The 72,089-nt window shown below is 34.7% G+C and overlaps 2 protein-coding genes across 2 annotated transcripts; one reads left to right on the top strand and one right to left on the bottom strand.

Moving 5' to 3' along the window:
* Positions 1 to 7,253: 7,253 nt before the first annotated feature.
* On the bottom strand, positions 7,254 to 19,418 carry map3k8 (mitogen-activated protein kinase kinase kinase 8). The gene is made up of 8 exons (XM_021480321.3): positions 19,360 to 19,418; positions 18,103 to 18,424; positions 17,417 to 17,587; positions 14,902 to 15,163; positions 11,893 to 11,999; positions 11,179 to 11,331; positions 10,090 to 10,336; positions 7,254 to 8,192 (listed from the first exon to the last, which is right to left on the bottom strand). Exons 1-8 carry the CDS (start codon positions 19,389 to 19,391, stop codon positions 8,068 to 8,070), a joined length of 1,419 nt encoding a protein of 472 aa, XP_021335996.2. The 5' UTR covers positions 19,392 to 19,418; the 3' UTR covers positions 7,254 to 8,067.
* A 3,576-nt stretch (positions 19,419 to 22,994) lies between these two features.
* On the top strand, positions 22,995 to 37,371 carry mtpap (mitochondrial poly(A) polymerase). Its single transcript, XM_021480322.3, has 9 exons — positions 22,995 to 23,174; positions 23,374 to 23,534; positions 23,626 to 23,853; positions 24,075 to 24,299; positions 30,478 to 30,686; positions 33,168 to 33,394; positions 35,613 to 35,705; positions 35,879 to 35,952; positions 36,461 to 37,371. Exons 1-9 carry the CDS (start codon positions 23,021 to 23,023, stop codon positions 36,830 to 36,832), a joined length of 1,743 nt encoding a protein of 580 aa, XP_021335997.3. The 5' UTR covers positions 22,995 to 23,020; the 3' UTR covers positions 36,833 to 37,371.
* The last annotated feature ends 34,718 nt before the right edge of the window (positions 37,372 to 72,089 follow it).

The following is a 72,089-nucleotide window of genomic DNA, read 5'->3' on the forward strand; positions in this document are numbered from 1 at the left end:
ACTGACCCAGCCATGACTCGAACCAGGCACCATCTTGCAATGAGGGGTGCTAACCACTGGCCACCGTGTCGCCCATTGTCAGTACTGTTTTTTATATTTTGAATGAGATGCTAATGGTCTAAAGCAGTTTAATGATTCATGCTAAGCTAAGCTAATCTGCCCTGCCTGACCCAGAGCTCGGCTAAATTAAGTAAAAAATGGTAAAGCTCAACAAGGGGTGGCACAGTGGTTCAGTGGTTAACACTGTCACCTGACAGCAAGAAGTTCACTGGTTCGAGTCCTCGCTTGGCCAGGCATTTCTGTCTGGAGTTTGCATGTTCTCCCCATGTTCACGTGGGTTTCCTCTGGATGCTCCGGTTCTGCCCACTAGTACAACGACGTGGTATAGTTGAATTGAATAAACTAAATTGTCTATAGTGTATGAGTTTGTGTGAATGAGTGTGTATGGGTGTTTCCCAATACTGGGTTGCAGCTGGACTGGCATTGGCTGCATAAAACTAATGCTGGAATAGTTAGCAGTTCATTTTGCTGTGGGGACCCACTGAAATAAAGCCAAAAGAAAATCAATAAATGATTGAATAAAACTCGACTATTTAACCCTGGGGGAGTTGAAAAATGATTTTAAAAAAATGGAGGATTCTTTTAAAATGATTAAGTAAATGATCTACTGTGCATAATTATGAAAATTACAGCAATTTAACAATTCCAAGTTACAATAGATTTATGCACTTACGGGTTTACTCCCTTTTTAAAAATAACTAGTAGCTTTTCATTCATTTATTCATTGTCGGCTTAGTCCCTTTATTAATCTGGGGTCGCCACAGCGGAATGAACCGCCAACTTATCCAGCAAGTTTTTACACAGCAGATGCCCTTCCAGCTGGAACCCATCTCTGGGAAACATCCACACATACACACACACACTCATACACTACAGACAATTTAACAGACAATTTAGCCTACCCAATTCACCTGTACCGCATGTCTTTGGACTGTGGGTGAAACTGGAGCACCCGGAGGAAACAAACGCGAACAGAAACGCCAACTGAGCCGAGGATCGAACCAGCGACCCAGCAACCTTCTTGCTGTGAGGCGAATGTGCTACCCACTACCCCACTGCGTTGCCTACTAATAGCTTTTTACGGTGTTATTTAAGCGAAAATGTAGTTGTTTTTATTTTAAGAAATATAAGCTGTTTTTACTACTCTGCAGTCTTAATGGCGAATCAAAGCCAGATGTAGTAATTACTATGCAGTAGTGTCAGCTGCATTAATGAAAGCAAAATATGAATAAAAGGCCATACAAATTGAACCAGCAGCTCCTGCCCCATGCCAAATCTCTGTCCAAATGTGAAAAGTGCCAGGAATGATGCCACTGCCAAGCTGAGAGGGGTGCCATTGCTTGTGTCATAGGCCTGACTCACAGAGAACTAAATCAACAAGCTAAACGTGCCAACAAGCTCTGTGTCATCGCATAAACTATTTCCAGTAAAGACCTTGTGTGCAATCCATAAATTACAGACACAGATATATAACTGACCGACAACTTCAAATAAGTCCCATAAAGAAACAGACGGTCAAATAAGCAGAAAACCCACTTCAATATGAGAAACCAAGAAATGTAATAAACCTAGATTTGCTGTAACCGTATCGAAATGTTGTTAGACAGGCGTGAAAGTGCCTCTGTACACAAGCACATGTTTCTGGACACCATGGCTGCAGGGTAACCGTGTCTCAAGAGAAAAGGGCTGTGAATTATGAAAAGTAAAAACTGTCATCTGTTTGTACAGTCTGGAGATGGAAAGATTAGAGGACAGTGCGTCTCTGGTTAGCTGTGTTTGTGAAGAATGGCTCTTTGTACACAGTAGCACACACTGACATTAGTGGTGCCACACCAGAGGCGATCTGTCTAGAGTCCTGTTCGAAAGGGGGAGACGAGTGGGCTTTCTCTTTCTTTCTGCATTTCTGCCTGTCTTTGGCATTCTTTTCCAACAACTAAAGCAATTCAGCTGGGTTCATGGAAAACTATATTATATTATATTATATTATATTATATTATATTATATTATATTATATTATATTATATTATATTATATTATATTTATTATATTATAGTATATTATATTATATTTATTATATTTATTATATTATATTATATTATATTATATTATAGTATATTATATTATATTATATTATATTATATTATATTATATTATATTATATTATAGTATATTATAGTATATTATATTATATTATATTATATTCATTTATTTTTTTTTGGCTTTGTCCCTTTATTAATTAGGGGTCACCACAGCAGAATGAACCGCCAACTTATCCAGCATATGTTTAACGCAGTGGATGCCCTTCCAGCCGCAACCCAACACTGAAAAACATCCATACACACTCATTCACACCAATACACCACGGACAATTTAGCTTACCCAATTCACTTGTACCGCATGTCTTTGGACTGTGGGGGAAACCGGAGCACCTGGAGGAAACCCACGCGAATGCAGGGAGAACATGCAAACTCCACATAGAAACGCCTACTAACCCTACTGCACCACTACGTCGCCTATATTATATTATATTATGTTATATTATATTATATTATATTATATTATATTATATTATATTATATTATATTATATTATATTATATTATATAAAAAGCTGAACAGAGAAGATAAATATAAATGTAATAAAAATTATTAAATAACAAAAATTATTAAAAAATTATAAACTTAAAAAAAGTATTTAAATATTTTATATATTTCAGTAGTATAATATATATATATATATATATATATATATATATATATATATATATATATATATATATATATATATATATATATATATATATACATACATATATATATATTAAAAAATATATAGAATATATAGAATATATATAATATATAACTTTATTATATTACTATAATATATATATATATATATATATATATATATATATATATATATATATATATATATATATATATATTATAGTAATTATATTACTATAATATATATATACTAATATTATATTATTATGAATAAATATTTTAGATAATTATATAATTTATTTTATATAATTTATAATATTATATAATTATTATATAATATATTAATTTATATAATTGTTATTTTTTAAGTAATACAACTAGCAATGACAATAGATTTCTAAACCTTTTAAAATGTGCATTTAATGAAAGAGATCAATGAAAGTATCTCTTTAGCATCTGAGTGTTAAAGTGTGGTTAAGGTGTCAAATCTCTCCGTTGTGAATGTGAACATCTGGACTAGATGCTGCCAAAATCGGTCACTGTAATTTTAAATAGACTTACTCTGCCACCTTCCGGACATAGGCTGTAATATTTTATGTTTAAATTCAAAAGGGTGTAAGGAAGGACCTTCACTTTTTCCAAACATGTTTGAGTTTTTTTTTTTTGGTTAAATTCTATATATATATATATTAAGCTAAAAGTATATCACCCTACAGAAAATGTTTACTCAATATTTATTCACCCTCAAACCTTTTAAACCTTTATGAGTTTACTATAAAAAGATTATTCGGAAGAAAGTTGAAAATCGGTAACCATTGACTTCCATTGTAGGAAAGACAGATAGGTAAATCAATAATTACAGAACATTCACTAAAATATCGTTTTTGTTTAGCAGATGAAAAAAAAAGTCAAGCAGGCTTGGAACAAGTGGAAGACATATATGATGACAGATGTAAACGTCGCCAGACTTTTCAGTTTTGAGTAAACTATCCCTTTAATTGATAACACCTTATTCAAATCAACGGCTCTTAGAGGTTCAGGTTTAAATCTGTCAGGTAGGAAAAGTATTTTATTTTGAATATGTTTGGGGGTAATGAATGCTCTTTTATTCCCTGTTTTGTGTTGTTTTTATAAAATGTTGGTGCTTTATTGAAACAAAACGTATCTTACACTGATAAAAAATCAACTAGCCAGCTAAAATCTTTAAAAAAAATATCTGTTTGGAAAAAAGAAAGGTAGCTTTATTAATCTATGCAGAAAGTTTACATTTTCCTAGGCCTGCTTGACACGTTACATAGAATATAAATGGACAAATCAACCTCTCACAATTTGAGCTGTCATTATTTTGATCTACATGGCATGAGGCCTGTAAAGTCTCTTCTGATCATTTACGTACGGCTCAAATCTGGCCACAAGAGGCCGCTGTAGTCATTGATTTCGTTTGTTTGTAGCTTCAATCGAAGTCCATTTCAAGTATGGCGAGTCTTCTTCAATATAGCACCCTCATGCAGCCACGCTGAAGGATGTCAGTGAAAAATAACACTCACTGTATGCCTTGTTTTTTTGTTTTTTTTAAAGCGTAATAAAAAATTGTTGGTCTTAAAAATTATTTGGTGTGTGTGTATAATTTGAAATGGACCGTAAAAACATTCAATATTCTGTGGGAATTCCCTACAAAAATAGCTATTGTGTTTGTTAATACCAAAGTTGTCTTTGAGGATTAGACAGAAAATATAATTAGCTTGGAGTAAATGAATAAGTTAATAAAATGTTTGAATTGCTTTGACATACCGATCATATCTATGTTTTCCCAGAGTTGTGAGTGATGCATCACTGTAGAAATTCCTGTCCATTTTCTGCTTGATATCTCGCATGTGCGCATGTTAAAGGTCAGGGAATGCAGTGTTTGTCACCTCAACCTTTCACTTTACAGGCAGGGGAAACCCACCTCCTCACTTCTGCTCCGCTGACCATACCAGGCTCTCCCTCCCCTCTTTCTCAGGAATTGACTAGCATTTTATTTTAGTATCATCGAAATGGTGTGCACGTTGTGTTCGTTTTAGTGTGATTTTTACTTTACAGACACTCAGCAGAAACTCCGACTCCTCCACACACTCTCAAACTTTTTATAGGTTAGAATGTCTAATCATTTGTGGGGAAATGATAATCATTTGTTATATTAAATAAAGTTAAAAACTATATTTTGAAATCTATTTCATAAATGTTTTATGGAATGTGTTGTGCACTGCTGATCAGGGATGATAGCCTACTGTACACGATACATTTATTTTAAATACAAAATAATTTTTTGTAATTTGTATTTGATGGTGTTTATGAAAATGACTTAATATTTGTTTCAATTTACTGTAGTGTCTTGTATTTTTAAAATACTGTAAAATACTTAGTAAGAAGTCTGAATGACGACACCATAAAAATGTATCTTTTAATTGGTGCTTTTTTCCTCAGACTTGAAAGTTGATAAATATTGAGGAAGCTGATCAATGTTTCCAGAGTATGGATGGAAATTATGCATCACATATGTAACAGACAAGTAGCAGGGGTAAATTTGGGAGCAAGTCAATATAAGACAAGAAAATAAGACAAGCAACATAAAGTCCTACAATGGTGATGGCTACAAAAAATAAATTGGCAGTTTCAAATACCAGTAGCTGGTCTGCAGGGGCTCTTTATAGTTAATTACAAACTTTGACAGTTAATCAGTCTACAGACTGGTCAAAAACTCTTTATGGCAGCAAAAACAGATTATTTATTTATTTATTGAGATATCATTATCAAATATGCAAATGACTAAAACTGGAGGTTTTCAAAATTTAGATTTTTACATTGGTTATATTTGAGGTTTCAATTGCAAACATGTTGAAATCTAAGACTTTTAAGAGATGGTGGCAATTTTCACAATAATGAGGTATAGTACTCATTATCTGCCTTAAATGGGTTTTACAGTAATTAAAGAGATCATCTTTAAGACTAGACTTTCTGTATGAAATGTGTACAAAATCTATTCTAAAATCAGAAAAGAGAAGCACAAGTTAATTTTTTTAATAAAAACAACCTCATGTACAGGAGTAGAGGTGTATGAGGTGCAGAGAAGCTGACTTAAACTTATATACAGCTCATATACACGTTTCAAAGCAGAGTGATGAATCACACATTATTCATCTTTTTTTCTTTTTACACATTTATTTTATAACTTCCCCAAAGTAAAAACAGAGAGATGTCATCATAATGCGATGCTGCCATTTATCACAGACAGACTCTCTGGTCTTTCCAGAATGACTAAGAAACTTCTAAAGAACTGTTTACTGCTTGCAACAGCCATAATGTGATTTTACTTAGTTATCTGAAATCACAAGATCACAACATTTGATTATAAAATCATCAAATAAAGCATATTTTAAAAATAGAGAGATAATATATGCTAATATATTGCAGTATTACTTCCAAAAAAGGACTTTGCAATAACAAAGATGTACAGACAGCAGACTTGCAGAATGTTGTTGGTCGCACAAAAATATGTATAGCCACTTTTATAAACATTAGATTTTGAGTGCATGTTTTATTGCATTGCAACTACTCAACAAAAACACATTCCATGGGAATAAGCATGAAAACTATATTATTTACAGTATCTGAAAACACTTCCTGGAAATAAAAGATGTTGTAGTGTCATTTTTGTGACCTTTTAAATGGATAAAGTTATTCAAAGGCAAAACACTCACATGGATAGCAAAACATAAAGTAAACTGAAATGGTTTGCTGAAGTTTGTTGCTAAGTCAAAGATTCAGTAGATTCACGCATATTATGATTACTATTTTAAAAAAACTATAAATTTAGGTCAGAGTGTGTATAATTTATAATACAGACCAGCTTTTGTAGTTCATTGGAGAGATGCATACATACATTTTGTAAATGCTAGCACTGCTATGATCAAAAATAAGAAATATTCAGCTATGATAATAAAATAAAACAATAATCATCCGCATGAATATATCAGCATACAGTATCAGCAACTTTTTACAATATCGGCATGCTATCTGATATTAAATGCTATCTGATATTATTATTTTTTTATATCAGAAACTTTTTTTCTCTCATTAAAGGCCAGACTTTTTACTTTATTTCATAATCACTTACTTTGACTTACACCCTGCTTTATCAGTGGTCGCTTAAACTTAAACATAGTCCAATGTCACAATAATTCTGCATTGTTCATGTAAATTATAATAATGTGATGTCCGCTTTTTAAATCAACATTACTTTAGTTTTATTTCTTAAAAAGAGAAACATATTATTTATATATATATATATATATATATATATATATATATATATATATATATATATATATATATATATATATATATATATATATATATATATATATATATATATATATATATATATATATTCTTTGGTGGAATTGTACTGTTAGTGCTACTTTATATCCAGTATGCTGTTATATATTATATATTCATAGTCTAAAAACACAGATGATCGTTAAGTGCATTCACAAATCTGCACCTTACAAACCGTCAATCAACCAATGGGTTCTATGCACAGCTACAGTTTTAAAGCCAACGATAAACTACCGGTGAAAGCTTAATGTGACTATTTTCAATTTCACAAGGTTGTTTTTACAGCATCGAAGTTGTAATTACAATACATTCAGTTAAATAGATTAAGTTAATTCAGTTAATAAATTTAGTTGTTCAAGCGTAAAACGAGTTGAAAGATTATTGTAACCATTAGCATCCGTCAGTAGCAACAGGCTAGCGCAGAAATTCTTTTGAAAATAAATCTGTCATATTTTAAAGACATGATAGAGGAAATTGGAATTTAATGCAGTTCTTCTTGTACGATCTGAGACCCACTTCATATCGTATATATAACAGGCACTGTAGATCACTGATTTTTAAAGAAATCCGATTCTAAACGTGACAGTTTTGTAATGGAAAGACAGTTCACCGGAAGCCCTTGCACTGTCTGGCTTAAAATTAAAAGTCTGTGTGCATATAGCCCATAAAAAGCCCAGTTTATTCTTCTCTTAAAGAAGCCCTTTTGCATCCATTTCCAACAGCACAGCTCATTGTCCAGTCAGCGCACATTGACCTCATTCAGGACATTATATACTGCATGTGAAATCATCTTGTGGATATGTTTGTTTCCACTGAACCGATCCAATAATGCGATTCTGACAGCATGTATATGAATGCAAGCGTTGCAAGTACTCGATTAGTCCTTAAGAAAAGTCCAGCTGAACTAGCCATATTCGCTTGACGGAGGTCCTCTAACCAGATTGTAGTATCCTGCAAAGGCGCCCAGATCTATGTAGAGGGAACCTTTCTTCTTAGAGTGCCCAGAATCCTCAGTGTACAACGAAGAGTCTGAAAACACAAGAGGAAAAGATCTGTTAAATTAAGTTTACATGATGTACATCACTGGAGAAAAACCTTGTATCATTTAAATAAAAAAAAACTGTCAGGACTTACTAGCGACCTGTAAAAGTGCTGAACTGTGAAAGTTTTAATTTTTTGCATCTGATCTTGTTGAAGTTGCATTAAGATGAGTTCAAATGAAGTGTATGGATGGAGAGTATTTAAATTGCATTACAATATACTAAGGTTCACCACGGTCTGTTTACTGGCATTTGTGCGGTTAGTTAAATGTCTTAAAGGGATAGTCCATGCAAAAACGAAAATTCTTTCATCATTTACTCTATGTCCACTTGTTTCAAACGTGTATGAATTTCTTTGATAAATGGCAGTTTTTTACAACATTCTTCAGAATATCTTGTTTTTTTGTTCAGAAGAAAGAAATTCAGGAAAGTTTAGAATCACTTGTGTGAGTAAATAGTGAGGAAGTGGGTGAATTTTTTGTTTTTTTGAATCGTCCCTTTAACCAATTTTGTATCTGTATTGTTGATAAATTTACAGGACATGCACTTTATCAAGACCAGTTCTGCTACATTTTATATGATTTCTGCTGGTTTATGGTCTGCAATAGTCATTATGAAAATGAGCTGCTGTGTCTGTTTTCTTTAATTCATCAGTGAATACTCATGATTGTAATTGAATGTTTAGTAAATTTGCTGATGGGTTATAAAAGTTAAATAAAAGCTGATTTTGTATTGTAGAGTACTTTATTTTCTAAACTTCTTATTTTCTTTGTTTTGTTCATTAATAATTTCGTCATATTATGCCACAGGGTAATTTTTTGTGGATACCGTATGCAAGTGTTTAGTTTTTCTTTTTAACACAAAGACAATAAAATAATTTTTACAAACATGCTGTTTTAAAAAAGTTTTCAGATTATTTAAATTGCAATGCCTGAACACACCTTTGTTGTGTAAATCAAGTTTTCAATTTTAGTTTTTAATACAAAACCCACCCAAATGCAAAATGCAAAAACCCCAGCCCAAAACATTAGATTAATATTCAATGCAGTTTTAATTTATTTAAATTGAAATTAACCTAGTTACTTTAACTGTCATATTTTTAACCATACAGCAACCTACTATACACTAAACAGAACCACAACATATACTGTAGTATAAATTCGTCCCATTTGGCATTTTAAATTTATTTAAACATAAATAGGTGCTGCTTGTCAATCAGACAACGCTTCTATGTTTGTTCCTGCAGTTAATTGCAGAAAAAAGCATACTAAAAGTGTCATGATAAACAGCTGTGAATTTAACTGCAGGTGCTGTGTGATGCACGCGAAGTGGAATCAGATTTTGATACAACTTTCCTTCACCTCCTCTTGCGGGTGGGCCCACAGGGTTTGCAATTGACACAACTAACTGAGTGGAGTGGGAGCACAGTTATGTTAAGTTTTGTTAAATAAATTACGTTAAATTTGTTAAATAAACATACGTTTCAAAACCGCCCAAATTTTGTCAACCCACCTATGCCATTTTTACCCCGCACAATCAAATTAAAAACCGCCCAATTGGATGGGAAACTGCCCAATCTGGCAACACTGCCTAAGACATTCTCCTCCACTGCTCAAACTCATAAAATTTAGCATTTACAGATATATTGCTTTGCAATAAAGAAAACACTGTATTAAATGAAATAACATTGCTTTGCAAACAAGCATTGGTGCTCCACTCATTGAAATGTGAGGTGAGCAGAGCTATTACGTTTTACTGACAGTTTGAGGATCCAATGGCGATGCAAGAATTACTTTCAAGCTCTTTGCAATCCTTTTCTTTGTTTTAAAATGACCAAATTCATTGATTTCTGAAAATAACTCTGACTGTGTGTGTTTTTGCAGTACCTTGTGTGCTGTCTGAAAACTGGCTGTACTGTCGCAGCAGTGGATGTGTTCCCTCCTCCAGTGCAGAATCCAAACTCCAGCAGCGTGGCTGGTCTTCTCGAGATGGATGGAGGGCTTCTTCATTCAGTAACTCTGTGGCAGAACTCCGTTGTGAGGGCACCCTTTCGAGAGCATGCTCCAGGAGCCTGCGCATCGCCGGGCTGCAGCTTTGAGGTATGTCCTCTAGTGGAGGGGCCTGTTTGTGGATCTGCAAACAGTGGAAATCATTATTGGCGCAGGTGCATTCGCAAGCAGCCACATGCTTGGAAGAGACACAGTGCTTGTATTTACATAAAAAGGAAGTGTATTGAGTGTCGAGAGAAGTGAAACCTGTTGAATTGCAAACAATATACAATAGCTTTTTTAGCCAGGGTAGGTTTGCTTTTGATACATGTGCAGCTATTACAGCTAGACTACAGCTGCCACGTTCTGAATAATCGGCAACATATTGAGGAAGCTTGAAGTGCAGATTTAGTTTTCTTAAAGTGGGAAATTGCATGAAATGGAAAGAAGAACTTGTCATCACAAGATAAAACTTGTGATTCTTTTCTTTATAGGAAAAACTATGACGAAAAGGAAATAAACTATACAACTATAGATAATTAATATATTTGTTGAAGTTAACATGCATTTAAAACATAAAAATTGACATAAACTATTCAAGTGTTTTAATTAGAAACCCGAATAAAAAAACATAAATAGAGAATTTAATTTTTTAAATTACCAGATTACTGTATTTTTTTAATTAAGCACACGTAGCATTTAAAGTGGTTTAAATAGATAACACTAAGGAAAATAAAACTAATTATTATTAAAAATAATAAACAAAAATATAATTTGTCTCATATGTGCTGTGCTAACAGAAACCTTTATGTCATCAGGCTATGACATCAGCCCACATGGCATTTATGGGTTTTGCTCAGTGGTTAATGCATATAGTATAGTGTCGTATTGTGATGTTATTCCACGTTAAGGGACTTTCCCAATACTGTTGCAGTTGAAAACAAATATACAAGCAAAACATAATCAAAATGCTAATTGCAAACTCACTATATATAGGTATGATGGGTAGGCTGTTCTGGGATATCTTCTAACCCACGGAGGGCTGCCACTCATCATGTGTATGATTGTGGTCCCCAAACTGTAGATGTCAGTTTTTGTGTTGTGGCCCCGACACAAAACCAACTCTGGACTCATGTACATCTGTACAGAAGGAAAAACAAGAAACATGACTAAAAATGACCACATACGCAGAGGCACTGACAACTGGTTTTGACAGGCTTGCACAGTCTGAGTGAAATAAATATGAAAAACAACCTCTGATGTAACAGGCAAATATTCTAGTCAACATCTGTACTGCTTCACAGTAAACAACTTTATTATTCTAAGTGGGGAATCTTTTATACTGGTCAACAAGGCACACTGGACTTTCCAAGAATGACTAAAAAAAGGGGCAAAAAGTCAACTTTTAGGCTGCTAATGTGCATGTGTTTGTAACCATTTGGGCATTTCCCAAAGAAAGTTTGGGAACAGAATGTCAGCCGAGAGGGATAAAAAAAAAGTGTGTGTGCCTTTCAGATCGTCTTTCAGTTTGTTAAACCAGCATTTTTATGTACATACAGTACAATATGTATTAACTGACACCAGCAGAATCAGGATCTGCCAAATTCTGCATTGTGTCTAAAGCAGAACTTAGCTTTAAACTACCATTTACTCATCAAACAGTGAAAGACCAAATATCGACACAAGTGCACAAACACTCACCTCAGTGCCACGTAGGTCTCGAGGAACATAAACATCGTCCTTCATCTGTACTGTAAGCCCAAAGTCTACCAGCACTGCTTTGGCAGACATCAGCACAATATTGCTGGCTGCAGAGACAAAATGATTATATAATTACAACTTTTAGTGTGCAGAGATGTTTGAGATTTCTACTTTTGATAATAAACAGTTAAAGTCAGAATTATTAAACCACATTAATTATCAGTCCCCCTGTTATTTTTTCCCCCCAATTTCTGTTTAAGCAAGAGATTTTTTCAACACATTTCTAAAGATAATAGTAATAATACCTCATTTCTAATAACTGATTTATTTTATCTTTTATCTTTAAGCGGCTTTTTTTCTAACCGAAATAAAACAACTTTCTCCAGAAGAAAGAAATATTATCAGACATACTGTGAAAATTCCTTTGTTCTGTAAAAAATAATTTTGGAAATATTTAAAAAAGAAAAAAAATTCAAAGGGAATTTAATCATTCTGATTTCAACTGTACATGTGTGCAAAGTACTTGTGTCTGCCGTGTTTCATGTTGCACTGAAATGCTTTTTACCCAAGCTCATGCAATGAGTAGTGTTTTATATTTCCAGAAACTATTTCTAAAGACTTATCCCATGATTATATTCTAGGTTGAGAATGCAATAAATCTGGCTTATAGTGTAAAAAAAGGCTTCAGCTTCACACGTGAATTGACCACCAATTGACTTAAACCCCATCTAAATTCTTGAGATGCACTAAAAAAATTTTTACTAAGTAGTTTCCATCTTTAGCTTTGATTCTAGTGTGATTCATCATAACATTGTTGTTTTCCATCAATAATTTCATTCATTTTTGTTCAAGACTTGTACTGATAATGAAAAAAATGTCCAACTCTGACCCTGAGGCATCCATTATTTCTCTTTTTTTCTTCTGTGATTTTTTTGTGCAGAGCTTCTTTGTTACTTGTGATTTGAAGAAATTTAGTCACAGCACCAAACTTATCTGGAGAGCATGGTAATTTACATTTGATACATTATCTCTCCCACCTAATTTTAAGACTTTATTGTAGTTTAGGTCAAATGGTTGTGAATTCATGTGTGAAAATGAAGCATACTTTTTGACTTGAGTTGCATAGATCTTTGCATTGCCTGTAGTTGCTTTGATACAGTTAATTTTCAGCCAGTCACATTTTTCAAACATGAACAGCTGTATTGCAAGGCACTCACTCAACTCATGCAGAGCTAAACCATACAGGGTTTTGTAATTAATTATCAACATTTGAAAACTAATACAATATTTAATAGGGAGAAAGTTGGTCAGGGCTAATTGCCATTTTTTGAGGATTTGAAAGGTTTGAGACCTTAAAGAAAATCGTCTCCATGACAAACATGTTTTGTTTAGTTTAGTTTACAGTAGTTTAGTTTAAACTTTATTGTCCATCCTGCTTGGCACAGAAAGGAAATTTGTCTTTAACACTTGATTTAAGACAACAACTGCATACATACAACCATACAGCAATCACACAATAGTAAACACTTATCAACAGTTAAAAACATAAAAGCCAAATTAGCCCCATACACATTACTGAAGATCATTCTTGACAACTTCAAACAGTGATCCGATTTAAGACTACAACTGCAATTGGGATAAATTACTTTTTAAAAGCATTTTTTCAGGCTTTAGAAATTCTAAACCTGCATCCTGATTTTAACACTTCAAAGCTGAGTGAAGGAGTTGTGTATTGTATTTAATGTCAATAGAATTTGCAACAAATATCTGCATACTTTTCAGTTCTAGAAAGCACTGAGGATGCTGCATTTTGAATCAGCTGTAGTTTGCTTATTAGGTCTGCAGGGCACCTGGCAACACACTTTTTATTTTATTTTATGCAGTATAATTTAAATATTATGTTTTAATTAACTCTTTGTCACCAGTTAATAATTTGAGTGTGATATTTGATAGCAATTTGTCATCTGATGTGGCCTACAGATGACAAATTGCTATCAAATATCACATCCAAGTTCTTGACCAATGACGAAGACTTAATTCAACATCTTTTAAGGGTTAGAGAGGTTTTTCTTTTTTATTTGTCTGAGTAAAACCTGTGCTTTAATAAATATATTTCTAAAGAAATTTACTAGTCATCCAATTCCTAATATCAATTATACGTTTTGTAAACTTTTGTGTTTCATCGGGCTTTGAGGAGTTAAAGAGTTACCAGCAGTATATAACAGTGAATACAAGAACTAAGCTTTAGTTTTTCAGAAGCAAAACAAATCAGCAAAACCCCCTTTTCTTGCTCTCCCCCTATACTTCACCCAACAAAAAAAAAACTGTTTCCTCTCCAACCCAAATGTCAAGAAGCCAGTCCTCAAAACCACAAAAGCAGGCTACAGCCTAGAGCATACTCTGATTGGTCAGTCATTTTCACTGAAATTCTCTCTCTTGTCATTTTACTCTCTCAGTCTAACTGTTGTTGAAGTTGAAATAGAAATGGCCTGTTGAATAAGCCCCTGAAAGTAATACATTTGATTTGAGTAATCACTTGCTCTCCTGACTGGAAATTCCAGATGCCAGAAGTCATAAGCTGTACACCGATTGGCCCCTGTGTATGACTAAATCCTAGCAGAATGTTGTCAACTACACCCCTGCTGCATTAAATTATGTTGTGTTCCTCCTCTTTGAAGGTCATGAACTAAAACTACTTCTGTAGCCTGTGGTCAATTCTCTTGTCAGTTACTTTTTAGTTCTGTCAAATAAGCAGAATACCTTCCTTGACCACAGCCAACATCAGATTCACATACAGTGCACCTTTTGTTGCATTCAAAGGGGAAATAACAAGTACCGGTGGTTGCAAGAAAAAAAGTACTGAACTGCTTTGACCCCGCTTTGAAATTTGTTTTGAAGCATTCCACTTCAGAGCAGCTGTGGTGTGAGAGTAATAAACAATGTACTTGGTAGGAAACTGCAGTGATATTTCAGAAAAAAGCCCTTAATGATGCAAGCCAGAGCTCTTACGTTTGATGTCGTGGTGGATAATGTTGTGAGAGTGCAAGTACTCCAAGCCTCGCAGAACCTGCTGAGAGACCCAAATGATCTCGAACTCTCTCATTGGACCACAGCTCTCCAGCTTCTCTAACACCGAGCCTCCTTCGCCAGCTTCCATGAACAAATGCACCGTCTGCTCCCACAGCAAGGCCCCATATAGCTCTGCTATGTTCTCGTGCCGGAACCGGGCTTGGATTTCAACATCTGCAGGCTTGAAATGCTCCACAGGAATCTGGAGAGAAAGTACACTTAATTTCTAAGATTCATATTTTATGAAAGTACACTAAAAAATGAGCAAGCTTATAATTTTTTTCTACATAAAAATACATGCTATTTAAGCATTCATATATGAAAGTAAACCAAAACTGCTGTATATTTCCAGCCTATGTATGATTCACACAATTCCTAAAATTAAGCAAGTACAATGATTGCACTTTCACACCAATCAAGCTTTAATTAATTATAGTTAATGCATATAGTTATTGTCATATTGTGAGGTTTTGCCACATTTCCCTATAGTCTTGCAGTCAAAAACAAATATACAAGCAAAACATAATAAAACTGCAAATTGCAGACTCGCTATGTAAAGATTAATAGAACTGATATATCATCAGGATAATTATATAAATGTCTGTTTTGGCTGTTTTTTTACTGTGCTCATGCCTGCTTGACCAAATGATTACTGGTGGATCCAAAACCTACCAACATCTGTTAATGGATAGTGCACATTTTCTGTAATTGTAATTTCCAAGTGATTTCAAATTATGTGTAAAGAATTTGTTGAATGAATGTCTTTTTTTTTGTCCTAAATAGACCTGAAGTTAATTTATTATTTATGCATTTATGAGAAACGGATTCATAGTGGCTTTCCGGAATGAATCAATACTTTTGAATGAATCTGAGCAGCATTTTTGCTTGCGTGATATTTCTTATTTATACTCCTAATTATTACAACAACTAATTATTTAACCCTTTTAAAGTTACATCAAGGGAACATTTACATGATATTGATGTAATAAAAAAATGTTTTTGCTTTGCCATAAAAAATGTGTCAAACCATAACAATTCCACAAGAAACAAAATAATCCTACTAATGAATAAATATAATGTAATATGCATGCCAGACCACTAGTTGTCAAAGTGTTTTTATAAATACTGCAGGCATGGACAAATACAATCTCGTTGCCCACCTTTTTACTTTGACAATCAAGTCCTTGTGCATTCCTATGGACTGAACACATAAAACAGAGATGCCCAAACTCGGTCCTAAAGGGCTGGTGTTGTGCAAAGTTAACTTCCAACCCCAATCAGACACACCTAGGCTAGCTAATCAAGCTCTTATTAGGCTTTCTAGAAACATTCGTGCAGGTGTGTTGAGGCAAGTTGGAGCTAAAATCTGCAGGACACCAGCTCTCCAGGACCGTGTTTGGACACCCTTGACATAATGCATCAGTGCATGATGACATCAATTTCACAAAATCACAATTTTTGTCATTAACACAAGGTTAATGTTCAAAGTTTGAAAAATACTTTGCTAAAGTCACCTAAAATATTGAAAGGTAAAATTCTTATTCTGCATATTTTGACTATTCTGAAAGATTGCAGGTATTATAAAGGATTTATTTGTTTAAATGTATGTGCCCTCATATCATTTCATCAAAACAACTTCCTTTTTGCAATAAAATATTTCCTTTCATCACATGCTTCTTGGCACAAGAGAGGGACAACCTGTCTGTCATATGTTCCACCAAATCACATGTTCCACCAAAGCAGACAATTCCTTGTAGACTAAATAATGTTTATCCATCCAGTTCTTACATGGCAAGCTGTTTAATTCACACGTCTAAAAGAGGACTGCAACTGTTAAACTTGACCACAAGATCAAATTTTCATCTGCACTCTGCCACTAATTTAAGACGCCTTTGTAGGCTGCATGTTTCCACAGGGGGCGTTTCTGTCCACTTCCTGTGTGCGTTAGTGCCATTCTCAGTTTCTGTTAAAACACTGCGTGCTGCATACTGACCCTTTGAACATTTTAGGGAAATTGTGTTGTTTCCCAAAAGTGCTGTTCCTCATTTTTAAACACTTTTTCACTGCTGCTACAGTTTCTGTAAAACCTGTTTCGCTTTTCAGAACGATTTTTCACTAGGCTGTAGTTAATAAAGCCATGTGTCATCACATGCTGAATCATAAGTTCATCACAACATCATTCAGTATCATGTGTCTTTTCCTTGATTTATCTTCATGTGACAACTGCTGATGATGATGAATGAACTCTATGCTTAATTCTTATTAGAGTACTTTCAAAGTATTTAAAAAAAATATTTTGAACCTTACTGATAATAGAATGCGGATTCCCAGTAGGAAAGCTATGTCCATAAAAACCTCCTAGTTGAGTGAAAACATCTACCTTTGCCAAAGCAAAAAAAAAGTAAAACCCTGTAAAGATTCCGGAAACAAACATACTTTGCATTCCCTTACTTACTAATTTGCATGCCATTCGCTTCCGAGTTTTGGTGTCCTGAGCCAGATGGACCTTCCCAAATGAGCCTTTGGGAACGTGTCCAGGGCCCTGAGGCTTGTAGGTCAGTTTCCACGGAAAGAGAAGGACGTCCAAGTCGATGCGATAATGCCCCTCTTTAATGATCATGTCTGTCTGTAGGGACAAAGCAGGGTGTTTATGACACCAAAGGCTATCTTGCTAAACAAGTATAAACACTCCTTTACACGGGATTATGTAACTCCCAAAGCAGGTCACAAAACTAGAATATGTAAATAACTTTTACTCTTCAAATCGCACTACAAAAAAATAATGCTCTTCCTATCTTTGTCTTGTTTTCCTGTACAAATGTCAAATAAAGATTTACTTGAAATGCAAAATTACATATTATTCAGTGCCAGTGATTAGAAGTAAGTTTGATAAAAATGGGATCTTGTTTATAGAATAAGCTCATTTTTTTCTCAGTATAATTCAGTATGATGTATAGATATTTGTATTGAAAATAAAGACTGTGAAGGATTGACTATATATTTGATGTTTTTCAATGCATGCAATATTTACTCTCATGATCATACAAATTTAAGTCTTTATGCTTTAATTTAAGAAGCTGGTGGAAAGGCCTCAGAAACCCTTCAAATATTGATGTAAGTTTTAGAACCAATGAAGCTTACCTTGTTCACCAGAACACCCATTTCTCTACCAACATCTAAAAGAGAGGAGGATGGTGTGTTTGAGACCATATTCACAAAGTCCAGGAGGTCAGATGTTGTCCCATAACGGACCTTTCCAGTCTTTTGTACATGTTTAATTAGGTCATGTGCCGTTTCCTCATTCTCGTCCATCTCTTCTTGCGAGAAACCTTCCTCAAACGAAATACCAGATTCCACCACCTCACCAACACTGTAGAAATGTTCTGCCTCTTGAATGAAGTCCTCAATTTTTATGTGTGCAAGAAGCAGTTCTATACAAGAATTTCCATTGTCATACTCCATCCTTGATTGAATAATAAAACAAAATGTTTGATCATTAGAAACATCAACACATTGAAATGAATGCATTCATCCATGTTGTTTTTGCACCCATATGTATGTTTGCTGTGTGGTCAGGTATGTTTCCTGAACAGCTTGCCTGCTCTATTTTGCATGCAAGTGAGAGGTGGCTTAAAACATCTTTAAAATGAATGACAAATGGAACTTTTTCATTGTATTAACTCTCTTTTTTCTCCTCAAGAACAAACAAACAAGAACAAAATATAACAGCATTTTTGAGGTCAAAAATGACCAATTATGAGGGACATGCTAGCAGTAAAAATGACTAGCCCAAGATGATTTATCAGAATGGCTGAATCATAATAAATGCAATCACTTTTTTATGTTTTATCATTTTTGACCTATTACATGTGCTGTTTCTAAATTGATATGGTGTGATCGGGTGACTGATATACACACAAAAAACAGAACTTTCCAAAGCATTGCAGAAATACAACCCTATACACTGCTGCCAAATTTACTTCTTGTTTCCTTTAGAAACTGGGGTACTTTTACCCTATTGCTGTGCATTTGAATCTTACACAATGAAGAACATCCTAACACCCAAGAGTGTGACTCGGACACTTTGGGGATAGTTTTGAATAGCAGTTGGATGAGTTTTTAACATGCAGATTTGGCAACCATCGCTGAATATCCATTTTTGGTTTATGTTAAATAATGAATTTTTAATAATAAAGGCTGTTCATTACTGATGAAAAGAACCGGTGCTCAAAAAGAGTAACTAGAAAGGGTGCTGACAAGCATATGCCAAAAGCCCTATTAAATAATCCACAGTATTTAGCCTACTCTGAACGTTGTTCGAAATAGTATAGGCTAATGAAGCATAAAAATAACTAAACAAAATAAATGATATCTATAAAACACCAGCAGTTTGCCTACCTTTCAGTCAGTGTGTTCACAGCAGGGCGCATACTCAGTGATTGTCCATAGTTCCCTCTGAAGCTTTTTCAGACGTGTGCTCGCTGATAAGAGGAATCAGCGAGCTGCGCGCCTCCGCTGTGCGCTTACGTCACTGCGGTTTCGTTTTCTCTTTTCTCTGAGAGGTGTTTTCTCGTCTTCTCATCGAGATCACGTATCTGCTGCTTGGATTTTGCCACAGTCCCCTATCAGAATGTTCCGTAGAAGGAGGATGTCATTCGCTTTCATCTTTATGATTAATTTGCGCCAAAGGAAAAGTTGCCTTGTTGAAACCATCTTGTAGTAAACAGAAGCTAACTAGTTTTGGTCTATATACGAAATGAGTGAAGTCCGCTGACCCAGCAAAAAATGTGTCCTTTTGTTGTTTTCGCTCATTAAGAGATTTCAAAACTTCTAAACTTGTTGAAAGTGTCAGGGAATCCAGATAACGAATAGTGACAAGATTGTCTTAAGTGTATCAAAATATCTAAACGCTGTTTTCAAATTGGGGGATATCCAGGCTGCAGATTGACAGTTCAGTTTTTCCCCGAAAGTAAACGGCGCCTTAGTGTAGTAGGCTATGGAATGCCAAAGCTGCCATAATAATACATTTGGTTAATAAGCAGTAGCTGGCTTTAGTGATTTGGGGGGCCCTAGTAATGAAGCTCTAAGCTTTTTTTTCTCTTTATAGATATTGTTTTATTTATTTATTTATTTTTTTGTAAATAAAATCTGCATGTTAAAAATATTTATATTGCACTGCATTCTTTATCTTCTTAATGTTAAATGAAATACAATAAATTTGCAAATAAATAACAAGTAATTTATTAGAACAAAGTATGTACAGTTAATTAGCCATATTTGTGTTTTTAAAATTTGCATGTGCAGTAAGAAAGGAATATTCCATTGTTCATGAGGTCCCCTGGTTTGGAAAAAAAGTAATAATGTTAAAATCTTAAAGGTTATAAGCAGATTTTACAGCATATAAAAGAGAATTTATTAAAAGAGATATGATTAATATGCATCCTGACATAGGTTGGGGCCCCTAATTCGCTGGGGCCATAAGCGGCTGCTTTACCTAGTATATTAGTTAAGTTCAAATCAATTTTCAATTCATTTTTATTTGTATAGCGCTTTTACAATATAGATTTTGTCAAAGCAGCTTCACATAGAAGATTATAGTAGATTGAAACAGTGTAGTTCAGATTTTAAAGTTTAAATTCAGTTTAGTTTAGCTAAGTCCAGTGTGGTTTAATAATCACTATTGAGAGTTCAAACAATGAAGAGTAAATCCATTGATGCGCAGCCCTACATATCCCGAACCATGCAAGCTAGTGGCAACAGAGGCGAGGAAAAAACTTCACCATACCGCTAAGTGATGCATTGTGTGTGCTTTACTAAACAGATAGGTCTTGAATCTAGTTTTGAACTGCGAGAGTGTGCCTGAGCCTCGTACCTTATCAGGAAGGATATTCCAGAGTTTAGGAGCCATAAATGAGAAGGCTCGACCCCCTTTACTCGACTTTGCTATTCTAGGTATTACCAGAAGCCCTGAGTTTAAAGATCTTAAAGAGTGGGTTGGATTGTAGCGAGACAGAAGGTTGATTAGATAGACAGGAGCTAGATTATTTAAAGCTTTATAGGTAAGAAGCAATATTTTAAATTCAATACGAAACTTAACAGGTAGCCAGTGTAAGGAGGATACAGTTGGGGTGATATGATCATATTTTCTATACCTGGTAAGAACTCTGGCAGCTGCATTTTGTACTAGCTGAAGTTTATTAATAGAGGATGATGGGCAGCCAGCAAACAAAGCATTACAGTAATCCAGCCTTAAAGTCATAAAAAGCATTGTCTAGCTTTTCTGCATCTGAGATGGATAGCATACTTCATAACTTAGCGAGATATCTTAGATGAAAGAAAGCAGTTTTTGTGACATGGGATATATGATTTTCAAAAGTTAAATTGCTGTCTAATATGACACCCAGATCTTTTATAGTAGAGCTAATGCTAACTTTGTATCCCTCCAATTGTACGTCGAGTTGTGAGATCTGCTGTGTACAGGATTTAGGCCCAGTAAGTAATAATTCTGTTTTGTCTGAGTTTAAGAGAAGAAAATGGTTTGTCATCCATTCTTTAACATCTTTACAGTTTTTTTTTTTTTTTTTTTTTTACGATGGCTATGACAGTTTTTTTCAATACATTTAATAAGTTTGCTAAACTCTTAACACAGCAACACACCTAAAACACACAATTGGCAAAACAGTAAATTTCATGCTCAAAATCACACATTGTAAACTAAACCTCTAAACTACTTTTTAAAATACAATAATAAACTAACACACCACACCATGTCTAACAAAACACTGTAAACATGTTTCAAAATAAAATAATGATTCAAAACACTAACACGTTCTCTTCCGATAGAAACATTTAGTCATTCATAACACATTGATAATAAAAACACTATCATCAGCTGACATTACAGAAACTGCAATGTTTGATGTGTCAGGTCTGCCCTTTACTTGAAGCCTCTCTACATTTTTGTGTTGTTGAGTTTAGTACAGTAAATGCATGCATTTTGTTATACTGCAGAAAATCATAACTAAAAATGAACGACCATCCCAGAGTAGCTTTAAAAAATTTACAGTTTACTGTATGTAAAAAAATAATACAGACACAGAATTGATGCAGTACAGACTTTATTTGCAAAAGGACATTACTGCAAGATGTACAAACAGAAAAAAACACCACAATAATAATAAAAAAAGTAAAGTAACTTTCTATTCTGACTAGTCTTCTGCATTTTCCCGACTTCTTCTCTGGCCCGGTATGGTAACGGTGGCCCTTTGGCCTATTATGTTTCTCCTATGGCGATGCCTTCTCGCCAAGTTAAAGCCAGCCTCGTCAACATAGATAATTGCATGTGGAACTTGATTGACCTCCAACTCCATGACTCTCTAGAAGTAATTAGACACAGTGTAATGCTTTACTGTACTGTATAATTATGTATTGAACGCCAGGTTTATTGAGTAGTTTACTGCAAAACACACTGTGTATAGTAAAGTAATCACTGTATTGCATAACCTTACCTCGACGTATTGGTGACGAAGTTCTGTAATGTGCTTACTGTTTCTTTCAAAAACCTCATGAGTCCACTTTTAGAACATACAGTATGATCATGTGATTTGAAAAACCTCAACATATGAGTGTGCTTCCTATATGGGAATCTGCTGTGATATGTATGTGATATACTGTTTACTTTGGCTTTAGCCTATATAAGTTTTGTTTAGAACATGGTGTTATCTGTTCTGACATACTGTGTTAAAGCATTTGTAAATTTAACTGTAAAATGACATTGTTTTGCTCTTGGTTGTGCTTGTGTGTAAAATAAGTTCAAGCATTTTAAATTTGTGTTAACTGGATGCATTTTGTGTCAAAGCAAAATGTGTTAATTGTATAGCCCACTAAGACGGATGTTGTGCTAACCGTGTTAAAAGTTTAGGAAACTTGTTAAATGTATTGAAAAAAGTGTCATAGCCATTGTAAAAACCTGAAATTCAGTTTTGGCGTTCGACACGGTATGTCCAATCGCAGCCACCGTAGAGCCAACTTCTGCGCTTGCGCCCGTCTCAAATCAACAATGGCGGCCTCCCTCGGCGTGTGTAGGTTACATTTTAGAAGTTTAGGAGGTCTTGATAGATTTTGTCTCGGATTGGAACCTCAAACGCAAAGAAGATGTACGTCAACTATACCAGCAATCAAAACCCCGACCGGGAGCAAGACCGCAGACTTCGGTAACATTTTTATTCTTGTATATCTGTAAGCATGGCATTTACTAACTGACTTTAAAACAGACTTGACAGCTGCAAAATGTATTCGCGTTGTCATAGTATTTACAAAATAACTACAAAGTTGTCATCTAATGGTGTAACTAGCGATGTAGTTGACATGTGGATGACCAAACACCAAGTCTTTGCGTTTTTATCTCAAAAGTGAAGAAGAGTAAAACATTTCAAGCAATCCAAGAGGAGCGACGAGAACAAGCTGAAAGATCTGTTTTAATCAGCTGTCCTGCTAAATTCAGCGAAAAGAAGTTTTTAGATTTCTTCTCCAAGCATGGGACAGTCAACAAGCATTTCTTCTACAACAGTTTTGTAAGTGTGGCAGAGCTATTGCAAGTCATTTTATCTCAATTCAGCTGAGTGATGTTGTGAACTGTTGTTTTTAATCTGCTTTGTTTTTTAGGGTGCGTATGCGGTAGTTGAATTCTCCAATAAAGAGAGCATAGCCTCGTTGAAGGAGAGCACAGGTATACCAGCTGTTGATCATGAAGCTGCAGTGCCTTTTAAATCCCGGCTGCTGTCGCTGAAATGGCCAGGCATTCAGTCAAGCAACTATCCCACGCCAAATTTTAAGGAGCAATCCCCTCCGAACATCGGTGACATTTCCAATCTGCTCTTGCAAAAGCACAGTGTAAGTCTTCCCTGATAAAAGTTGTTTTTCTTTTCACCCCAAAACTGAAATGTATTCCATCAAAGCTCTCAGGGATATGGCAGCATCTCAGATCAAAGCCAGACAAACTTTATAATTGTGTTTAGGATTTATTTATTACATTTTTCTTTGTTTGTTTTACGTGTGATAGTTAAAAGTTTCAGTATTGCTGAGAGTAATCGTCTTCTCATTTATTTCCACAGGTAGATGAGCAGCTTCGATGTTTGACAGAGACTTTACAGCTTACAGAGGAAAACATAAGTCTGCGCTTCCTTGTCTGTTCTCTGCTTGGAGACATAGCTGGAGCATACTTCCCAGAATGCATCATTAGGCCTTTTGGTTCTACTGTAAACAGCTTCGGCAAACTTGGCTGTGATGTTGACATGATTCTGGATCTAGACGGCATATATGCACGAAGCCAGAAAAAGGTCAGTGCAGTGAATGGGTAGAATAATCTAAACCTGTATATTCAATCAAAATGAAAAATTCTGTCATTATTGATTGCATGTCATTTTTTTAACCTGTTTGAATTTCTTTCTTCCGTGGAACACTATATACATACTAGGGATGTGCGGAGCAGCCGGTATTTGTATTTGTATTTGTTGAGGGGGGAAAAGTATTTGTATTTGTATTTGTATTTGTATTCGAGTAAAATTCAAAATGGCGCAAAAATATATATTTTTTTCTATTACACTTCTAATTTACGTTATAGTGAAAGAATTGTTTAATTATACCCATTATATAAATTATAGACATGCAATATTGGTTGTTGTTTTTGAACATGTGATAAGAAATGTCATTGAAAAGAAAATAACATAGAAGCCATTATCTCATCCATGGTTAAACCAACAACTAATAAAATACCATTGTGAATATTATGAACCCCACCACCACCGTTCTTGTTGAAGGACACTGAATAGACAGAATAAAACCAAAAAATACTTCAAAAAACTGTTCTTCTTCTGAAAGAACTTCTTTCCAATGCACAGAATTCCAAAAACTAAAATTAACTAAATAAATCTAAATAAAACTCTGCCTGGGAGATCTGACAGAACAAAAGTATTCTATATAATACTAAAAGATACAGCCCTGCTATTGTCATCTGCCTGCCACAAAACAGACACAAAGTTTTTTTTTTTTTTACTTTTTTATGTTTGAAACTGACTTGCTGGGGCAGAATGTGGCTGTGTTGATGGTTTGGTGCTTGTGGAGGATTTAGCAGAACATAGCTGTGCTGATTGAGGGGATTGATGCTTGTGGGGGGTTCACAGACAGTATCAGGAGAGGATGCTTTTAGTGCATGTGATAATACATTACATAGAAGGTTGCGCGGTGGCACAGTGAGTAGCACTGTCGCCTCACAGCAAGAAGGTTGCTGGTTCGAGCCTCGACTGGGTTCTCCCCATGTTGGCGTGGATTTCCTCCGGGTGCTCCGGTTTCCCCCACAGTCCAAACACATGCAATACAGGTGAATTGGGTAAGCTAAATTTTCCCTATTGTATGTGTGTGAAAGAGAGTGTATGGATGTTTCCCAGTGCTGGGTAGCAGCTGGAAGGGCAGCCACTATGTAAAACATATGCTGGATAAATTGGTGGTTCATTCCACCGTGGCAACCCCAGATTGAAAAAGGGACTAAGCCGAAAAGAAAATGAATGATTATGGATAGAAGATGTTGACAGATGTTTAATATCTCTGCCTCTGCTGATTTCACTTTTGCACATATTATACAGTATCAGTTTGTTTTATCTGCAGCACCACTGACTGTAAAATGCTTCCACACAGAACCTCAAGTTTTATTTTTTTTTACTGGTGGAGGACCAAGAAATGGCTCAGCAGCACTCTCACTCTTTTTCATGGTGCCCAAATGTATTTGAGGAGTTTCAAGTTAATAAAAAGTGACGGGAAGCTATGCTAAGGTTAACTAGCCTATAGCATATATCTTGCTGTCTGCAAAAGACAGTTATTTAGACGTACCATATAACTCCCATAAGTGCATACTATTCGACACAACTGCAAAAGCATCGTTTTAACCTTTATAAACGAACGTTAACGTTACTCTGTCAACAGTCTATTGTCTAAATTACCGCGCTAACAGAGCTAACGTTGCGTAAACAGAGCACCCGATTGCAAACTTTAAAAATGCAGCGTAATGGAAAATCCCGAACAAACTCCGCTACAAGTTTATAAACTGCATCTGGAACCCAATTAAGGTACAAAAAAAAAAAAAGCTTGCGCCAGAGACCTTTTACCTCCGCCCCGCCCTCCGACTGAGCGTCCGTCCGTCTCTCTCTCTCTCTCTCTCTCTCTCTCTCTCTCTCTCTCTCTCTCTCTCGCTCTCTCTCTCTCTCTCTCTCTCTCTCTCGCTCTCTCTCTCACTCATGCACTGTGGTCTCAGGAGGAAACGCTGCTTTTTGATATAGTGTTTTTCTTGCTCCCGAATACAAATAATTTTTCAAGTATTTGTTCGAAATAAGTATTCGTAAAAACACGCTATTCGTGCCTTTCCGAATACCGTATTCGGGTTCGGCTCCACTCTTAATACATACATACATACATACATACATACATACATACATACATATATATATATATATATATATATATATATATATATATATATATATATATATATATATATATATATATATATATATATATATATATATATATATTAGGGGTGTAACGATACACTCAGCTCACGATACGATGTGTATCACGATATAACGTTCACGATTCGATATGTATCACGATATTTGGAATAATAATTGAAAATTTAACTGAAATGCAAATTTTACCAAGTAAACTATTTCTTATGTGTTTCTTTTGTTTCAACTTGTTAAACTGAACCTTCTTTAATAAAATAAATTAAACAGGCCTGTCTCTGGAAAATAAAACAATTAAAAAACTTCTTTAAAAATATTATTGAAATGACAGAGACAAAATTAAGGAACAATTTAAGTAAAGGTGCAAAAAAAAAAGCTTTCTATTCAATTGAATTTAACAGTGAGAGCTTAAGGCTTTGCTTGGTCACTTGCGTTTTTTGTGTGTGCAAAAAAAATCCACATTTCCAGGTAATCAGCAGTTCTATAAAATAATCCTGATCTGATGTGTATCTGTCTGAGAGGTTTTTTATGGATGGCTGTCTTCATGTTGGGCATGATGAGTGACAGGGTGGCTGTCTTTTCATTACACAGGACAGTCGTGGCTCTTTTCAGCAGTTTAGGCAGGTTTACAATTTCTTCTCTGTACTCAAAAGGGTTAATGCTCGTCGTAATCATAACTCTAAAATGCGAGATGATTGTTTAAATAATGTGTATGTTTTCGGTTTCATTTCCACTGCTGTTCATGCTTCCCACGCGGCTCCTGAACGATCACTCTGTTCCACAAACTGAATGTTGTTTACTATTTTATTACCTGTTCGTCACAACCTGCAGGTTCTGTTCACTGAAGCAGACGCGCGCGTATGGCAAGCCGTTTTAGCATTTAAACCTTTGTTCTGACTATCCATAAATATATTTAATTCATATTTATTTAAATTCATTTAGAGATATCTCTAATTACAATTGTGACTAGTCAAAATTCATTTAGAGATATCTGCAAATATTTTTCAATGGAAGTCAATGGAGGAATATGACTAGTCATATATTTGCAGATATCTCCAATCTGATTTCTTACTAATACAAGTGTAATTGCAGATATCTCTAATTGACATTCTGACTAGTCGAATTATAATTATGACTAGTCAAAATATAATTAGAGATATCTTTAAATATATTTATGGATAGTCAGAACAAAGGTTTAAATGCTAAAACGGCTTGCCATACGCGCGCGTCTATCTGCCCTCTGTAGTAACAGCTCACGGTCAGCTCACGTCATGTGTGATTTTGCGGCCGCCAATACATCATTATATGAAGACAGAATGATATTTTAGGGTGAATTGTACCTTATAAATACAGTATGTGACTCTTTCAGAAGGCTTTTTAGAAGGTATCCATGTCGCTGTGCAAAGCATGTAAATCACTGTGAAGACTAAAACTTAGGCTATGTTTGACCCAGTATGCGTGTCAAAAGCGGACGAGTCTAAAGCAATGACTGTACAACCGAAATGTTGCCAGACGTCTGATTTTGAGAGGATGGGCCATCCTTTATTTCAGCTCCACTCATCTTGGTCTGCTAACATTACTGCTGCTGCAATCTGAACTCACGTGCGACAGCAGGTGGAACGTAGCTCACGTGCAAACAGCTCAACTAATAAGAGAAAACGGACGTCATATCGTAATCAAATCGTCATAACGCCACGATGCATATTGTGACATTTTTGCATCGCAATAAATCGTACAACGATAAATCGTTACACCCCTAATAATATATATATATATATATATATATATATATATATATATATATATATATATATATATGTATGTATGTATGTATATTAAGAGTGTTTCATCGAAACATCTTCTATAGTGTTACATCTGTTATTAAGAGTTAGTTTTGGAGCCACAAACTCGTTCACGCTTGGTGATTGAAAAAGGACTGGACCAATAAACGGTATTATATCGAATCGCAATAAAATTTATGTCAATAACAATAAAAAGCCCAGGACTTTTTTCACTCTATATTGACCTAAGAGCCAATCACACAGCAGAAATATGCAACAGTGGGAATCTAAAAGTGTGTTGATATTAGAGGTTTATTGAAAATTTATCAGCCAAAAATATGTTAAGCCATTTAATAGACCCTTTAATTTTTGTGTTAATGGAAACATTAACAACTGATATCAAAATGTATATCATTATCATCCAATATGGAAAATAATTATTGAGATTGCATTTTTGTCATATCGCCTAGCCCTAGTTTGAATCCCTCTCTTTCGTCCACTTGGTAACCTTTCTCAAATTTTCGAGGGCAGAGTCAGTTGTATGTGTGTTTTGTTTTTGTTCTTTCTAAACTTTTGAAATAAGATAATTACATTTACTTATGAATATATGAGGAGATTATTGAAAATGACATGAAGAGCAGCACCTTTTTTCTCTGATAGCTGCAAAACAATTCTGAACACTTTCGATTTGCTACATTTGGCTTTTCATATTAACTTTTTTTGCCTGCAAACCAAACAAATAATTACAGACAGCATAGCTTAAATACTTTGTGGTTAGCATACTTAAAAAGACATTCTGTAATGCTTAAGAATTAGATCAGTAGACCAAGTAGACTGTGTCTAGTTAAAAGCATTCAACCACAAATGCATGTCTAAGTGAGAAAGATGTTGGAAGTTGAAAATGTTTTAGACCCCCTTTTTACCTGTATTTTTGCATTTTTCTGTGAACTATCTTTTAATGTACATTTTAAAAGAGTAATTTAACAAAAAATTAGCCAAATTTGAGAAATTTCCCCAAATAAAATGAGCATTACGTTAGTTTACTTTTTTCAAAATAAAGACAAAAATATAAATGATGCAAACTGAAGTACAGAAGTCTATGCAGTTATATTTAATGATTAAATCTTATGAACAAATTTTGTAGATGAGGGCAAAATTTCATTTCATCTGATATTTGGAGCTAAATTAGATTAGCATATATAGTATTTTAGAAATAAGCCAGCATTATTATGATTTAAAAAGTTATTTTAGAAATAAGGTAGCATTATTATGATTTTTTCTATACACAGAGATTGGAATAATAAGGTAATTGTAACCTTTTTAATATGGCACATTTTTATCTTAAGGTACCATATAGTTTATTTCCAAGATAATATAATCTGCCTCCAAGATAAGTTGTTAAATTTGAAACAGTTTCAGAGTCGTCAAAAACTAAATTAGTTTTTTTCAGAGATTGAGATTTTTGTAATACATTTTGAGTTATTGCAAGTTAAGTTTTGGCAAATCTCATATATCATAATTAAACATATAAGCTGCCATCTTTTTTTTTTACCCACCTCTAAATTGACACCAAGCCCAATTTTCACTTCCATCTTCAAACTGGTTGATTACTTCATCGCAGCCAATATTTTATATCGACCAATATCATATATATTCATTTACACTTTCTTGATGATTTATGTTTGTCTTTTATCAGAAATGTATTTATTTTTTAAAAACTGATTCAGAACTGGTCCGTCGGCACAGCTTCAGCAGTGTTGTTTGCTGCCAAAGTTGGGAATTTCTCAACTTTTCAAATGCCAACGGAATCATCAGCCAATCAGATTGCTTTATGCAAATACCCAGCTCAGACAGTAGCCGATTGTGGACTAATTTCATTGGCTGGCGCTGCTATGATGATCGCGTCAGCCCCAACTTCAGACACGCCCTCAGTCATGCGTTAACGTTGAAGCCTCCAGTGAATCGGGCATTAGTATTTAATTAATGGTTTGTATTTAATTAATGGTCAGAGTTGAATTGTTGTTTGTATTGTAGTTCATATGAAGTTTTATGTTTTTTTTTTCATGCATTAGTCTTAAAATTATATAACTGAATAATGAATTCTCCTTTAAAACATTCCTTTAAGCATTACATTTGTAATGACAATAGATTGCGTTTGATTTAAATTTTTTAAACCTTTTTTTCCCCAAGTCCATTAATTGTTCAGCCATGTTTAAAAACAGGGCTCGGGACTGTCTCTGGAGTACCAGGTGAAGACAGGGCCATCAGAGCGGGCTGTGACACAGAGTATCCTCTCAGTCGTTGGAAAATGTGTGGACCAGTTTGGCCCTGGATGTGTGGGAGTCCAGAACATTCTCCAAGCACGATGTCCTATTGTCCGCTTTGCTCATCAGCCTTCTGGCTTTCAGTGCGATCTTACAGCCAACAACAAGTAACGTTCTCTTAATAATGTTATCACATAATCCACATATACACAAACTCCATCTTGAAATAATACACTGTCAGAAGCTAAGAAGGCAAGCCATAGTTTATCTCTGTAAAAAGTGTTGTGTGGGCTGTCAGCTTGTTTTCTCAGTCCCATTTACACTTCCCTAAAACAAAGGTCACTCTGACGCTTCCTTTTAGAATGTGACACTCCAGTACTGCAGTGAAACTTGCTCAGCTTTTTTTGTTATTCTGGGTCCCCTGTTGAAGGGGAGGGATATTCCCAGATGTATGCAGTATGCAAGCATATGTGCATAATGAGAAACCCACAGCGTTGTAGTCTTTGAAGCATTTATTTTAAAGGATGTGTGAACAAAGTAGAATGACTAATGAATGCAGCCTGCTAAACATGAAATGCAATTACTTATAGAAAGTTGATAAAAAGGGTTTTTATATGCAAGTTAATCTTTGTTTTTACACATTTTTACACTTGTTAAAAAAACACCATACGGGCACACAGATCAACTTTGACCCTTGTGTACTGTTCAAATTGACTACCTTTTTTATGTTTAAGGCTGTATTTGCCCAATTAACTTTAATTATAATCACATTTTTGATTACAAAGCGATGACACATAATAATCATGCATTCTTGATTGTTGGTATTTTTCCCTCTTGGGAGGGGGTAGAAGTTTTTATTTTTACTTTCGATCATCAGTTGGCAAAATTAACTTTTTAGACAGGCATGTGCAAAAAAAGTTTCTGTCTTTTATATGGACACTATGCTCCATATAACCATATAATTTTTATCCAGAAAAAAAGCTTTTTTTTTTTGCACTGCAACTTCTGATAAAATGTACAAATGAATAAATTTACCTCTTCTCAACAGGGACAACCAACTACATGCTTATATGGTGTCATGGATTTGCAATCCAAAAATGTCATTATAACGTAAGTCAATGGGGCAAAAACACCCCCCAACACAACAAAAGGGTAGTAAATTTGCCTGGAGTCTATTGTTGGATTTTTTAAATGTTTAAAGACCCTTTCCCAAAATATGTCAAACTGTGTTAATTTCGTTGACGAAAAAGTTTCGTCATAATATTTGTGACAAAAGTTTCTATCAATGAAAACTGGACGATAACTAAATAAAAATTAAGTGATGATGACTACAACTATATTAAAATATACTGACCTTTTCGTTGACTAATAAAAATGATACAAGAATGTGATTGGGGACGTTTTTTTGGAAATTTTCCTATCAGAATTAATCTTGGTGTGAGATGCATGAGGCACACACACAATTGAAAAGTAACTGATCCACAATTGACACTGGATGCGATTACATCTTTATAAGAGTAGAGTAGATGGTCGACTAAAACCTTATGAAATTTAGTCGACTAAAACTAATATGATTTAGATCACTAAAGTATGACTAAAACTAAAATGGAATTTTAGTCAAAAGACTAAAACTAAATCAAAAATTGCTGTCAAAATTAACAAATGTTTTATTTTAAAGGCTAGGCTGTTAAAAAAAGATTTGTTAGTAAAAATCTATTTACTAAAACAGAGAAAGTTGTGGCCAAATTGAGACTCCAACTCACCGTAGAGTGGATGACACCCTTCAAAATAGCACATACAGGTAAAATATTTGTTACATTTTATTTCTGTAAATTTACTTATCATTAAGCATTTCAAAACGTACATGATTTTAAGCTAAAACTGCTGTACTTGGTGCATAGGATTGTTGGTTTAATTATATGAATCGCCATGGACTAGGTTTTAGCTAAATAACCTTCTTAATGTTTAGCTAGTAATCAAATATATATTAAATGACTGGTAAAGTCTGTTTTAAATAACTTTACACACACAGCATTGTTAGTTTACAAAAAAATCAAGCAAACATAATCCTGTTGCACTACTATGCTTTGGTTTTATTGTAAAAAACAAGAAAACATGTTAAATGAGAATCTGAAATATTTTATTGCATACTTAAAAAAAAAAGATGATTTAGTATGCAAAAATGTTTTATTTTGAATATATTTTAAAATAAATTGGTGTTAAACTTGATATTTTCAGATTTTCATAGTATATGTATTCATCCCAGTACTTTTACTATAAACCGACATACCATTTGGTAAAGGTTCATATTTCAGAAATTATGGGATGTGTTGAAAAAAATACATTGAGTGTGTTAAATAGCGACATTAGTTTTTTTTTTTTTTTTTTTTTTTTTTTAGTTAAAGGGCCAGTTAAAGGGATAAAGCTGATCTGTGTGCCCCTAGTGGGTTTCCGAAGTAAAAGTTTCTTAAAATGTAATAATTGTAAAAAATACTCGTGTTCTATTTTTGGTTAAAAAAGAAAGTACCAACTTAAACTGACACTAAAAAGATTATAATAATTTCTCCGTGAATAACCTCTGTGAAACTGTAATGGTGGGATGGGGGTTTTGGACTAATTATATTGGGTTTTGTTTCTCTCATATGCAGGGTGGCGATGAAAAGTTCAGAGCTGCTTTTTCTATATGGGCATCTGGACCCTCGTGTTCGGCATCTGGTTTTTAGTGTGCGGTGCTGGGCTCGGGCTCATAGCATCACAAGCAGTATACCTGGAGCATGGATAACCAACTTCTCGTTAACAGTCATGGTAGTGTTCTTTCTACAGCAGAGGAGTCCTGCCATGCTGCCCACACTGGACCGTCTGAAAGAACTAGCAGGTATAATACAATTGTACTTTTATAGCAGTGACTGGTCAGATTCAGAGAAGCTGAAATTTGAGAATTAAAAGATAAACAATCAGAAATCAATCCAAAACTGAAGAATAGATATACAATTGTAGTCAGAATTATTAGCCCCCGTTATTTTTTTTTTAAATTTTTTGTTTAACAGAGATTTTTTTCAACACATTTCTAAACATAATAGTTTTAATAACTCATCTCTAATAACTGCTTTTATATTTTTCATGATGACAGTAAATATTATTTTACGAGATGTTTTTTAAGACACTTCTCTACAGCTTAACGTGACATTTAAAGGCTTAACTAGCTTAATTAGCTGAACTAGGCAAGTTAGGGTAATTAGACAAGTTATTGTATAATGATGGATTGTTCTGTAGACTATTGAAAAAATAGATTAAAGGGGCTAATAACATTGACCTTAAACTGTTTTTTTTATCTAAAAAACTGCTTTTATTCTATCTGAAATAAACAAATACGACTTTCTCCAGAAGAAAAAATATTATCAGACATAGTGTGAAAATTTCCTTGCTCTGTTTAACATGAATTGGAAAATACTTTAAAAAATAAAAAAAAAATAATAATAATTGAAAGGGGGCTTATAGGTCTGACTTACACTGTATATTTTTTACTTGTATAGAGAACAGTGAGTTAAGAGTTGCTAGTGTACATATTTTGTTTGTCATGTGACTGATTCATCTTTATTTCTGTAGCACTTTTAAAATGTATATTGTGTCAAAGCAGCCTAACATGAAAGATTGTAGTAAATTAAAACCGTGTCAGTCCAGTTTTCTCAGAGTTTAGGTTTAGTTCAGTTCAGTTTGGTTTAATTTTTACACCTGAGAGTCCAAACACTGAAGAGCAAATCCATTGATGCACCATAATATACTGTACATGCAATCCAGCATCAATGATTCATGACATTTATGACTTGTATCACCCGTTTATCAATGCAGCATATTTTATAAATTCAAAAAAATACCACATAGGTTTATTTGTTGCTGCTCAGTACATTCCATTTATTAAAGAAATATGTTGTTTGGTAATTTTATATAATTTGCAAAATAAATATATACATAATTACCCAAAATTGTAACAAATAAGCTGTTTAAACCTGTGAATGATTTAGTCAGCACCTTTCTGTTTATATATATATATATATATATATATATATATATATATATATATATACATTTTTTTTTCTGCTTTGATGAGAGGAGTAGAATTCCTCTACGTAATTTGCAAGATGCATTGTAAAATCCTGTGGCTACTCCTTTGACCAGACAGTGTACAATCACAAAATTGATTTAACAAGCTCAAATATATATTATTAAAGCATTTAACAGTGATACATGCATGATCTAGACAAAACAAGTCACAGAAAAAAATAGCCATATTATTATAAACTTTTAAATCTTATTAACATGAGGCTGTTGGTGCAAGTTGTCAAGTTGTGTGTGTACTTTGCCAGTTTAACATGTCTTATTTTCAAATATACCCATCCAATAGCATTACAAGAATGAAAAATATTATCTGTTGTGAAAATGTGGTCAAAGAAAGAAAACTGTTGTATAATTACAACAGTGTGCGTTAAAGAGTTATAGGTTTGTGGTATAATACAACAATGTGTTTTTATTTTTTAAAAAGTTGTTGTTAATGTAATTGTTACTTATTTACATATCTAGCTATGATGAGTTTAAGAGGCAGAAATTTGAACAAATAAATATAACCATAAATATAAAACAAAATGGCATAATGGTACATTAATACTTAGAATTTGCTAAATACATTCACACATCCTGAGTAATAAACACATTCTTGCCAGGTTAATAGAAATGTCACAAAATATACAAGTTGTTTTTCCCTCGCTGTTTATTTTAATTAACTTTAAAAAATATATATGATATTGTGTAACTGGACCATGATAATCGGACAGTTAATTATGGTGACTAAAAGAGTAGTGCTCTTATGAGAGACTGCTTTCTCATTGTCTGTGACCCTGAGTATAATAACGCGGCATACATCACGCTTATATGGCTTTCCTCTGAGTCAACTGTCTGCACACAATTATTGTTTCTCATCTGCCAGGGTCAAGAACACGGATGCCACAATAGTGATGCAGAATCCATTTCTGTGGAAGGACACTTACATTAAATTTATGTTTTGTGTGTCTGTGTGTGTGCGCGCGCGCTCTTTCTAGGACCGTCGGATAAGTGTGTCATTGAGGGCAATGACTGCACTATTGTCAGTGACCTTAGCAAGATTGCACTGCAGAAGAACACAGACACGTTAGGTAAGTGGGGCACATGGATTGTTTTTATTATTTGCACAAACATAATGAAAGGCTTTCTGTTTTCACCCTTGGAAGGATGCTTTTATAAATGTGTTTATTTTACTGATTGGTAATAGCAATGCTGTTTATTTTTCCTTTGGTATTTTTGGTGATTTTATTTTTGTCTTGCACAGAAAAACTGTTGCAGGAATTCTTCGAGTTTTATGGCAATTTCCCCTTCAACAAGGCATCGATCAATATTAGGAAGGTGAGTCATCCACTGATGACACGTGCATGCATGCGCAAACTCCCAGAGGACAACGCTCGTGGCCTTATTAGAAGTATCACAAATGGCCACCAGAGGGCAGTGTTTATTTGTAGTCAATCCAAGATAGTGTCTGGCACTGCAGTGAACACATTTGAGTATATTTGATTAAATAAAAATTAACTTTTTTTCTAAATTGTGTAAATATTTTCACTGCAAATTAATGAAAATGATGTGGTAAAATTTACTCTTTTTGCTGTTAAATTACTAAACTTGGAGATTCAAAGGCTACTAGTACCTTTGAAAGTCATAAAAAGGTGTATATATATAGGCAAAAAATAATACCTTGACATTAAACAAAACAATAGTCTGAATGCTGTTAAAACGTCTGCTATAATGTTAATATTTATGTGGACTATCCCTTTAAATGTAAGATTCCAAAATAAACTGTTTAGTTACCATCTTTAAGACCCTAAAATATGAAATATTCTGCTTTTATCTCTTTCACCAGGGAAAGGAGCAGTCCAAACCGGAGGCAGCAGCTTTGCACATACAGAATCCATTTGAAGCCACTCTAAACGTTAGCAAGAACGTTAATGCAGCGCAGTTAGAACGTTTTGTGAAGCTTTGTCAAGAAAGTGCTTGGCTATTCCAGCAGAAGGAAAATCTTGAGCCAGGTTCTACCCAGTCGAATGGGTCTGTCTCGCCGTGGGGGTTCGCTGCTCTTCTCGCCCCTTCAGTCGCCTCAGGAACCGGGGTGAAGAGTCGCAGGAAGAAAAAAACAGAACCTGCTAGCTCACGAATAAAGAACCTGTTAGACTCTCTGAAGATTAAAGGTGGTGAAACTGTTGCAAAGAAGGGAAGTGCAAACTCTAGTAGGTGATGCGGTCAATAAATCTCACTCACCCTGAAGGAAAAGGACCAGATATATATATATATAAAAACTGACTAACTTGTCCTAAGGGGGAAACAGATGTGTAGTTTGTGTTTTTCTACAGTAAGAATCTGTAAGTCTTTTAAGAGCAGTTAAAACTAAGCTCAGCCTCCTTTTCACTAAAGTATTTCACATGAAAGAGAAACTTTGTAGATCCCAACATGATATAACATCGAAAGAGGTCCACTGTGGTTTTTGACTCTTAGGGAAAAGAAGCCTAATGGTTGTTGTGTCGATCTGATAACTGCAATCATTACAGCCTCCGCAGAACCTCTGAACACTAAAAGGTTTGCATGGAACCAATATGATTTGTTAGATCACACACGCTCCCATCATCGTTTCTGCTCTATCATACTAATACAGTGGCCCCATAACTTTATGTAAAAAAAGAAATCAAGTCAGGTTGTCATGTCAGTGTCAAGATTTTGAGAAGTACAAGAAGTATAAACTACTGTACATAAATGTTTTTATAAAATATTAAAACAAAATAATTACAATCAGATCATCACTGTTTGTTTTATTCTTAGGCCTTTTATTTTTAACTTCATTCCTAAATATACGTTCCTGAGTATTTTTAATTAATACAATATAATTTATTTGTTGCAATTATGGCTTTCTCAGAATTTTATTTAATTGTTTCTTTCTTACACCATGAACATATCTGGCTCGATTGGGATATTAAAAATACTTAATCTATCAATGAAATGGCAGCAACTCTGTGCATATTGGACTGGTCAAAGCGATTTGCTGTAGGTAAAACTGAGCATCGGCATGGGGAAGATAGTTGAATTAAAATGTTAGTTTACAGAACTGTTATTAGTTAGTTACTCTGTTAGAAATTACTCACTCTAGTCGTCCCAGTCCACTGACACCTTCACTAGTTTTCAGACCTTCACTAGTTTTCTCTGGGAGCTTAGTATAGTTGAACAATTAAATGCACATTGCATGTTTTGACTACAAATTTGGTTCCTTTCCTGAACTTTGAACGTCTCGGGACCATTGCTGTATATGGAAGGTCAGAGAGATCTTGGATTTTTTCTTAAATATCTTGATTTGTGTTCTGAGGATGAACAAATGTCTTACGGGATTGAACAACACAAGGGTGAGTAATTAATAACAGAATATACATTTTTGGATGAACTAATCCTTTAAGTGCTATGAATGTGGTTGATGATAGAAAGGCTATAGTAACATAAAACATTAGTTGCATTCAATGTCTGCAGAAGAGCATCTTTGAATGCACAGCTTGAAAACCTTGAAGCAGATGAGCTATAGACCATTTTAATTTGGTGATGTGATTGGCCCATGAACAGTTTCTGCTTGTTGTCAAACTTCTTACAACTGTAACAAGAAGCAATTCAGTCATAACTTAATGTTAAAATAGCTATCATAACATTATTTATCAATATGTGGCTCTTTTTGGATTTTTGGAAGCTTACCACCTTAGTATATTACAAAGCCATCTATTATAATGCACCTGTCCCAGTTTAAAAAAGGTAAATCCACCCAAATGTTTACTAGGAAGAATTTATAAATATGCAATGCAATCTACCAACTTACCAGTGTATACAGATGGTTCAAAGTCAGATGGACGAGTATATGCTGCAGCAGTGATTGGTTCAGAGTTTTTCAAAAAGAGTGTTCCCGGACAAAGCTCTATATTCACAGCTAAAGCTTGTGCACTGTTTTTACCTCTGTTACTAATAGAAAAAAAAAGCTGTTTACAAGCATTTTAATCAATGAAAACTGATCATTCTATCATTTTTAGTATAACCGAAAAAGTGGACCTTTTAATGAAAAAAGACTTTGGTATTATATTCTGCTGGATACCTGGACATATGGGATTCATTGGAAATGAATGTGCAGATAAAGCAGCTAAGGAAGCCCTACAGTTGGAGATTACAGAATGTAAAATACCTGTATCTGATGTTAAACCCATTTTAAATCTGTATATTAATAAGAAATGGCAAATGGAATGGGATGAATATTGGTATAACAAATTGTATGAAGTGAATCCATTTGAAAGAATGAAAGAAATAATTATGACTTTGAAAATAGACATGACCAGGTTGTACATACGAGATGTAGAATTGGACACTCAAGACTTACACATGCATGTTTATTAAAAGGGGAAGAAAAACCTATTTGTGACTTGTGTAAGAATATTTTGACGATAAAATGCATTTTAATAGAATGTTTATTTTAAATGATGTTAGAGAACGTTTTTATTCGGGAAATATTTAAAGTGAAATTTTATGTTTTTTTTTGTTTTGTTTGTTTTTATAATGTATGTTTAAGAAACTGATATAATTATATCATTATATAATTATATATTTATTATATGGTTTTGCCATGAATATAGCTATATTTTCGGAAGCTATAGAAATAAAAAATGTAAAACAGGAAATATATTGGGACCATTGTTTTTGTTTACATGCCTCAAAATAGTCTATAGAAACAAATCAGCAGATAGGTTACACCCATGTCGACTAAGAACAACAAACTAACTGCCTAAAATTCAAACTTGGCAAAAGTTTGGAAAAAAGTTGCCTTGTCTGATCTCATACAAAAGATGTGGTAAAAATAACATGAAAGCATGAATCCACCCTGACTGTTATCAATGGTTTAGTTATGTTGTGGTGTAATAGTGTAAGAAAAGTTTACTTGGCATTATTAGTTTGAGTTCTTAGTACTGACTAAACCACCTCTTGTGCAAGTTGCTAACTATGTCCATCAATTTATAACCACAATGTTCCCAATTGTCATGTATAAATTAAACCGGGTAACATGTAATGTTAAAAAGCTTTCAAATTAGTTGAGATTTCGTGTCATGGATGTGTAGCCAATACATCTGCCGCAACTTTTTGATGTTTTAAGGATTGTTTCTAACATCTTGTTTAATCCCTGCCTCAAAGATGGCAAAATGGGCAAGGTGTACCTAATAAAGGTGAGTGAAACTGCCTGTCGTGTTAGACTGACTTGCTTTACGTTTCATCTCACAATAACTAGTTTTATGCTTATTGTAGTGGATGAATGAATGATGACATGGGAAAGGTAAAGACCTTTATCACTTTGTTGGGGAGGGAAGGAAACCGATAGTGAGTTAATGGAAATAAAGGTGGAGTGTGTTGGCAAACAAAGAGGAAATGGGTGATTCGAGCCTGTATCCTTGGACAAGTACTACTCAGAAGAAAGCTCTAATGGGAGAGGATGAAAGAGTGTGAAGCGTCCCAGGAGTCCTGGGGCCTGTTTCAGTAAGGAGGTTTAAACAACTCTGAGTTTAAACTTGAACTCTGAGTTGATTTACCGAGAGATAAAAAACTCTGAGTTTTCGGTTTCAGAACAGCTGATCTGAGTTGGGTCAATCAACTTTGAGTAGACCAACTCAGAGTTAAGCGCGCACACCGTGACTATAAAAAGGCATTATCAATGGAGCGCAGACATTACGAGTGACTATGGCAACATCTTAAAAAAAAGAGATCAGCATTTCTTTCTCCAGCTGAATTTGATCTGCTCATGCAAAGTTATAGCAAATATGAGCGTATATATTTAATAAGAAGCAGCCATCAGTGAAACAGAGACAGGGTGGGAAAACAGCTGCCCAAGTTAATGCGTAATTTTAAATTTTAAGTATTTAAACATTTAAGAATAATAAAATAAGTAATGTAATCTGTGACGTTTATACCTTTTTTCTAAACTATTATACACTTTTATCAGTTTTAATAGATTTAACAGTGCACTTGTTATGTGTCTGCCTTTTTATTGATCAAGTGATAGAGGTTGATATAACATTAAGAAGGTAAGCAGTAATAAAATTATTTTTAGACAGAATAATAATCCCATTAATCTCTAACAGTACATGTCGAAGGTTAAGCTAATTATTTATGAAAAAAAAGGACAAGCCTCGTGCGTAACTTTGTTCTGTGTGTGACAAAAATGTAGGCAATAGCTGTGTTTCCATCAAAATTACATAAATTTGTGCAACACTGGAATAAAATAAAGCAGCGTTTTTATCCAAAGAGTCGAAGAGAACACAATCGTCACTTCCTGATTAACTTGCGCCAAATATCAACTGTAAAAACAGAATTACTGCGGTAGAAGAAGCAGCATCAATGATTTTTTTATTTAATTAATGTACCTGAGCCTCAGAAGACAATTGACACACAATGAACACGTGGGGGCGTTTGAAGCCAGACGCGCAGATCTTGACACGCTCCAGACGCTCGGAGGTCATTAATAATATACACTAATACTGAAACAGTAAAGACATTTTAGAATGACTAAAACAACATTTAAGATGTTCTGCAGTGTGCTCAGTCTGCTGGTTTGTCCTTTCACACACATTTTCATCATCATCTCTAACAAACTAATTTTTTAATGTACATACTGTAATTTGTTAAGTGCACTTCGTAGTTTATGCGCATCTTATCAAATAAAAGTTTAACCTACTCAGTTATGCACATGTTATATTATGCGTATTTTCAAAAGTTATGTTTCCATCAATCTTTTTTATGCACATCTCCAAAAGGAGCTCTAAAATAGGTGTGTGGAAATATAAGACTAATGCGAGAAATACCGCTTCATCTTTAAAAAGGGGAGGAGACCGACAGAAACTCAGAGTTTAGAGAATAAAACCTGCTCCGGACCAGGTTAGATTCACAGAGTAAGTTACCACAGTAACTGACTCTGAGTTTAAGTTAACTCTCTTTCAGAAACAGGCTTGACTTACCCTGATTTCTCGAGTTTAACAAACCTGCCATTTTGAAACGGAAAACCCAGAGTTTCTCTCATTTCAGGGTTAAACTACTCTGAGTTTTAACTTAACCTGCTTTCTGAAACAGGCCCCTGGTTAGCTCTCGTAATGTTTTACCACTCAACTTAATGAGGTCACAGGTCAAAGATTATAGCGTAGAAATTTTCTCTTAACCTTACCACTTTCACCTAGAGCCAGAGAACAACACTGCCGCCTTTCAAACATCTGATTTGAGATGTAGCTTCAGTTGCATTAGCTCCCTAAAATGGGCAAAAGATTGATTGAATGACAATTTTATGAGTGTTTGATAAAACCCTAATGCATTTTTACAGATGAAATCTCAGCCAGAGGGGATCTGGATTGCTAAATGTCTTTTGTCCTTGTATCTGGCAAAACAATCAACCTGTCTGTAGAGGTGTGAGGTTAGTTTAAATAATATCAGAAATTTAATTTTTATTCTTTTTTTGTATAGTTGTCATTTCTGTATGGTTTGTTTGCTCAGCTCATAACTAGATTTTAATAGGATGTGCAGTTCCTTATAAAAATATATTTCTGTATTGTGTGTGTTTTTCTAAGCAGGGATGTATGAACAATTCTGAAAGGAAGTGAGAGCATGTGTTTTGGTAAGGCTCATATTTTATTTTTTTGACACTTATGCATTTCGAATTCAAGTCTGATTTAACAAACAGTGTCAAAAGTTATTAATATTAATTATTATTTGAAGAGATGTTCAAGCATTTGTTTTCCATTCATCAGAATGTGTCTTGTGTTTCTTTTTTCTGCAAAACAAATAATTACGGCAATAAATTTGTGCCATTGTTTACAAAAACAAAACACCTGCTAAAAATGCTGTTCGGTGTAGCAGTAGTTTATTTCAAAATAAAAATATAATTCGCCAGATACTTTTAAAACTAAGAATCATTTGATGATATTTTAAAAGACATGTTAAAGGATCACAGTGCTTGAAACGATGACCGTTCAGCCTCAAAATGCTTATTAACTGTCATTTACAGTATTGTAGTTTGCTACTATGCTTTTAAACCATTAGGATTTGCCCTTTTGTCATCATTGAAATGATAGTAAAATTTAATGTGGTGATTTTATTCTTGTATATTTTAAAAAGTATAAGTCTGAAGAAAATGTTAGATTTTTAGATAAAATATAGTTGTGTACTTATTCCCGTAATTGCGACCTCATATCTTATAAATTTTTACTTGATTTTTCTTATTATTATACACCTTTTTATTGTGATTGAGGCATAATTTCTTTGTATTTGTGACTTTATATTTTACCATGATATTTCATATCTTACAATGTGAAATTATCTAAAAATTCCAAGTTTTCCTAAAATTACAGATTTATTTCTTACAGTTGTGTATTGCTTTGTTGCGGCATGCATAATTTACTCATAATTGTGATTTTATTTTATTTATTTACACTCACCGGCCATTTTATTAGGTACACTTACTGGTAAAGGGTTGGAACCCCTTTTGCCTTCAGAACTGCCTTAACACTTCATGGCATAAATTCAACAAGGTACTGGAAATATTTCAGTGATTTTGGTCTATATTGACATTATAGCATCACACAGTTGTTGCAGATTTGTCGGCTGCACTGTTCCATGATGCGAATCTCCTATTCCACCACATACCAAAGGTGACTGTAAAGGCCTTTTGAGTACAGTGAACTCAATGTCATGTTCAAGAAACCAGTCTGAGATGATTCATGGTGTGTTATCTTAGCGGAAGTAGCCATAAGAAGATGAGTACACTGTGGTCATAAAGGGATGGACATGGTCAGCAACAATACTCTGGTAGGCTCTGGCATTGACAAAATGCTCAATTGATACTAATGAGCCCAAAGTGTGCCAAGAAAATATCCCCCAACACCATTACACCTCACCGCCACCATCCTGAACCATTGATACAAGACAGAATGGATCTACGCCAAATTTTGATGCTACCATCAAAATGTTGCAGCTGAAATGGAGACTCAGACCAGGCAATGTTTTTACACTCTTCTGTTGTCCAATTTTGGTGAGCCTGTGTAAATTATAGCCTCAGTTTCCTGTGCAGGAGTGGAACCCAGTGTGGTCTTCTGCTGCTGTAGCCCATCCGCCTCAAGGTTGGTTGTGTTGTGCATTCAGAGATGCTCTTCTGCATACCTCGATTGTAACGAGTGATTGTTTGAGTTACTGTTGCCTTTCTATCAGCTCAAACCAGTCAAGCCATTCTCCTCTGACCTCTGTCAAGACTTTTGCGTCTACAAAACTGCCGCTAACTGGATATTTTGTCTTTTTCTGACCATTCTCTGTAAACCCAAGAGATGGTTGTGCATGACAAAAAGATTAGCAGTTTCTGAAATCACCATTTCCCCCCATTCTGATGTTCGGTTTCAACTGCAGCAGATTGTCTTGACTACATGCCTAAATGCATTGGTGAGTGGCTAGTGAGTGAATTCTAAACTTTAAAATAGCACTTAATAAGTATCTTACAACTTAAACGGATGTCCTGTATTTCTTACGATCATGAATTTACCAGGTACTTTTTTTTTCCCACTTGTGACCATATATTTTATATTTTACATTACGCACTTATAACTTGTAACTTAAAACTACAAACCTGTGATTCATCTTTTTTGTACCCTGAACATAATACGTTCTTCATAATGCATAAAGATTGTTTGAAAGTTCAGGGTTGGTAGATTTCAGGGTTTCATGTTGCTTCAGGATTGGGAAGACATCTCTTATGCTCATGAACTTAAATTCAGCTACCAAAAAAAAAAAGAAATACACTACCCAAAACTGTTCAGCAATAGTGTGCATGTTTATAACTGAATCATCTGAAATGTAACCACACATAAAGCTTTATTTTGGTTCTGGCAGGAAGCTCAACCTCCTGTGTGTTTGCTCGGCCTCTGAGGCAGCAGACGGCTTGAGGCCTCCACTGGGTGTAATACTCGTCAGGTTGTGCTAAAATTTCTTTTCTTCACCCAGCTGCCAAACTAAACAAAACCCCTCAAATATGATGATTGTTTCCTGAAACGATGATTGTGCTGACCCCGGCTTCAGTGGAGGTGTGTTTCAGTCATATTGTCCAACTGCTCTCAGTACTACCCATTGAGTGCGCTTGCTTTTAAATACCTACAAAATATATACGCTCATTCTTTCTTCGCTTATTCTTGGCTCTAGGTTTCTCTCCTGAGCCTGGAAGAATTTGGAAAGGTGGCTTGAGGGTTTGAAAAACACAGGGGGGATTTGCAGGAAAAACAACATGAAATGAAAATGGTCCTGGCTTTGCCGCCTTAGTGGAATTTCAGTCAAAACCTGCGCTATTTACAACCTCTTTAGAGGATTTTGCTGGTTACTTTATAATATTATTTCACACCTTTCCAGGCATTGACTAGTGTGGCGTTAAAATATTTGACTCTTGTGTAATACTTTAATGTGTCCACAGCTGATATGCATCAATTATGTGATTTTTACAATCAAATGATCTCATTTTTGTGGTATCATTCACACCCAGGCGAAGTCTAACTTCCTTTTCCTTCTCAAGTTCATTGTCCAGAATGTGCTATAGTCTTTTTCCAACTCAACAGCTTGTTATTGTGCCAATCATTTGTCATAGCACACTGACCGTCCTTTTCTATGTCCTCTCTTTCTTTCGCTCAATCTTTCCCTGTCAGAAAAGGGTCACTGTCTGTAAATCTATTCTTTGTGGTTTATTTTCCCCAAAGCACCTCATGGATCAAGAGAATCTGAAAAAGCTTCTGACAGAGTATCGGATGCTGTGCGCCAGCCAGTAGCATTAGCTCAGTAAACTGGTGGAAAGTCCTGCCCTGTTGTTATTGTTTTTATCCGGCTGTAACACACACACACACACACACACACACTCGCACACACTCACTCACTGAAGTTCGGTTATCAGAATGGGCCTCTGTGTACACCCACAATTCCCATTGTTTTAGTTCTCTACCTCAGCAAGGCTTAATTGAGCCTGGCACCAAAACTCGACCTCATAGAGCTGTGCTGGTCGATGGCATTTCTTTCTGTTTCTCTCTCGTCTGCTGTTCTGGTGCCGAGGGCCTGGCTGCTGTACAGCGCAGCACTAACACAATATGGGTGTCTGGAAAGGCCTCCATTTACTGCAATGCTGCCTGTCTGTGTTTGAAACTTGTCAGTTTACTGTTACTAATGATGGGTGAAAATGGCTAACTGAACCTTGCACAAATGAACAGTTTATGGCACACATATAATCAGGTCTGTTCATTTTGGGTCTTGATTGCCAATATTAAAAGAGATCAGGTTTTGGGTTGATTTGATATATTTTATTGTTTGTTCTTTTGTGGGCTACTTTTAAAATACATGTTTGTGGTCAATATGTTTCCAGTATGTACAAAATACACTCACAGGCCACTTTATTCAGTACACCTGTCCAACTGCTCCAATCACATGGCAGCAACTCAATGCATTTAGACATGTAGACATGGTCAAGACAATCTGCTACAGTTGAAACCAAGCATCAGAATGGGGAAGAAAGGTGATTTAACTGACTTTGAACATGGCATGGTTGTGGTAGACAGGCTGGTTTAAGTATTTCAGAAACTGCTTATCTACTGGGATTTTCACGCACAACCATCAACAGAGATGGTCCACAACAGAAAATGGTCTAAAAAGAAGAAAACATCCAGGGAGCAGCAGTTCTTTGGGTGCAAATTTCTTGTTGATGACAGAGGTCATAGGAGAATGGCCAGACTGGTTTAAGCTGATAGAAAGGCAACTGTAACTCAAATAACTACTTATTACAACCAAGGTATGCAGAAGAGCATCTCTGAATGTACAACACAACTAACCTTCAGGCAGATGGGTTACAGCAGCAGAAGACCAGACAATTCGCACAGACTCACCAAAATTTTACAATAGAAGATTGGAAATCGTTGCCTGGTCTGATAAGTCTTTATTTCTACTGCATTCGGATGGTGGGGTCAGAATTTGGCGCAAACAACATGAATGCATGGATCCATTCTGCCTTGTATCAACTGTTCAGGCTGTTGATGGTGTGATAGTGTGGGGGATATTTTCTTGGCTCGCTCTGGGCACATTAGTACAAATTAAGCATTGTGTCAATGCCATAGACATGTCTTTATAACTACAGTGTACCCATCTTCTGATGGCTCCTTCCAGCTCTGTCATAAAGCGTAAACTGCATGATACTATTATTTCAATATGGACCAAAATCTCTTTAAAGATTATTTCCAGTACTTTGTTGAATCTATGCCACAAAGGATTAAGTTCTAAAGGCAAAAGTGGGTCCAACCAGGTATTAGTAAGGTGTACCAAGTAAAGTGGCTGGTTGTAATATCTTATGTATGTAATAACCTAGGGCCTCACGGTGGTGCAGTGGATAGCATGATCACCTCACAGCAAGAAGGTCACTGGTTCGAGCCTCAGCTGGGTCATTTGGCATTTCCGTGTGGAGTTTGCATGTTCTCCCCATGTCGGCAGGGGTTTCCTCCAGGTGCTCTGGTTTCCCTTACAAGTCCAAGACGTGCTATAGGTGAATTGGGTAAGCAAAAATTGTCTGTAGTGTATGTTTGAATAAGTATACATGGATGGTTTCCCAGCGATAGGTTGTAGCTGGAAGGGCATCCGCTGCATAGAACTAGCTGCATAAGTTGGCGGTTAATTCTGCTGTGGAGACCCCAGATTACTATAGGAACTAAGCAGGAAAAAAATGAATGAATGAATGTAATAACTATACCTTAATAATCAGCATGATTTCCTGGCTATTTATAACTTTTTGATTTAGTGACTAATTCGTATGAATTTGTACAATCTCATTTGTACAGTTTAGTATAATGTTCTCATCCCCCAATGACAGTTGGGTTTGGGGGTGGGGTGCTGCCACGCCTACTTTTAAAAATCTTACATGTTCAAAGGATTAAACTCAGTCAGTCATTAAACTAACAAAACGTAAAATAGTTGCATTTCCTCTTGAGATTGTAATAACTATTAATAATCAGCAGAATTAGAGCTTTATTGATAAGTATGTTTTCATACACAAGGAGTTTGTTTTTTTGTGACAGATTCGTCATATGTGTAAACATAGGCTACCTAGCAATAAATCTCTTTCTGATCAAAATTTGAAGTTTGAGGCAAATATTATACTGGATGGTTTATTAATAAAGCTGATTGTAATTTGAACTAAAATGTGATGTTTTTTATACAGCATATCAGGCAACTTGGATTTTAGGATTTTTTTATGTGTGTATGCAAAACATTCAAACTTCTAAACTCAGTTACTCTCACTTTCAGGTGAATTTCTTTCCTCTCACTGGAGTTGGCCTTTTTCAGCATGACTGTATGCAGCTGCTGCTGAGAAGTTTTTGGAGCCTGAATGTACAGCGTGTGAGTAATGGACGCAGAGCTTTGTCACAGATTGTGCTGAGTTCACTGTCTGCTGGATTTAGAGTCCTGGCCGTAAGTAAGACCTGTACGTTTTTCCTCGCTGTATTTGTGTCGTATTACACCCTGAAAACTAGAACCACATGCATGAAATTGATTACATGGGCTATTTGATTGCTATCGGTTTGTGTAAATTAGAATTTTACACCCTCTCCCCTTTCTTTCCCAAATACACACCAGCGTGAGATTTTGTCTGGATATTAGGTTCCGTCGGTGGTGGTGAATCCATATGTAATGACATCCATTCCTGGAACCCTCAACTTATGATCCGTCTCTGCTAAAACTATTAGAGAGAAGCAGCAGCTCTGCTATTTCCTTATTTCATTACTGAAAAACACAACAGTAGGATCTTATTGCTCTTTTCATCTTTCAAGCATCCTCACCTCACGCTTGGAGAACTATAGGGACATTTTCCTCCCACTCTTATATTTCCACAATTCTTCTTTAGGTGTACAAGTTTGTGTGGGTAGTGGTTTGAGTCTAGAAAGTGGAAGTCTTTAGATTTTAGTCTTGTAAACCCCTCAAATCACTGTAATACTTTACTAAGTAGTTTAAAATGTGAAGTTGCGTACATTTTTTTTAGTTCTGCATCAGGGCTTTTACAAGTACTGATTACAGTCACTACTTTCAGGCCTTGTAAAAAGACCTTTTTGCAGTTATTCACTTCATTTTCTATTTCATTTTGAGGTTTAAATACTGCATTCAGTGACATTTTAAGCACTATTTTTAGCTTTAGAATAAAGAAATACAAAAATGCTATTTAAAATACAAATTTATTATTACATATTAGGAAAAAAAATGAATTTAAAGGATTAAATTAAAAACTGTAGCCGATTGTGTCATTTAATAGACAAATAACACACTGAGTAACACATTCAACTTTCCTCAGTCAGAATTTGGCCATTTGAACAATTAAAACATAATAATAATAATAATAATAATAACAATAATAATAATAATAATAATAATAATAATGTAGAGCTTGACAATTTTTCTAGCCTATCTTGTAAAACAAAGTGCATTTGAAATTTATGGGGAACAACATTAGCCAACATTAGTATTACAATGAACTTGAATATGGTCTGTTATTGGTTTTTTTAATTGGTTATTTTGTTTTCTTTCAAGAATAATGTCCAAGACTAAGAATAAAAGTTCCTTGTAAAATGTTTTCTCTGTAGGTCAGTAGCGAAAGATGATTTCACTTACGTCAGACTCCACTTGGTCTTAAAGCCTTTTTTGGGTTATTTTCACAATTTATGATGACTTAGCAGTCAAAATAAGACAAATGAGTTTGTGTATGAGACCAATTCTGGACTTTTGTCATTGGTGAGACAACATTTAAACCACCTAAACCCCCTCCTGGCTACGGGCCTGACTTTGTTTATTTTTTATTGTCTATGGTGATTGGTTGAAGTAAAATCGTGATTCACATATAATCATATTGTTAATAGAAAAATTGCAACAGACAAACACATCTCAAGTCATGGACACTTTATAAATGCAGCAAACATGTACAGCATGGAAGCATTAAAAGTGTCCAAGATCACACAACAACTTACGCCTTATCCACATGTACGCAGGTATTTTTAAAAGTAATTTTATAATAGTTTTCTCCAACTTCGTTCAAAAAATTTATAATTCCATCCACATAAAATCATGCTGTGACATACTGTTAAAACTAGGGTTGGGTATTATATAATGTTATTGATTCCAATTTTGATCCAGCATGTTTCGAGTCTAATTTCGCATTGGTGAATGCCTTTTTGAATAAAATAAAAACACTAAAAGCATACACATGAAATAAAAGATTCACAAAGCTGTAGCTATCTTATGAAACATACCAGTTGATGGGAGCTGCACAAGCTCACTTTGAAGAGAATAAAGCAGATTTAAAACATTTTAATTGCAGTAAATACATTTTTATTTTTGCAAAAGAAAAATATTAAATGTATTGGAACAGGTAAAAGAACTTTACTATTCTTTCTGCATTTCTTTAGATTGTACTTTTTTAATCCAATGGAAAACCTAAGATTATTAACAACAATGTTTTGATTTACTTTTATACATTTTACTGATGCTTTTATCCAAAGCGACTTACACCCGTGAATACAAACTTGGGGATCAGTTGTGGGTTCGGTGCCTTGATCAAGGGAATCACCTCAACCATGGTATTGAGGTGGATATTCCCACCAACAACCCTTGCTTGTACTGAGACTGAAACCTGCGACCTTTGGATTACAAGTTGGCCACAGCTGCCCTAATTTGTGATTTAGCAGTGTGTCCTGCTGTTTATGAATAAGCAACAGTGGAAAGAATGAGCTGTTTATCTTCACTAGGTTAAAAACAAAAAACAGCCCTATAGGCTGCTTAGCTAAACCATTAAAAAAAACTCAACTAAAATACACAACAGTCGTTGTTTGCACCCTGAATCCACAATCAATCTAACACAGTGCAGTCTTTTAATTTGATGTTTGTGAACTGACTGCAGATGCTTGGTCATATTGGTCATGATACCTTACTTGGACTATATTAGTTTAATGTAATAATCGCTCTTGGCTTTGCCATCGTTTTTTTTTTTTTTTTTTTTTTACCAAATGTAGCCACACTTTAAAGGACTTCCTGTGGTCCATCTCTAAACTTTACATTATTATTCAAGGTACTCGCCAGCATGGAAATTCTTGGCAGATTGCCAAGTGAAAAAATAAAAATGTGCGCACAGGAATCACTGAGAGGAAGCAAAATTAAAATGTAATAAGTATCCAATTCCAGAATCTAAACACTTTTCATTTCTACCACATTAGGTGTGAACCAAGCATTAGAAAAAAGGCATTGTCCAATCAGAGAGGAGAAAACAGTCAGTACACTGATGTTATGAGGCTATAACCCTGGTTTCACCCTGGCCGGAGTTTTCAGAAGGTTTTATTTTAAGTCACCTGACACTTGTTTTTGTGTGGATGAGTGCCCAAAATGGAAGAAAGTGAAATATAAATAAAATCTTAACAAAAAGAAAAGTGCTACAGAATGTTACGTCTACAAATTGCATGTATTCTATCAGTGAATTCTGGTGGCATCTGTTGGACACTTGTAGCTTATTAGTTTGGACTCAAAGTGTATAACCTAATCATTATTGTCACAGATAGACATTTGCCCCTTAGGTGATAGAGATATCGCTTCACACATAAATTCATCAACTTGCTTTCAGTTGGCTTATATGTGCATTAATGTAATGTGTTCTCACATTAATGTTAATTTCACATTTTAAATATTTACTCTATATGATCAGCAAATTAGTTCATGTAGAATTAAAAACACTCTTAAAGGTGGCAGCATGGTGGTGTAGTGAGTAGAACTGTCGCCTCAAGGCAAGAAGGTTGCTGGTTCAAGCCTCGGCTGGGTCAGTTGGCATTTCTGTGTGGGGTTTGCATGTTCTCCCTGTGTTCGCGTGGGTTTCCTCCGGGTGCTCCATTTTCCCCCACAAGTACAAAGACATGCGCTATATGGTAAATTGGGTTAGCTAAAGTGTAGCTGAAAGGGCATCCGCTGCGTAAAAACTTGCTGGATAAGTTGGCGATTCATTCCGCTGTGGCAACCCCAGATTAATAAAGGGACTAAGCCGACAAGAAAATGAATGAATGAATGAAACTTTCACTTCAGTTTTATTTTTCAGTACCCTTTCCTTTTTAATAGGAGCAAAGTTGACAGAAAAAAATTATAGTAAAAAAAATCTGTACATACTGCTGGAACAGGAGTTGTCACTGTTTACTTGTAAATGAACCTTTGTTGGCTTGAAATTAAATTTCAGTCTTTGGAGAGACTCTGGATCAGTTCTATATTTGGCAGTGTAGCTGAGTTCTCTGTTAACACAATTTAGGTGAATGGTGGATAGCTTGGCATGAAAAGAGATGAGATGACCTCTGGAAAGTACCGGAAAGATACGTTTGAAAAGCTTTATCAACATTTGTGATGACAGATGAACAAGTAAAATGCCATAGAGTCTAAATATGCTTGCTTTCATGCTTCATAGCAAAAAAAAAAAAAAAAAAAAAAAAAGAGTATGTGAGCTGAATTTATAGTATTCTTAAAACAGCAAGCAAAAAGAACCTGGATACATCTCTAAGTGTGGTTCTGAAGTGCACATTTAATGAACAATATACTGTCATATATATATATATATATATTTATATATATATAATGTGGTGGGGCAGTAGGTAGTGCTGTGTTACCTTAGAGCAAGAAGGTTCGAGCCTCAGCTGGGTCAGTTGGCGTTTCTGTGAGGAGTTTGCATGTTCTGCCTGCATTCGCGTGGGTTTTCTCCGGGTGTTCCAGTTTCCTTCATAGTCCAAAGACATGCGGTACAGGTGAATTTGGTAGGCTAAATTGTCTGTAGTGTATGAGTGTATGTGGATGTTTCCCAGAGATGGGTTGCAGCTGGAAGGGCATCCCCTGCGTAAAATATGTACTGGATAAGTTGACGGTTCATTTCATATATGTATGAAAACAGATTTTATGTGCAAATGTGTACATTGCATGCTTTAGGAGTGAGACCTGTTATTAGATTTTAATATCATTATAATAACTGCCATCACATTTGACAGCTTTATCAGGAGACAGAAATTACCTCGACTAACTGAAATGAATTACATCTTACCAAACAGATGAGCATTTTTTTTAGTATATACAGCCATGTCGTGCCATAATAATAATGAAATGCAACAGTCTAACATCTAGTGCATGTTTAGGTGTACTGGAAAAATTCTTCAGATATTTTGGTCCATATTGACATGATAGCATCACGCAGTTGCTGCAGATTTGTTGGCTGCACGTTCCATTATGCGAATCTCCTGTTCTGCTACATCCTAAAGGTGCTCTATTGGATTGACATCTGGTGACTGTGAAGGCCATTTGAGTAAAATGAACTCATTGTCATGTTCAAGAAACTAGTCTGAGATGATTCACAATTTGACATTTGGTGTTTTGTCCTGCTTTTATTAGCCATCAGAAGATGAGTACACTGTGGTTAAAAAGGGATGGACATGGTCAGCAACAATACTCAGGTAGGCTGTGGCATTGACACAATGCTCAATTGGTACTAATGGGCCCAAAGTGTGCCATGAAAATATCCCCCACACCATTACACCACCACCACCAGCAGCCTGAACTGTTGATATAAGGCAGGATGGATCCATGCTTTCATGTTGTTGACTCCAAATTCTGACCCGACCATCTGAATGTTGCAGCAGAAATAGTGACTCATCAAACCAGGCAACATTTTTCCAATCTTCTATTGTCCAATTTTAATGAGCCTGTGTGAATTACAGCCTCAGTTTCCTGTATTTAGCTGACAGGAGTGACACCCGTTGTGATCTTCTGCTGCTGTAGCCCATCTGCCTCAAGGTTTGACCTGTTGTGTGTTCAGAGATATTCTTCTGCATACCCCAGTTGTAACGAGGGGTTATTTGACTTACTGTTGCCTTTCTATCAGCTTAAACCAGTCTGGCCATTCTCCTCTGACCTTTGTCATCAACAAGGCATTTGCACCCACAGAACTGCCGCTCACTGGATATTTTCTCCTCTTCGGACCATTCTTATGTAAACCCTAGAGATGGTTGCACATGAAAATCCCAGTAGATCAGCAGTTTCTGAAATACTCAGACCAGCCTGTCTGACACCAACAACCATGCCACGTTCAAAGTCACTTAAATCACCTTTTTTCTCCATTCTGATTCTCGGTTTGAACTGCAGTAGATTGTCTCGAGCAAATCGATGTGCATAAATGCATGGCTGCCATGTGATTGGCTGGTTCGAAATTTGTGTTAACGAGCAGTTGGACAAGTGTACCTAATAAACTGGCTTGTGAGTGTATGAATACACTCCTTCAGAATATCTTCTTTTATGTTTAGAAAAGGAACTAGCTTCGTAGTAAGTGAAAAGTGAGCAAATGATTTTTCATTTTTGGATGAACTATCCAGTTTAAGGTTAGCATAGTCATAGTACAAATGAGCAATGCTTCATTACATGTTTTATAACAACAACAAACATCGAGGGGAAAGATAAACATAATAAAAGTTGTAAAAACCAAGCTTTGTAATGAAATATTTTGACACATTACTAACTTTATTTTGGTTTCGGAGGTAGGATTAAAGTGGTTTGGGATAAATCACTGAAGGTCAACATTATGAGCTGAACAGCTTTGTTTTTCAAGGGCCAGCACTCTTTAAAGTCCCATTATTTCTGCCGAGTTCATTTAGAGTGGATGAATTTGTGGGTTGACTGAGACAAAGCTCGCTCTGTCAAAATGGTCTTTGTTAGGGATTCTCCCCATTATCCCACCGCCCGCATGTAAAGATCCAGCATTCTCTTTGTGCTCAGAAACTGTTTGTGTGTGGTTGTTTTGCATTTCTGTTCTCTTTGCACAAATCCATCTATGCTATAAAAATAGTGTTATATAAAGTTTCAGTTTTAACATTGACATTTATTTCAAATTTATCTCCTTTTTTGTTTAGTCTACAGTTTAAATAATGTCACGTGCTTGCAAGTTTACTCAGACATTAATAATTACAAAGAAATGGCAACTAAACATGAAATTAAGAGATAGGACTAAAGTAGGCTGAAAATTTTCAAGAAATAAATCCGCTTGTTAAGTCTTGATGTATGGAATACGGTTTCTGGGTCCAAGCCGCTGCTCATTTGAATTGAGAAAATATTCATTTATGACTTATGACTTATCACTTTTAAGTCATATCACACATTAAAGTGATTTTTAATATACAATCATGGTGTACACAACAGTCTCTGGACTTGCTGCATCACAGAAACCAATATTTATATATTATATATTATATAAAAATAAATATATACACACACTGATGTTTATACACCAACTGATGTTTAACAGACCAAGGAAACTTTCATAGTATGTCTGATAAAAAATTTTTTCTTCTGGAGAAAGTCTTATTTGTTTTATTTCAGCTAGAATAAAAGCAGTTTTTAATAATAATAATAAAAAAACATTTTAAGGTCAATTTATAGCCCCTTTAAACTATATTTTTCAATAGTCTACAGAACAAACCACTATTATACTTGTGCAAGTACTCTAACCTGTTTAGTTAACCTAATTAGCCTAGTGTTGGGTAAAAGGAATATGTTTTAAACATATTTTTGTGTCTTTTTTATTTTTATTAAACAATTGTTTTTGTATTGCTTAAAGGTGATATATTAACTGAACTTCTTCTGTTGAGTGTGATATGCTTTGCATACTAATGAAGCATTTTTGCAGAAATAGATGAAGCTGATAGAAATGCAAAGGCCTGATTGTCTAAAATGAATATGAAGCTAAACTTTCCTTATTGTCCAAAATGAATATGCAGCTAAACTTCCTGTCAGCAGAGATGTGTTGAAACTGAAAACAGAATATGCGCAGTTGAGAAGTCTTGTGCTTTTGATGTTGTGCAGAGAATTCATAGAAAAAGAGGATGTATGTATGGGTGTGGCCAATGGAGGACTGGAGAATAATTGACAAGTGACGAATTTCACTAAACTCCTCCTATAAAATCTGCCTAATATCAGCTGCCTATAAAAATTCAAGAAGTCAGGAAATAAAAGTTGTTGCACACCTCCTGAATGCACCTCTTGGATTGCATTGAGGATAACAGAGTTTTGTGAATCGAATTATTCATTTGTATCTGATAAATGACAAATATGTTTGACATTCAAGAAAACCCTCTCCTGACCTTTTTTTATTGAACATGCATGGAATTGATTGAATATTCCAACACTAGTAAGCCTCCTTTAAATGTCACTTTGAGCTGTATAGAAGTGTCCTGAAAAATATCTAGTACAAATATTATTTACTGTCATCATGGCAAAGATAAAATTAATCGGTTATTATAAATGAGTTATTAAAACTATTATGTTTAGAAATGTGTTGAAAAAAATCTTCTTTCCATTAAACAGAAATCAGGGGGAAAATAAACGGGGGCTAATTATTCTGACTTCAACTGTGTATATTGCGATCGTGATTTTCGAAAGTAATACATCACTTTGTAAATGTTTATTATTCTCTTATAAGTTGGTGGTTCATTCAATTGTGGCAACCCCAGATTAATAAAGGTACTAAGCCAAAAAGAGAATGAATGAATGAATAAATGAATCTCCCTATACAGTTTGATGGAGCAATTGGACCGGAAGCAGCTTCGCGTGATGTCACACTTAACAAGCGTGTATATCTTTAAATCCCTTGTAAATCTTTGTTTTCATTTAATATTTTCTGTAGGATGCTCTACAACAATAAATTTGTGTATATAGATTATTTAGTACTGAAGACAAATCTGGAGATAATTAAAATATCTTACAATAATGGTCATTATTAAGATTATTACATCCAAATTTAAATGTTATGAAAAACATTAAAGAAAATTTAAAAAGTATAAAAATGTTAACTTTTATGATGAGTAGTGTATATGGTATGTGTACATGTGTGCAAAAGTATTTATTACTTTTCATGATAAAGTCATAAATTTATTAGCATTGAGTATGTTGCATTATATGCTAAAGTAAAAAAAAAAAAAAGTTTGCTTACCAAAACCAATAAATCAAACAAATATTTGTAATAACTTTGCAGATTTATTACAAATAAAAATGATAATGACATTCCATAATTATTCATACTATTCAGTATTATGCTACACTTAAACTTTTAAGATTTGTTGGATTATCTTTGAGCTGTTTGTACAATTTAGATGGAGTTGACATAGTAAATTGAATTGATTTGGACATGATTTGAATGGCACACACACTCTTATTTTTATAAGGTACAGCTGAAATTTCATTATAGAACCCTCCCAAAAAACAAGGAACGAAAGCAAAGAAATGGCCTGCAGAGCTGAGAAATGGTATCATGTTGAGAGACAAATCCAGTGAAGACTACAAAAAAATTATGCTTTGAAGATTCACAGGAGCATGTGGTCTCCATAATCCTGAATGGAAAAAGTGTGGAACAGCCAGGACTTTCGTAGATCTGCCCTCCAGTCCAAAAGGTGCGATCTGAGGAGAAGAGCCTTGGCTAGAGTGGTGATCAAGATGCTGATAGTCAAGCTAGTGGAGCTCCATGATCATCTATTGAGATGTAAGAAACTTACTAAAGGACAAACATATTCAACACTCTAGAAGGGTTTTCATCTCCTTGTGTTAGTTACATTTCGTATGGCATGAGAAACGACTGATAAAAAAGGACAGATTTAGAATAAAAATCTCTTAATTAGCATAAATGTGTTTATGCTCCCTTGAGGTGGTTATGAACTTGTGTGAAAAAAGATTAATGCAACTAATAGAAGATGGAAAAGCATTTGCTAAATTAACTCTGACGTATGCGTTTCACAGATGTGACTCCATTATACTTGCCTTGTTTACTGATGCTCTAACAACTTGATGGAAACGCACCCAGTTTAGTTTTGTGTTATGTTTTGGTGTTTATTTTTCTGTTTGTTTTGTGTTTGTTTTGGTGTTTTGTGATTTTTGTTGTGTTTTGTTTTGGTGTTGGGTTTGTTTTTTGTTTTGGTGTTTTTTTTTTGTGGTTTTTGTTTTGTTGTGGTGTTTTTGTTTTGTTTTGCTTTTTGTTTTTGTGTTTTGTGTTTGTTTTGTTGTTTTTTGTTGTTGTTTTTGGTTGTGTTGTGTTTTTTGCTTTGTTGTTTTATGTTTTTGTGTTTGTGTTTGTTTTGATTTGTTTGGCTTTTTGTTTTTGTGTTATGTTTTAGTGTTTTTTGTTTGTTTTGGTATTTTTTGTTGTTTTTTTGTTTCTTGTTTAGTTGTTTTTGTGTTTTGTGTTTGTTTCATTTTGTTTGGCTATTTATATTTGTGTTATGTTTTGGTGTTTTGTGTTTGTTTTTGTGTTGTGTTTGGGTTTTTTTTATTTGTTTTGTTTGGCTTTTTGTTTTTGTGTTTTGTTTTGGTGTTTTTTTTTGTGTTGTGCTTTTTGTTTTGTTGTTTTTTGTTTTTGTGTTTTATGTTTGTTTTTTGTGTTTGTTTTGTTGTGTATTTTTTTGTTTGTTGTTTTTTTTGTGTGTGTTTGTTTTGGTGTTTTGTCTTGTCTTTTCTTCTTCTTTTATTTATTTATTTTTTCAAACTTTGAAAAGATTCACCTCAGGTTAGGATCAAAACACCTCTCCTGACCTGGCAGAGTAGCCAGACTCAAGCGTCGTCTCAGTCAAAACGCATGAATACCTGCTTGGAATTTGCCGTGAAAAACAAAACCTGAAAAGCACCTGAAAACTATGAGAGATAAGATTCGCTTGTCTGTTGAACCACAGTTTCAAGTCTTATGCCTACAGTAAATCAGACACTGCTCATCACCTGCCCAATGCCATGTCAGCAGTGAATCATGCTGGTGAATCTTCATGCTAGCAGGTGTTTTTTCTTTCTAATGAGGGTAAAAGGAAAGCTTAACTTACTGTACCATAATGCGGTTATGTTAAATGGTTTTAAATAGTAGTTTTTAAATATGTGGAAAAAGAAAGGCAATGAAATATATGTATACACACACAAAATTTGTAATTGTAAATGTCCTTAAGACTTCTATTTTGAAAATGAGCAAATATGACCAAACTATAGATGAGTGTTTTGAGTAAATCATTTGGGATTTATTTTAAAACCGTACATCTGTTTGTGTGCGCGTCTATCTAAATAAGTGTATTTCAATACACTCAAATATATTACAATTCTAGGTTATTTATTTTCTCTATCATGTTTATTATGTATGTTTAATTACCAGTTACAGCGTCATTCAGTCATTAGATCTGGAAGCTTAATGCAGATAAAATGTGCACGCAGATCGGTCAGTCATTTTTAATAAGAAGTAGTTAAGGGCTAATGATGTCTGGCATGGTAGCAATAAAACCCCCATCTGCTGATGTCATATGGACAGTAACATCTTTGATGCTGTCAGCATGGAGCTAAAATAGAAAGACAAACAGAAGGAGCAGTGAGTGAAAGCGCATTCATTTCCATTTTTCGTTCAGGGGAAAGGAAATGAACTCAGAATCCATTGAGAGGTCTTGACAACTACAAGAATGTGCAGTGACCTGATTAGGCAAACAAACAGTCGAATGTCAGAACTTTACGGCTTTTAAAGGTCAGAGATCAGAGGTCATCTCTTTAAGGCTATTTTGCTGACCTGTGCAGGGTCACATGGCACATGCGCTGCACGTGCATCCTGAGATCTGGCATTAGTTGAGCTGTTATTTGGTGGCAATGAGCTGGTCTCTGCGTCCTTTCCCTCGGGCTCTCTTTCCTTCACCTCTAACAGAGGTCACCTGTCCAAGGAAATGGTAGGGAAATCCGTAGAGTGATGCATCCTAATTCCTCCTCTTTCGTTCAGTGAAGCAAGCATAACAAAATTATTAACAGTTCCTTAGAAATAGCTCCACTGAAGCAGGCGTGCTATTTTTATTGTTAGATCAAAGATAAGTGCAGCGATTGCATAAACAAGCAGCCATAGGGCCAGTGGCCAAACCGTTCATTCTGCATGATGATGATGTTGCCATTTAAAGGTTTTGGATTTCTCTGGGCTCTTGTGATGATCATCTTGTTTGTAAACCTGGAGCAAAGCGCGTTCATTACTGGTGGTGCTTTTTCTTCAGTGTCTAGTGCTGGTGACATTTGTAGTTCACTAGAAAAAAAATTAGCCAAATTTGCTGGAACATTACGTAACTTCCACTTGCTTAATTTTTCATTATGAAAAGAAATGGCATTCTTTGCTATTTATAGGTCATTAATCAAATATTTTGAAACAATTGTGACATCAAACGTGTGAACTATAGAAAATGTCAGATGATGCTACTTCCAGTGGAAGATGTGAACATTTTTTGAAATCAGACTAGGTGACATGATCATCGGTCCATGTCGACTCGAGTGGGGCTGTCATTAAAGTGAAAGGAGGACATACTATATTAAGAACCTCTTATGCACTTAAATATTTAATTACTTTTTTTTGCTTAAAATAACTTGGCACTAAATAAAATATAGGGCTGATGGTTTATTTTTTATTTTTTTGTCCTAATTGTATTAAAAACATGAAATTATTTTTAAAAAGTAATTTGTATATTTATTAATGTATACATATTATTAAAGTGATCTACAATTAATAAAAAAAGTTGTCTGATTATACAAAGTTAGATAGATTAGATTCTAACTACAATTCCTACACTGTGAAACCCACCTTTATCAAATTAAATGAGTGTTGTGAACTCAAAATGTACTGAAAGTTAATTCTACTCATTTGAAAAGAGTTTTGAACTTTAAAGGTAATGAGCTAATTAAATGCCTCATTACTTTAACTTAAATAGAGTCAGTTCACATTACTCATATAGATTAGTTTTTTTTTAACTCAAAGGGTTTGTAGCAGTCAGTTTCCTCAAACGGTTTGGTGGCCTTAACTTATTGGGTTTTTTAGTACTCAGTTGGTTTGAGTTCTCTTCATTTATTGGGTTTTACTGTGCTTAAATTGCTTCGTATACTCAAATGGATTAAGTTTACAGTACTTATTAGGATTAGTTTTTGAACTTAAATGGTTTGTTGTGATAGGCTTCCTCAAATGGAGTTACCTTAACATTTTGGGTTTTAACAGTGTATGTAATTTGTAACCTGTAGTTAATAACATTAATTGAATTGTGTAACATAATCAGCAGCTGAGTTGTATTTATTGTTAAAAGAATGCAAGATTGCATTTGGATAAACACTTTAAAGGGCACCTATTTTACCCCTTTTTTAAGATTTAGGAGAAGTCTTTTGTGTCTTCAAAAGGTGCCTGTAAAGTTTAGCTCAAAACACCCATCAGATTATTTTGTTATACCTTTCAGAACATTAAAATTTTCTGTTCTAAACACATTGTACCTGTTTTGTTGCCTGTGCCTTTAATGCTAGTTTTCCCTGCCCACTATTCACTAGTCAGAGTGTGAGCCTGTCAGTTTCTGCCTCTGCTGTGTCAGATAAACGGCACAGTGACAGACATAAAAGAAGCAGATCTCACGTAAAGTTTGTGAGAAATACTACAATAAAAACTTTACCTATTATTATTTTGATGTATTTGTTGTGGAGTTGCAATGATAAGTCACACACAATGTCTATACAACGTTTACGCATGCGCACATGCACAAACACACACAGCGTACACACACACACTGCATGCGTTTAACTTTGCACTGTTTTTGCATGGGAAATGTGACAGGATACACGTTAATATCTACTGCTGAAAGGATATCCGTTATGTTAATTAATTCATTCATTTTCTTGTCTGCTTAGTCTCTTTATTAATCTGGGGTTGCCACAGCGGAATGAACCACCAACTTATCCAGCACATTTTTACGCTGTGGATGCTCTTCCAGCCGCAACCCATCTCTGGGAAACCGTTATGTTAATATACAAAATAAACCTGATTTAATGTCCACAAACCGGGATTGAAGCACCTTATTTTAAAATTGTACTGACATGCAGCTGTGGTGATAAAGTAAAGAAAGTAAAATTGCTGTAATTCATTACAAACATACTTTAAACATACAAACTTTAAACATACAAACATACTTTAAAAAAACGTTTTAACTTGTAAAACTCTTTCTTGATCACATTTGATGATGATTGGTAATCACAAAGAGTTGAACAGATCTTTTAGTCCCAGTTGCTTTGCACATATTCTGTCTTGTTGATATGATTATTACTATGGGGACATGTTAATACGCAGCTGTCAATCAATTTGGTGGGCAGGGAACCCGCACCCCTACGTCACATTGCGGTGGGCCTCAAAATGGGAGGAATTTGGATCTTATTTTAATGTCAGGAAAATAAAAAAAGAGACTTATTGTCTTTATATTACTCCAATATGACTATGGACATACCATACCTACACACAGTTCTGTCTAAACAATTCCCAACAGATGATGATCATTATATGTGCCTTTGAATATGGGGAAAACATATACTGTAAACTACTGCTTTTGCCGAAATGTTTTTCTTATGAATAGTAAGGTTATTGTAGCATTTAGGCATGGCATATGGTTCACATGCTTTATAGAGTATTAATATTATGCTTATAAATATGCAGAACACATGCTTGACCATACTTGGAGATCCTACACTTTCGGCTTGACATCTTCCTATGCTTTTACCCTCATCAGACAATTTAGAGCTGTTAAAACTAAGACTGCAAGCTTTTTAAACAGAACCTACTGTAGGATGGTTGATGTTTTGAACTTCTGGCACTAATGTATCTGTATTTAATCTTTTATAATGATTTTCAATATTTATGCGTTTATGTTTGAATGTACAAATGTGTTTGTGTCAGAGCTTACCAGTGAAATTCCAGACAACAATGTTGTTTGGCAATAAATAAATACATTAATAAGTAAATATGTTTCAAAAAAGAGCAATATTTATAATTCATAACACTGGCTATTGAGATCACACAAATGTATTAATATTTTTTAAATCAAAGATATTAAAAATAGATTTGGTTCTTTTTCAAACAACACAAATAATGTATAAAGCAAAGAATAATTTACTCGCTGTTAATATTCACGTACTACGGAACCCCGGAAGGGACATAGTGGGGGAGAAAAAAAATGGGTGGGTGAAAAAAAAAATAATGGGTGAAAGAAAAAAAATGGGTGGGAGGAAAATATATATTTCTAAGTGTTTTGCGTTCTCTCGCAAAGATGTTTTGCGTTCCCTCGCAAAGATGTTTTGCGTTATCTCGCAAAGATGTTTTGCGTTCTCTCGCAAAGATGTTTTGCGTTCTCTCGCAAAACTGTTTCTCCACAAACACTTCCTGTTCACTGCACTCACATAAACCCTCCCGTTTTTGCCGAAATTCTCCCGTTTTTTACTATTCTATCCCACTTTCTTTACATTACTGTGCGTATGCTACCTATGAACCAGTGAATGCATGTATAAGCGCTGACAGACGCGCTTCGTACAATAAACTGATCCCAGATCAGCGTATGTACACGCCATTTACAGAGGAGCGGGTGTATGTTTAAACAGACAAATACACTGAACAATATGAAACATCTCCGTCCTGCATCTTTTATTTTAAACAGCTTATTTTCTCTTAAATGAGCACAAACAGTTTCTAAAGTAATAGACTGCTTTCATTATAGATCTGTGCATTCTTACAGAGACACCTCTGTTATCAAACTAAACAAAACATGAGATTCATTTGCTGCGCACTTGTTTGATAACAGAAGTGTCCCTTTAAATGGCGCGTACAGACGCTGATCTGGGATCAGTTTATTGTATGGAGCGCGTCTGTCAGTCAGCGCTTAAACATGCATTCACTGGTTCAGAGGTTGCAAAGTGAAAGGCGACAATCAGCGCACAGTAAAGAAAGTGGGATAGAATAGTAAAATATGGGAGAATTTCGGCAAAAACGGGAGGGTTTACGTGAGTGAAGTGAACAGGAAGTGTTTGTGGAGAAACAGTTTTGCGAGAGAACGCAAAACATCTTTGCGAGGGAACGCAAAACATCTTTGCGAGATAACGCAAAACATCTTTGCGAGATAACGCAAAACATCTTTGCGAGGGAACGCAAAACATCTTTGCGAGGGAACGCAAAACTTTGCGAGAGAACGCAAAAAACTTAGAAATATATATTTTCCTCCCACCCATTTTTTTTCTTTCACCCATTATTTTTTTTCACCCACCCATTTTTTTTCTCCTCCACTACGTCCCTTCCGGGGTTCCGTAATACACTGTTTCTTAATAGAGGAGAAAGTTTTAGTTTCAGCAGAGAGTTTAACTTTAAGAATTTTTGTGTTTCTACAACATTAATTCGTTTCTGTGTTTTCTGTGTGGAGTAAAATTGTGGAATAGACTAGGTTTTGTGCTTAAACCAGAGATGCCCAAACTAGGGCTCGGGGGCCAAAATTGGCCCATGGTAACATTTAATTTGGCCCATCTTTCCATCTGAGAAGCAAGAAAGAATGATAGGGATGGGTTAGACAGAATGTCTTTAATTGAAATCATCATTTCTAATATAACGTATGCTTTGGTTTAATTGTTTTATTGTTGAGCTACAAAAAAGCAAACTCAAAAAATGTTTCAATTAAATGGTGTGAATGAATCAGATTTTTTTTTTTAAATGAACTTACTGTCGCATGCAGAGAAAATCGAGACAAAGACAGGTACAAATTCAATAGTGTTTTTGGCTCCATTGTGTTAAAAATGGGATTATATTTTCATTGCAATAAGTTCATTACAAAATTATTTTTAAATTAGGAATTTAACTATGGCAATATTGTAATACAGTACATTTCCCTTTGGCCCTTAGCCCCTTGTCAAGTTTGGTTTTTTGCCGCTTCATAAGAAAACGTTTGGGCATCCCTGGCTTAAGTAATGTCCAAATGTTACCCTGTTTAAAAAGCAGTACAAACAAACAGTTTTCAGTATGTATATGTATGAAGAACAGATTTGATTGGTGTTTATAAATTCATACAAAGTGATAAGAGAAGCATGGAGTTGATTATTATTATAGATTATTATTTATTGTTACTTTAAATAAGCTTAATAATTCTTAAAGTTCAAACTGTTTGACATTGTGTTGTATTATTTTTGTTTTGTTCATTAGTTTGTCATACTGTATGTCAAAATAAAGTCGAAAGTATTGAATGTAGAATATGGTCATTTAGCTAAAAATTATATGTGCATTGTATAAGCTTCATGAGTATTAATAAGCAACAAGTTAGAAGAGCTGCTCTCCATGCTGAAGTGGGACCACATTTTCACACAACTTATGCCTTTCTGCTGTATTTGCTTGCACATAGTGAAGTGTCAGTCACTACTTTACCACTTGTATAGCAATTTGTCTCCAGAGGCGCTTTAGTGAGAAGCCCGAGTGAGATGTATCTCTCTCCACATCTATATTTTTGTAAAGGGGGGGATGACATGGAAGAGGGTGGGGGCAATCCTTCATGACCCCCCTATCTAATTCCCCCCTCTGGTGAGTCAGGTTAAGCAGGAGAGAGTTTATTTTCTTTTTATTAAACTGGCATTTGCGCTATTCGCATCTGTGCTAAAGACTTTCGAGCACCCTTTCTTCCTCCAGGAGCTCAAAGCGAGAGAGAGGGGGCCATACAAATGAGCAATGGAGCGCTGGATAGGAAGCACATGTGCTTCGTCCCCTGGGAGAAGCTCCACCCTTCACTCTCCCCGTTCTGCAAACCATCTCTATTATTCCCTTTCATCCTCTCTACGTTATATCCTAAGAGAAAATCACTCTCTTTGCAGTTTTAACTCCTATTTTTATATATCCCCCCTCTTTTTTTTTCTTTTCTTTTTTTGGCCATCCACACTTTGGAGGATGATCAGATTCCTTTTGCCTTTTACCCCATTCCCGTCTTTCCTTGCTGTCAGAGCCTCTGCTCGAGATTCCACACATGCCTTTAATTTGGAAGGGAGTGAGCCCAGGAGTGCAGCTTGCTTACAGCTCAGGAATTTTCCACCCTCCCTCCGATCTGCACATACGTTGATAGAACGGAGTGGGACGGTGGCGGGGGGCCACCGGTCAAACCCCCCTTTCTTGAGATCCAGACCTGTCTATTCAGTGAGTGGCCTTTATGTTATGGTGGAGGAAAGGTCACAAGGTGATACATGGGATGACTGAATATTTCAGAACTGGGAGATTGTAATGTGGTTTTTCTTGTTGATTAATACATGTTTTGACTACTGGTCAAAAATTTGGGGTTGTTTCTCTTTTTTTTTTTTATAAAATTATTCTGTTCATAAATACTGTGAATACTTATTTATTAAACAATTATTTATTTATTACTTGCTGTATGTAGTTTCAAATTAAATTATTAGTCCAGTCATTAGTAATTTCATTTCTATTACCCTTAATAATAATAATAATAATAATAATAATAACAATGATAATTAATATTAGACTGATTTCTGAAGGATCCTGTGACTCTAAAGACTGGAGTAATAAAGCTGAAAATTCATCATTAAAATCATTAGAATAAATCATTAAATTAAATTATAAACTATATTGAACAGTTATTTTATAGTGAAATAACATTTAGCAATTTTGTAATTTTTAATGTATTTGTGATGAAATAAATGCAGCCTTGATGAGCAGGAGAAGCTTATTTTTTTAATTATTTTTGAAAATCCTACTGACCCCAAACTTTTGACTGGTAGTGTACATGTAATTTAGAAATTCTCAAACTTTTCCAACCAAACTCATTTTGATAAAAATATTTACTGGACCTTTTTAATTAAGACAACATTTCAGTATTGTTGCATTAAAGTTGAAGACAAAATTAGTAGCCCTCCTATGCAATAGCATTTAATTATTATTTTTTTTACTCAAACTAAACTAAAAGCAAAATATACTGATATAAAAGACAAATATAATGGAAAATACTTCAACCCATTGAAAGGATGTCATAAGTGGCTATCAGCTGATAAATAGGCCAGTAGGGGCCTTCTGTGCCTGGGCTCCGAACGCTGTTATCATCCATCCACATGGTTATTCAGCTATAGATCACATGGCTACGGACGGAAGTTAACGAGAATTATTTATGTGATTTATTAAATTTCTCAATAATTGTATTTCATTAAAGTCACCCCTTACTTCAACCCTAAACCAACCATCACAGTAATGTAAAAACAGATCTGGATCTGGAGTCCTCTCTATTATTATAACTTATTACAAGAATTATTTATATTATTTGTTAAATTTCCCATTAATTGTATTTTATTAACAACTACTGCTACCCCAACCCTAAACCCAATCGTCACAGTAGTGTGAAAACAGATCTGGATACGAAGTCTCTATTAACGTAGCTGATTAACCCTGTGGACTGGTGTGGATGGATGATTACAGCCTTCTGAGCCTAGTAAGTGCAGAAGGCCCCTACTGGTCCATTTCTATCAGCTGATAACCACTGATAATGCCTAATTAATCGAGTGACAACATTCGAAGCAAGTTAAATACTATTACTCTTAGTGTAAATTGAATTCTTTTACATATTTTCCAAGTGCTTTCTAATGAGATTTATATATATATATATATATATATATATATATATATATATATATATATATATATATATATATATATATATATATATATATATATAATTTTTTTTTTACATGTTTTAATAACGAATGACTATTTTCTTTTGTCTTTGCCACCCCAGCAAACAACCCACTGCCCAAGACATGGCAAAACTACATCTATTACACTGACGGACGCAATATAGATATGATATGGACTTTCGTCAGATGTCTAATGTTTAGCGGGACAGTAACAGTAACATTTTCTAGTTATTTTGTAAGATACTAGTATTCAGATGCAATTTGACTCAGATTAGGTTAACTAGGACACAGCCACAGGAAGTTTCTTCCCACAGGCAATCCATCTCATGAACACTTAAAATAATCATGAACAACAACCCTATTTATAGACTTATTTATTTAAACACATAAATGGTTTGCATTTCAATTTGCATGTAATATAGCTATCCATTCAATAATGTATAGTAATATACTGGTACATGTGTTTGTCAATTTGTACACTGTTATCCCTTAAGTTTTATTGATTCAAAATACTTAGATTCAATAAACATAAATACCAACGTTTTTGCTCAATTACTCCATTTGTTTAGTTTGTTGTATGATTTGCATAATATTTTTACTCTATTGCGATGTGTAAATCTGTGGTCAAAAGGAACAATGTGCAAGGAGATGTGATTGGCTCTTTAAACTGACATCACTGGTAGATACAGCGCACATTTTCTAGGTCTGCTGGTCACTGTGAGCATGATTTCCAACTTTTGTCTCAAACAGCTCATACATCTTGTTTTCCTTTATTAAACAAAATATGTAACAGTTAGCAAGAAAACATCTTTATTGATATGTTATTGTTAAAAAAAAAAAAACGTAAGTATTTTTTTTTGTCTTAAACAAGATGAAATTAACTTTTTTAGGGCAACGAGTTTCCATAATTTTTTTTTTTTTAAGTTCAATCAACCTGTATGGGCTTACAGTGTATATTTGTATTCTCTATGTACTTTTTAAAAATTTTGTTACACTGGATACACAAACATATCTGCAAATAAAGCCCTTTTTGATTCTGATTTCTAAGTTAGGTTAATTAGTCGTTGGACAGCAGTGTTTTTTCTTCCTGCAGCCAATTAAAAATAATTATTTGTGGCTACTAATATGCTAATAATATTGACTTTTGCAGTTTTTAACTTTTTTTACTCTTAACTCCACCAAAAAAAGTTAAAACTTTAAAGAAGAAAAAAACAATGGGAAATAGTTTGACGATTTCCTTGACAACTGACAATTTTACAAAAGGGCCAATGATTGTGTCTTTAGCTGTACATATGGGTTTGCAAACTATATGCAAACACAACTTTTTTCATGAACTAAATTCATTTCAAGAGAGAAATTTAATAAAAGCATGTCTACAATTTAAAACTTTGAGCCCACTTTGTATTAAGTATCCCTAACTACAATGTACTTATGTCAAAATATAAATGCAGTGTACTTACTGTGTTCATAATGTATTGCACATGCTTCTGTTGCTCTTGAGTACGGTTAGGGACACACTGAAAAAAACTATTCAAAGATGATTCCTTGGATTTACACAATTTCTTTTACGTTGAGTGGTTGTAAACAATTTATTTGGGCTGAATTTAAACAAACAAATTAAGTTGAGCATTATTAAATTTAATTTGTGTGTTTAAATTCAACACAAATAAATTGTTTGCAACAGTTCAGCATGCAACACTTTTTTTCAGTGCAGTTTTGGTGGTATGGGTAGGTTTGAGGGGGTGTAAGGGATGTTCAACAATGTATTTAAATATGTAATTACATAAATGAATACCAGATTTAGTTACATGTATGTATTTAATCGAGCACACGTACAATGTAAAGGCATGTATTTACATAATAAGTACATTGTAACAAATTAGTAACTTCAATGTAAGTACAGATAGATTAAGGCCACTTATTAGAAAGTGGGATCAAAACTTTTATTTAAATATAATATTTTATCACGTCCATGTTCTGTGATAAATCAAAATTATTATTAACAAAAAAATTAGGCATAAAGATAAAATTTTAGATGAAAAATTAGGTGAAAAGCTAATTTGATGTCTTTTTGGGAACACTTCAGTAACACGTATTCGCTATTAACTTTGACAACAACTTTTGCCTTTGATCTGAATTGATTTACTGCTTACATAGCAGTAAAGTGTAGTTATGGAATAGGATTAATGCATGTACAAAGTGTTTATATGTGCTTTATAATTACTAACAAACAGCCAATATACAAGCCAATAAGCAACTAGTTAAAAGTGAAACCTGGTCCATACTAAAGTGCTATCGCCTCTGAAGTAATGTGGAAATGACTGAATTAAGAGGAGGTTATTGAGTGATTTAGAAAGGGTAAAATGGAACAGGATGGCTGTTTTTGAAGAAGTGATGAGGGTGAGAGGTGAAAGCGAGGGTGGGATGTGCACGAAAATGTGTCAAGAACGATCAGACGTCACTCTGCACTCAATCTGACACGACCTCTTTGGGTTTTCTAATAATTGCTAGGTCGAAGGGTGTTGCAATACATGCTGTTTGCAGACATCGGGCCATTTGTAATAGTCTCTGTGGAATAAATCAGCACTGAAATTGAAGTCTGAATGTCTACAGGAAGTGAGTTAAGGCGGCAGACAGATCTAATAATATCACATCCACACAGTGCTGTTAGAATTCCCCACAGGATTGAAGTCAGGAAGGCTAGGGTAGTCTTAACTGATATCATTATGCTGTCTAACATATTTCTAGGACTCTTTTATCTGAAGATTTATGTCATCATTTATACACCATGCATTTTTCCAAGCTCAATTTATTATAGGTTTACGTTTTAGGTTTACTGGAGAAATCTGTCGGTGCTGACACTTCTGAAAATCTCTAAAAATATAGTTATTGTTTATCAATATTATTATAGTGATAAGGATCACTAGTAGCATTAAAACAACAAAAACTTTCAACCAGTTACACAAATTGTAGATAAAACAGGGGTAGTTTAATGATTAAACGGTTGTGAAAAGGTAACTTCATTTAAAGAGTTATTTTTGTTACACGATGTTTGCATCGGTTTTTGTAATTGTAAGGAAATGCTTGTACATTTTTGTTTTAGGTTTAAATGATTCATTATGTTGATGTTGTAGTTTAAGAGTACAGTTAGGGATGGGTGATTTGCAAAAAAAAACAACAAAAAAAATCACAATATCATGTTTCATATTCGATGACGTTAATATTTGTTGCTTATTTTTTAACTGAACACTTTGGAAGTTAAGTTTGAATTAGGATTTGTTGTTTTTTAACCAGTTTGTTTTAATTTACCAACATTACTAATGCAAATAGTTTTAATAGTCTAAAACAAAAATATTTAAACAAAATATCTGGATCTCTTTATAATAAAAGAAACATAAGTGTTAAACTTGATTATTGCTACAAAGTATGTACAATGGTAAAGGTAGATCAACATCCTTAAGGTGTGAATAAGAATGATACAGTAAACCTCAAACTCTGTAAACAAAAAAATTTTTTGATCATCAAGTTTGAGTTTTCAAGTAAAAGACCCAGCCATTGTTATTCAAATGCATATTGAGCATTACAAATTGTGAAGTTGAAGGACTACATTTTCCCTATGCTAAAAGTCTTTCAGATGGGGAGCTAGTGGCTGGGATGCACAAGAAAAGAAACCAAAAAGCCACTCTGGCGACATCCTTACATCCATTTTTTTGTTTACAATCTCCTCACTGCTGCGTGTAACAAGCGCTAGCGCATGGTTTCCTTCACCATTTCCATGGAGTCCATCAACCGTTTTCTCAGAGAATAACAAACGGACAAACCATTGCTGCAGCTCTGATGCAAGTTTAGGAGAAAAGTAAAATGTACTGCAGTGTTTGGATGCGCTGTGTTTGTCTAAGGTAATTATTCTACAATTACCGAAATGTGTTTATTCCATACAAAGCATGAATCAGATTGGTTTGTTCTACTTACATTAAATAAATCGCGGTGCACTCACGGCACTCGGAAAGTTTAGAAGTTTTTTAACTAGGTGTACATGGAAAATGTATGCGCGTCATGTGGCACACCTCCATTGGAAATGAGAAACTGACCTAAGCTTATTGGCATTGCTTCCAAGGCATGCGCTTTTGTCGGCCAGCCCCTAGTACAGTAAACTCAATTCAAATAATTTATGCAATACATTACTTAATATAAATCAAAACTAGAAAACAAAACTGAAATAGTTTAAAACAATGAAAAAAAGAAATAGTTTACCATGAATATGTAAGTGAAATACAATATGAGTAGAAATTTTATAATAACTTAAATGGAAAAAATCTGTAATTTATTAATGTTTGACTTGTTCCTTAAACCAGTTTTTATTTTTATTTCTTTTTTTCTGTTCAACAAATAAGAAAATAGTTTTAAGAAAGTTGGAATACTGTTTGTAACATGTCAATGGTGAGTAAATGATGACTGAATTTCAATTTTTGGATGTACTAGCTTTAAAAGAAACTAAATATTTTTCACATATTATTTTTTCACTCGCAATATAATTTTTGTACTCAATCAGTTGTGCCTCTGTTTAAAAAAAACTGATTGATGCTGCTTACTTCTAAGAATAGGCATCACTTGCACAAGGATATTGCTGTTTTGGCCTTTGGTTGATCTAAAAGACTGAAAACTTTAATAAGAGGCCTGAAAGTCATTAAAGATGCAACAGAGCATTCATGTAAATTTTTTGATAGCTGTGCATTTTTGGTGCATAAAATTATAACAGTCATGTGGGATATGAGTGTATATAAAGTGAACTTACGAAAACTTATAAGCAATTGATACCATCTACCAAGTAATGCACTTTGGCGTACTCAATGTGGTTTTGTGAAAGTGCTTTAGAAATTAAGGGAAGGAGTGTGAATTGGAGCATG

The sequence above is a fragment of the Danio rerio genome, chromosome 12 (genome assembly GCF_049306965.1).
Source record: "Danio rerio strain Tuebingen ecotype United States chromosome 12, GRCz12tu, whole genome shotgun sequence".
Lineage (NCBI taxonomy): Eukaryota > Metazoa > Chordata > Actinopteri > Cypriniformes > Danionidae > Danio > Danio rerio.

Excerpts from the sequence above, each read along its gene's own strand:
- map3k8 (XM_021480321.3), bottom strand. The coding sequence starts at position 19,391 with ATGCGCCCTGCTGTGAACACACTGACTGAAAG. Across the intron at positions 18,425-19,359 it reads GTGAACACACTGACTGAAAG|GATGGAGTATGACAATGGAA; the intron begins GTAGGCAAACTG and ends TATTCAATCAAG. Across the intron at positions 12,000-14,901 it reads TATCCACCACGACATCAAAC|CCAGCAATATTGTGCTGATG; the intron begins GTAAGAGCTCTG and ends TTGTCTCTGCAG.
- mtpap (XM_021480322.3), top strand. The coding sequence starts at position 23,021 with ATGGCGGCCTCCCTCGGCGTGTGTAGGTTACATTTTAGAAGTTTAGGA. Across the intron at positions 23,175-23,373 it reads GAGCAAGACCGCAGACTTCG|TGAAGAAGAGTAAAACATTT; the intron begins GTAACATTTTTA and ends TTATCTCAAAAG. Across the intron at positions 35,953-36,460 it reads CATCGATCAATATTAGGAAG|GGAAAGGAGCAGTCCAAACC; the intron begins GTGAGTCATCCA and ends CTCTTTCACCAG.